The 72,089-nt window shown below is 37.0% G+C and overlaps 4 protein-coding genes across 6 annotated transcripts; 2 read left to right on the forward strand and 2 right to left on the reverse strand.

The window, feature by feature from the left end:
- The first annotated feature begins 120 nt into the window (after positions 1-120).
- On the forward strand, positions 121-621 carry LOC111411224. Its single transcript, XM_023041779.1, has 2 exons — positions 121-265; positions 323-621. The coding sequence occupies exons 1-2, from the start codon at positions 121-123 to the stop codon at positions 619-621; spliced, it is 444 nt and encodes a 147-aa protein (XP_022897547.1).
- Positions 622-13,268: 12,647 nt separating this feature from the next.
- LOC111410148 (protein unc-50 homolog) lies at positions 13,269-19,502 on the forward strand. Its single transcript, XM_023040369.1, has 10 exons — positions 13,269-13,567; positions 14,302-14,369; positions 15,625-15,650; positions 17,498-17,588; positions 17,890-17,985; positions 18,324-18,392; positions 18,496-18,554; positions 18,652-18,774; positions 18,938-19,009; positions 19,087-19,502. Exons 1-10 carry the CDS (start codon positions 13,472-13,474, stop codon positions 19,149-19,151), a joined length of 765 nt encoding a protein of 254 aa, XP_022896137.1. The 5' UTR covers positions 13,269-13,471; the 3' UTR covers positions 19,152-19,502.
- Positions 19,503-20,453: 951 nt separating this feature from the next.
- LOC111410149 (cinnamyl alcohol dehydrogenase 1) lies at positions 20,454-23,002 on the reverse strand. The gene is made up of 5 exons (XM_023040370.1): positions 22,848-23,002; positions 22,528-22,641; positions 21,770-21,997; positions 20,979-21,418; positions 20,454-20,848 (listed from the first exon to the last, which is right to left on the reverse strand). The coding sequence occupies exons 1-5, from the start codon at positions 22,934-22,936 to the stop codon at positions 20,649-20,651; spliced, it is 1,071 nt and encodes a 356-aa protein (XP_022896138.1). The 5' UTR covers positions 22,937-23,002; the 3' UTR covers positions 20,454-20,648.
- A 20,875-nt stretch (positions 23,003-43,877) lies between these two features.
- On the reverse strand, positions 43,878-50,386 carry LOC111410150 (triacylglycerol lipase 1-like). Of its 3 annotated transcripts, XM_023040371.1 has the most exons (9): positions 50,118-50,385; positions 49,433-49,543; positions 48,718-48,858; positions 47,978-48,088; positions 47,742-47,885; positions 47,626-47,666; positions 47,450-47,526; positions 45,182-45,277; positions 43,878-44,451 (listed from the first exon to the last, which is right to left on the reverse strand). In XM_023040371.1, the coding sequence occupies exons 1-9, from the start codon at positions 50,286-50,288 to the stop codon at positions 44,129-44,131; spliced, it is 1,215 nt and encodes a 404-aa protein (XP_022896139.1). In that variant the 5' UTR covers positions 50,289-50,385; the 3' UTR covers positions 43,878-44,128. The 3 variants fall into 3 exon arrangements, with proteins under 3 accessions (XP_022896139.1, XP_022896140.1, XP_022896141.1); XM_023040372.1 differs by lacking the exon at positions 45,182-45,277 and having other exon boundaries at positions 50,118-50,386; XM_023040373.1 differs by lacking the exon at positions 50,118-50,385 and having other exon boundaries at positions 47,978-48,104; positions 49,433-49,537.
- Positions 50,387-72,089: the final 21,703 nt, after the last annotated feature.

Below are 72,089 nucleotides of genomic sequence, written 5' to 3' on the forward strand. Positions count from 1 at the left end.
TAAGTGCATTGTTGAATTTATCCCTGATCCCTTAATCAGTCTGCAGTCCCCACATTGTATGTCCCTATGTGTTCTTGAGACCAAACTTGTGTGCTGTGTATTAACTTGGTGTTTCTTGCAATGGCGGCCACTGCTAAGTTTGAAATGAGCATGTTTGATGGAAGGGGGGATTTTAGTATGTGGAGTCAGAAAATGAAAGCTATTTTGATGCAACAAAGGTGTGCTAGAGCCCTAGATAATTCTTGGCCTGCTGAGTTACCTCCTGGTAGAAGAACTGAGTTAGAAGAAACTGCTTGAAGTAGCATTTTCTTATATCTTTCAGACAATGTGATCAGAACCATAGGAGAAACTAAAACAGCTTCTGAATTGTGGAACAAATTGAAAGCACAATATGAACCAAAAACTGTTCCAAACAAATGTTTTTTGCTAAAACAATTCTTTTCTTTCAAAATGGATCCATCTGTTGACTTAGAAGAGAACTTGAATAGGTTTACAAAGTTGACCCAGGATCTAGCCAACTGTGATGAAAAATTATCACAAGATCAGTTGGCTGTGGTCTTGTTGAACTCCATTAGTGATAGGCATAGAGATCTAAAGAATGCCTTGGAATATGGTAGATAAAATCTTACCACAGACATCATAACAAATGCCTTAAGAAATAGGGTTTTTGAATTAAAATCAGATTCTATTAACTAACAAAGCGGAGAAAATCTTTTGTTAAAGGGCAAGAATGTTGGCACATCTAATTTTCATTCAAAGTTTCAAAATAACCCTAGAAAAATGAAATTTGACAAAATGAAATCTAAATATAAGGCAAAGGGAAAGAAATGTTACTACTGTGGTAAGTTGGGTCACTTTGCTAAAGACTGTTATAAAAAGCAAAATGATTTGAAAGAAAAGAAGATAAGTGAAGGTAACGATGTTATATCCCATGATAAACAAAATGTGAACTATGGTCTGGTTTTTGTAAATGTTGAAAGGAACCTAAATCAAGAATGGATTCTTGATTCAGGTTGTTCTTTCCACACGTGCCCTAACAAAAACTATTTTTTGGATCTTGAACAAACTAAAGGTAGCCAAGTTATCATGGGAAATAACATGACTTGCAAAGTAAAGGGTGTTGGAACAATAAAACTACTTCTGGAAAATGGTAGAATTTTACTTTTAAAGGGTACCAGATTTGTTCCTGAATTAGAAAGAAACCTAGTGTCTCTAGGAATGTTGGATGACATGGAGTTTGACATAAAATTGGGTCAAGGACAGATAAAAATCTTTAGGGATAGTGATTTAATCACTTCTATCCCAAAGAGACATGGTTTATACTTTCTAAATGCAAAACCTTTATTTGGATTTTCAGCAACAGTTTTAGATGATAAAAATAACCTTGCAAAATTATGACATTGTAGACTTGGTCACATTGGGTTGAAAGGGTTAAATGATTTACATAATAAAGGTGTATTTGGAAAACTAAACATTGGTGACTTGTCTAATTGTGAACAATGTTTGATAGGAAAACAAGTTAAGTTACCTTTTCCCGTGAGTACTCATAAATCAAAGCAAATTCTAGAATATTTACATGCTGATTTGTGGGGTCCTTCATCTACCCCTACATTGTCTGGTTATAAATATTACTTGTTGATTGTTGATGATTTTTCAAGGAAAATTTGGGTTTTTCTATTAAAAACCAAAGATGAAACTTTTACTATTATCAAAGATTGGAAAACTCAAATTGAAAATCAAACTGACTTGAAAATCAAGACTTTAAGAACAGACAATGGTCTAGAATTTTGCAACTATGAGTTTGATAATTTCTGTAAAGAGCATGGCATTTTAAGACACAAAACTGTAACCTACACACCCCAACAAAATGGCATTGCAGAAAGGATGAATATGACTATATTAAATAAGGTTAGATGCATGCTTTTAAATTCAGGCCTGCCCCAATTATTTTGGGGTGAGGCTGTGAAAACTGCTGCATATTTGATTAATCGAAGTCCTACAAGTGCTTTAAACTATGATGTGCCTGAATCTGTGTAGACACAAAAGCCTGTTACTTATTCTTACTTGAAAACATTTGGTTGTACTACATTTGCTCATCAAAACATAGGGAAATTTGAACCTAGATCTGTAAAGTGTGTGTTTTTGGGCTATGTTGAAAATGTTAAAGGATATAGGCTGTGGGTTTATGGGGAAAAGGGTTATAGAGTAATAATAAGGATGGATGTGGTCTTTAATGAATCATGTATGCCATGTTTGGAAGGGAAGAAAGGGAACTTAACTGAAAATGATGTCCAAATTGAGGTGGAGCCTACTAAAATTGATGATATCAGTTTTGCCCCTCTAGAAACTGAATGTACAGAGGCTGACTAGAATGAGAATGAGCCTGATTTGACTGAATCTGATCAAGGTGATGACTTAATTCCACCCCTAGATGAGTACCAGCTCACTAGAGATAGGGATAGAAGGCAAATTAGACCACCTGCTAGGTTTAATAGTGATGACTTTGTGTCTTTGTTCACTTACCGAGAAGAAATTGAATCTGAACCTAGTTCCTATCATGAAGCCTTGAAATCTAAAGATTCTAAGCGGTGGTTGAGTGCTATGGAAGAAGAAATGTCTTCCTTATACAAGAATGAAACTTGGGAATTGGTTGACAAACCAAAGGAAAGAAACTAGTTGATTGCAAGTGAATTTATAAAATAAAGAAAGGGGAAGGTGGCACTAATAATGTTAGATACAAAGCTAGACTAGTTGCCAAGGGTATCACACAAAAGGAGGGTGTGGACTATGATGAGATTTTTTCCTCCGTGGTCAAATATACAACTATAAGATGTATTCTTGCTTTAGCTGTGCAATTTAAATGGAAACTTGATCAACTAGATGTAAAAACTGCTTTTCTTTATGGTGAATTGGATGAAATTATCTACATGAATCAGCCTTTAGGATTTATAAAAGGAAATCCTGAAAAAACTGTGTTTGCTGAAGAAATCTTGTCTTGAAACTTTGGTTTTTGTAGAAGCAATTATGATACATGTCTTTATTGTAAAGGAAGTGGTGGTAAAGATTCTTTGTATCTTGTGCTTTATGTTGATGATATGCTTCTTGCTAGTGCCAATAAAGCTGAAATTGATGATATCAAACACAAACTAAAATCAGAATTTGATATGAAGAATCTTGGTTCTGCTAGGAAGATACTTGGCATGCATATTAAAAGAGATGAAAAATCTGATTGCTTGATTTTATGTCAAGAAGAATATGTGAATAAGATCCTTAAAAAGTTTAATATGATTGATTGTAAGGCTGTGACTTTATCCCTTGCTAATCACTTTATTCTAAAATCTGATTCATGCCCTAAAACTAAAGATGAACTTGAAAGAATGTCTAAAATACCTTATGCCAATGCTATTGGTTCAGTCATGTACTTAATGATTTGCACCAGACCTGATTTGGCATTTAGTATTAGTGTTTTGAGTAGATTCATGGGGAATCCTGGTGAAACACATTGGGAAGCCTTAAAATTGTTAATGAGATACTTAAAAGGTTCATCCAACCTAGGTTTGATGTTTAAAATGGATAAAGAGGGGGTAATTCTAAAAAGTTATACAGATTCTGATTTTGTTGGGAATAGAGACAATAGGAAATCCACTTCATCTTATTTTTACACTTTGTGTGGCACTGTAATAAGCTGGAAATCTCAGTTGCAGAAAATTGATGCTCTATCTTCCACCGAGGCTGAATATATTGCAGCCACTGATGCTATCAAAGAAGGCATCTGGCTGCATGGTTTGCTAAATGAACTTGGTTTTGTAGATACTAATCCAATTCTATTTTCTGATAATCAAAATGCAATCCATTTGAGTAAAAATCCAATGTTCCACAGTAGAACAAAACACATTGATGTTAAATACCATTTTATAAGGGATATTTTTTCAAAAGGGTTGCTGAAAATAAATAAGATTTGTACCTTGAACAACCCCTCAGACATGGGAACTAAAGTAATAACTTTAAACAAATTTGAAAATTGTTTGAAGATATTATCTATTGATTCTTTATAATGAATGTACAGGTACACCGAGCATATGAAACTATAAATGCTGGTTAAGCTCATGGCTGCACTATATGCCTTAAAATTATGGAAGCAAGGTGGAGATTGTTAGGAGTCGAACTGCTGATCATTTTGATTTAAATTGTGCTTCCACAATTTTAACTAAAAGCGTGTTTTGTAAAGTGACACTTTACTAATGGAAGGAGTCAACTGGATTGTGACACGTGCTGATCTCTTGGCCGTTGAATCTGATTCTAGATCATTTTATGTATTTAACCCTAAATGGTTTGGGTGGCTGTTGGCTTTTCATTTTTTACTCCGGCTTCTCGAGTTCGAGGGTTTTTTAAGTTGCCTCTCTTTCTCTCTCGATGAATCTCTCATTTTGGCTCTATTCTTAAGTGATTTTCAGAACTCTTTCTTGAGTTAATCCAAAATATGTTATAGATCTCTAAGCTACTGAACTGCCGTGTTGAGTTTATGGAAATCTGAGTGGTTTCATGTGATGTACAGTCGGGTTTGATGAAATCTTGGTGATTTCTTGTGTTTCCTGTGTGGAATAGCTTACATATTGTATAATGACTTGTGAAGTCATGTGATTCTTGGATGGCAGTATCTGTGACTTAAGTGTCTGAGTGATTTGTTCGTGGTTTCTTCGTGAACCGTGGTCTGCCTTGGTGAATCTTTATGATATAAGTCTTTGTGACTTATATATTGTAATATTCTGAAAACATTGTATACTTACTGCCTGATTTTGAGGGCCTTATAGTGCAACCGAGCTGAATCCATTGATAGTGGATGCTCAACAGGGGATTAGGCAATTGTGCTGAACTTCTGGGGCTTCGGCCAAAAAAATCATCGTGTTCATTATTTTTGCACTTTTATTTTCTGCATTTCTTGGTTCGGTTTCTATGAATGTTGGTTAATCTTGAGTGTCTCGACGTTTCAAAACGTGTAGTGGAAAATGAATGTTAAAATTAAAGAGTTTTATTTTAATGAAAAACAATATCAACTCATGTAAGAACCAGAACCATCATCATTTCATATGGATAACATTACATTCCCGAAACTAGACTACTTTCTTGGGCAACAATTGTGATAATTATATTTACACCACACATTTTGTTAACTATATCTGAAACTCTTGGTGGTCTTGGATTTCATCCAGATTATCCATTTTTTAATTTGTTCCATATAATCCCACACCAAGCAGTTTCAAAATTTTCAAAGGAATTATTTTGTTTTCTGTGGTACTTATTGGAACTTTTCCAAATTGAAGTTTCTTTTAATGTTTGTGAATCTCTTGAATGATTCAAAGAAATTACTTTTCTAAGTTTTAACAAAAATGATCCATTTCAAGAAGCACATTTTGAGGCAAAGAAATTCTTCGAATGGTTTTATCCTATTTCTTATTGGATAAAAATGTTTAAAGCATTTTCTTTAAAATTTAAAGATTTGAGAACTTCCCAAAACAATGTTTTTGTAATTCTGATTTTCGAACGGTAAGGATATTTTATAGAAATAGGTTCTTATGAACACTTCTCTTATGTCAAGGAGTATGCAGTCCAACCTTTCAATCTCCATCAAGATTGGGAAAGGTATCCAAAAGAGTTTTGAGAATTTCAAAGAAAAATGGTTGAAATCAATCAGACAATTCCTCCACAAATTTGGCCAGACACAAAAGATGATGCTCCATGGGAAATTCTACCTCTAGACTATGCAACCAAGATTCAGCAAGACGTTCAACATAGTGGGGGTGTGGTAAACACTCTATATTCTAACCCACAACAAGCCCTTTGGGCAACAACATAGGGCCTGACTTTCGGTGTTACCAAACCTCCATATGGGATCATATAATCGATAGTGCCAAATTTTTTGATGCAGAGGATCCTCAAAGAGGCAATTGCAGAGCATACTTTTGATACTACTTAGATCTTGTTCTTACTTATTCATTCCGGAATTTTCACAGTTGTCAAGACTATGGAAGAACAAAGAAAGGATTTTAGAAAAACATTGTTAAGAGGAACAAACTTTTTATTAAGAAGGGTTGAGCTCGAGATGATCCTCAATGAAAGATAAGAGCTCTTTATATAGAGGAGGAGCCTCATCATACAACCGACACAAAACTAATAATACTACCAATGACTCATCACTTTTAGTATAATACTTATTACATAAGGACATGACTCACAACTTAAAAGGACATGACTCATCACTTTACTAGCACGACTCACTACTTTTAGTACAATAATTTTACAACCATCTTTTAAAAAGTAAAGAATCTACTTCTTAAAAGGGATTTTATTGCAAACAACAAAATGATTATTTCACACGAGCTGTTGAGGCATCAAGGTGTTCCAAGATTTGCTTCTTGTCCAGGTTCATTTGAATCATCTAAATCAGAGGGGAGTCCATGTTGCTTCCACCAAGGCCAAGTTGTAGTATCAAATTTTTATTCAAAAAATTTTTCTTCCAATTTTTCAAGATTGTCTGGGTCTGTTGGATCAAAATCATACGACTGTGTTCCATAATCATATGGATCTTGAGAGTCCTGGAAAACACTGTCATTATAATTTATTTTCGTGTCCAAATATCTTGAGTTTTGTTTGTCTGGATTGCTTGGTCCTGGTTGGTCCACGTCCATTTTATCAATTTTCATTTTTTTCTTGAAATTCATTCCAGAGATTGTTACGCAGTTGTTGTCCTTCTGGTGTGGTTTCTGGATATTTAGATGTTTCTCCAAGGCATTGATGTGTCATTCCCAAGTAAAGCTGGTTCCAATGGGTTTTGTCACTTTCCCAAGTAGCAGATGGATAGTGTCCAAATACTTGTCCAAAAATTTGGCATTGTCCTTCTCTGTGTTTCTGAACGTCTTGCTGAATCTTGGTTGCATAGTCTAGAGGTAGAATTTCCCATGGAGCATCATCTTCTATGTTTGGCCAAGTTTGTGGAGGAATTGTCTGATTGATTTCAGCCATTTTTCTTTGAAATTCTCGAAACTCCTTTAGATACCTTTCCCAATCTTGATGGAGATTGAAAGGTTGGACTGCATACTCCTTGACATAAGAGAAGTGTTCATAAGAACCTGTTTCTGTAAAATATCCTTGCCGTTGGAAAATCAGAATTACAAAAACATTGTTTTAGGAAGTTCTCAAATCTTTAGATTTTAAAGAAAATGCTTCAAACATTTTTATCCAATGAGAAACAGGATAAAACCATTCGAAGAATTTCTTTACCTCAAAATGTGCTTCTTGAAATGGATCATTTTTGTTAAAACTTAGAAAAGTGATTTCTTCGAACCATTCAAGAGATTCACAAACATTAAAAGAAACTTCAATTTGGAAAAGTTCCAATAAGTACCACAGAAAACAAAGTAATTCCTTTGAAAATTTTGAAACTGCTTGGTATGGGATTATATGGAACAAATTAAAAAATGGATAAACTGGATGAAATCCAAGACCACCAAGAGTTTCAATTTCTGTTTGCCTGATAACAATGGACTGGTATTTTAACATGAACTCTTTGGCTCGGGAATGGAGGGTTTTGTCTCTGATGAGAGTATTAAGTTCTGGGGGAATTTGTTCATTTTGAGAAAGTAAATGAAAGGGAAGGTTTATCATACAGATTACAAGGATAGGTTGGGAGTAAAAAGCTTTTGGTCTGGTCAGTAGGTCTGGAAGGAGGTTGGTTTTTCCCTTTATATGTTTGACATCAAAGTTAAAGTTTGAAAACCATTCTGCCCATCTGAGTAGTTGAGAATTTGGAATTTGTTTTTGTTTGAATGAAAGCATTTTAGGGAATGCTGACGTGTCCATTTCAATAAGAAATTTGTGTCCAATGAGATGAAACTGAAATTTCTCAATATCACGTTTTACCGCCAAGATTTCTTTGAAAGTGGAATGATAATGTTTTTCTGCTTCTGAGAATGCTCTACTTTTGTATCCACAAATGTTTCTTTTTCAATTTTTCTCCTCCAATAGAACTGCTGCCCAATATAGATCACTTGTGTCAATTTGTAAGATCCTTTTCCCGTTAGTAGGGATAGATAGAGCTGGAAGTTCTTGCACCTTTTGTTTGATTTTTCGGACTGCTTCTGTTTGTTTTGAAGACCATGGTGGTGCATCTTTTTTCAGCATGTTCTGCAATGGTCTGATAATAGGAGTTAAATGATCAACAAAGTTGGCCATGTAATTTACAATCCCAAGGAACTGTTGGACTTCTCGTTTAGAGAGATCTGTGTCTGCAAACTTTAACAATTCTTGACCAACATGTGGTTGTAACGAATATTGACCATCTTTAATATGCATGCCCAAGAAATCAATTTCAGAGACTCCAATAACCATCTTTTTCTGAGAAAGCATTACTCCAAATTATTTTGTCAGATCAGCGAATTGAGACAACAGTTGAGAATGAGAATCGGCATCTTTTGAGAACAAGAGAATATCATCAATATAGATTAATGCTGACTCTAATATTGGATGATAAATTCTTGTGATAGCCTTTTGGAACAATGAGGGGGCCGTCTTAAGACCGAATGGCATAACCGTCCATTGATAGTGGTAGTTTGGGATACAGAAACCTGTCTTATGCCTTTCATCTTTCTTAATTCTCAATTGCCAAAATCCCGCTTTTAGATCAAACTTTGAAAATATCTACGCCTTGGACAACTGGCAAATAAAGTTCTTTTGTTTGGAAGAGGGAACTTGTCATCAGCAAGGAAGTGATTCAATGGTTTATAATCAATCACAAGTCTCATTTTTCCACGAACTTGTTCACTTCTTTTGTTGACATAAAATGCTTGGCATGCCCATTGAGAAGTAGTAGGTTCAATGAGACCTTCATCTTGCAATTGGCTTAACTCTTTGGTTGCTAACTGGAGGTGTTCAGGGCTCATTCCAATATGGCTGGCTTTAGTAGGGTTAACGTCTTCATTTCTTTTGAAAGGTAGAGCTATGAAAAAATCTGGATTTTTCCATAGAGGGTGAGTGCATTTGGTGAGAAAATCTATGTGAGAATCTGCACAACATTCTCGGATTAATAGACTTGTTATATCATCAAGGCTGGTTATGAAAAAATATGTGGTTGGCTGTATGTATGGCAGAAAGTAGGACTTGTATCTAAGGCCATTTGGAAGAGGAATAACACATTTTGCCCACAATTGTCGAATGATGTCAAAACCAATTACAATATCCTTCCCTGGTAAAGATGATCCAAGTAACTTGTGTGAGACATTACATTTAGGAAAAAACTGAAGTGTCACTGGCTTACTTATCAACTCTGTTGAAAAATACTCATTATTGGCTGCCTGGAATATTTGCTGCTATGTTTTCCACATGTCTTTGGGGAGAATGGCTGGATTTAAGATTGACCAAACTGCTCCAGTGTCAAACAGACCTGCAACTGTGATTGGTCTTTCATATTTTCCTGGAAATATTTTGACTTCAATCATCAGAACTGGAAGACTAAGATTGATTACTTACATTCTATAGCATTCCTCTATACTTTCATAGCCATTAGTGCTCTCATCATCGGAGTCAAATTCCAATACGAAGACAGTTTCAGGGGACTGCTCATCTTCTTCAGAGAATACTAATTCAAGGTCCGCTTCTTCTTCCACTTTCGTTGCTGTATAGATTTGGTGTAAAAAAATTTCCTTCTTTTTGTTGGTACAATTTTTTGCAAAATGGCCCTTCTTTCCACAGATAAAACACCTGTCTCCCTTTTTCTTTGTGAATTTCCTTTTAAAATATCTTCTTCTTCGAGGAAAATATTTGGAAAATCTTTTGTTCCGAAATTTGAACCTCCTACTGTGGAATTTTTTCTTTCCTGGACAATCACAACTCTTGTTATCATGTCGGCACTTAATCTTCAAATCTGGCTGATCACACGCCTTTTCAAGCTTCTGTCCTGTTGTACTGATATCCTTTAAAAACTCTCTTTGATTGCAGAGTTTTTTCAAGGTTCTCTTGACCCAGTTGTGAAGCTCTCCAAATGAAGTGGTTCCCAATGATTGTCCTTTTATTTCAATCATTCTGAGTGTCTCTTGACCAAGAGGCTGTGAGATGGACTCTAAGTAAGCCTGCTTTATATTTGTATCGTCCATTCCACCAATGAGGTAGTATCGCCTGGCAGCATTGTGGAAATGTTTATCCAGATCTTTAGGATTGTAAGAACAACATTTCAATTTGAAGAATTCTTCTCTTGCAATATCCTTCAAATGATCCGTCTTTCCACAGAATTCCCAATATGATGATTTATGAAAGCATCTATTGTTGGGGAGTTAGAATATTGGATTTGGCGATATTCTCCAAGAGCATCATACCAATCTTTTAAGAACCCAGTGATTCTTGCCAGAAAAGGTTTGGCCTTTGTAATTCTGCTAAACACCATGCTTTCATTTCTTGAAATCTTGCTTTCCACAAAGTTGGAGGAATATCATCAAAAGTGAATTTGGTTGCTGAAGTACTATTTTGTGAATAATAATTGTTCACAACATGAGGATTAACAATTTCTTCATCAATTATTTCTGGCTCATCAACAACAGGAATTCCTTGTTGAGTTTGATTTGATTGTGGTCTGTCAGCCATATAAAAAGGAGGATGATCTTCTAGAAATTCATCTGAGCATTCTTCAAGTTCAGAACTAGTTTCATTTGGGATGGTTAAAATAGGAGTTATAGAGGAACGGTTTTGAGTTTTTTGTAGGAAAGTGGTTATGGGGTTTTTTTTATCATCATTTGTGGTCTTTTTTCTGGGTTTAGTGGAGGTAAAGCTTGTAGATTTTGTGAGGCTAATGGTTTGGTTTTCTTTATATCGAGATGAGAACGAGGTGTCAATTTCTTTTCCCATTCTTCAGGAGTGAAGAGTGAAGATGTGGATTCATAAGCTCCTGTTGAATACATGGGTCTTGAAGTTTGTGATATATGAGTATATGAGATAGGGTGATATGGAGTAGAAGGTGGGATCATGGAATTGTTTTCAAGAGAAATGAGTTGTTTTTTGAGATTTCTTATTTCTCTTTCTTGATCTGTTATGGGTAAACGGTTTTGTAAAAGGGTCATGATTTCAGCATGGGGGGTTTCAATCTTTTGTTTACAGGCTTGAAGAGGGGTTAATAGTGTTTGTGCTTGTTGTTGTAGAGTCCTTTCAATTATTTGCTGATTTTGGTCAATTTTTCTCAACAGGGAATTTTGTTGGACTGCATTTTCTGACTGCTAGTTTAAAACTGCTTCTGCTGCTGAAAACTGATCAACTGAACCATCCGATTTTCTGGATATGAGATTCTTGATCCTCCAGGCATGAGTTGACTGCTCTTTGTCAAAAGAGGACAATGGAGGAAACTCTTCTTATTGAGGAGGGTGGAACATAACTATAGGCATAGCTATCTGAGGAGATGGAGGTGGACTATTATCCCAGTCCCATTTTTTATGTAGTTGGTTGCAATCATTATCATCATCATCATCCCAACCAGTAGGAATAATAGATTCATCACTTGTAGGAGGTGGAGTGTACTTGACATAATAGTCAAATTTTTCAGAGGGTTCTCCTAACAAATCAACTCCTGCAGATTTGTTTTCATATGCTTCACGCAACTTTTGTTGGCTATTCTTCTTTTTTTTCTTCTTCCTGGAAGGACGATCGTTAAATAGATCTTCTTCATCTTGTATGCATTTCGCACAAAAACATACATCCCAATAAATATGTCCTGAGTTATTAGATTTGCAATAAATTGGCCTGCCATTTGCATCAAATCCATAAATGAGAATTTCTCCATTGGAAAAAGCAAACTGTGTTGGAAAACAGGGAGGCTTTTTATTTGCAGGTTCTTTTTGAAACATGATCTCAACTTCGCCATTTGACTTTCTTCTGAAATGATGAGTTGCTGATTGTATGGGCAGAGAGTCTTTTGACGCCTGGTGATGTTGCTCATAACTAGTAACCCAGGTTTGAGGGATCAATTTAATGAGCTCGGATCTAGGAATCTGTCTAGGGACATATGTACAACTTGGCTGATCTGTTCCCATCTGAATTAATAAAGCATCATCCGTCCCATTAGGAGTGGCAAAATCAAGAGAGTGATTTTGAATTCTGTAAGCCATCTGGTAATGAAGTGTTGCTCCATATGTGACTGCTGTTGGAACTGCTCCAACAATTTGGACATGGATTTTTAAAGCTGATAACAATAATGGATCTGCAATTGGCATATTAAAATTTGGAAACATAGTAACAAGTACTGTTCCCACATTGAGTGTAGTTTCCACAGTGCCAATACATGCATGTTGATAATCAGCAAATCGTGTATCTAGAAGAGCAATTCTAGAAACAGCCGGGAGACCTTTTCTTCCATGGAGGGTAAGTGCAATTCTTACAGCTCCAAAATGAAGATGGGTAAAATCTTCAGATAACCATACTTTTGGAAGATGAGATGGTAAATCTAAGGTAACAAACTGCTCCTTTTCAGTAGCAGGTAGAAGATGCTAATCAAACTTTGAAGCCTGAACATATTCTTGGATTTGGGATTTTGATGATGAAATGATACTTTTAACAGTTTTGGTGAAGGAATTTCGGGGTTTGTTATATGGAAGGTAAGGATTGACAAGAGGTAGATCTGTAACTGGGATTTTTTCAGATTCAGGTAGGTAAGATATTTCATAAAGGGAGTCGATTTTAGAAGCATTAGATTTTCGAAAGGAGGTGGAGGGTGCTAATATAGATGAACTAGAAGATTCAGACATAATTTTTAATGTGTTCTTCCTAGTTTCTTTCAAATTGGATAATTCCAATCAGAATGATAAGATCAAGATAACAACATGGCTCTGATACCAACATAGTGGGGGTATGGTAAACACTCTGTATTCTAACCCACAACCAGCCCTTTTTTCCATATTTTTATTTTCAACCTCTATTAATTAGTACATATTGTCTAAGATGATGACAAAAGATGCGGGAAGTAAAAAGATTTATTTATTAATATTTTTAAATAGTAAAATAAGAATAAATATAAAAGTTGGACAAAATATTTTCGAATTTGCTATAAGTACATAATTTTTTGATAGAAAAATCTTATAGACAACGTATGGCGCGATATCATTGAAAGACGAGAAAAAAGAAGAAAAACGATTCACTTACATTTTGCCACATCAATATCGGTACAAATTCTGTTAAATTTTTATCTGTATATATGAATTTATTGAAATATTTTTACCACAATTCAATCAAATTTGTCAACCCAGCCCAACGACCCGGTTTCCGCCTAGGGCCTACCTTCTTCGAATTAACTGGAGATTAGAAGAAAATAGTAGGAAAATAGGAGGGAAGAGGGAGCAGATTACAGAAAACGGAAGCCTGAAATTGTGAAATTCTCAACCTTCAAATAATTCAGAAGAAAATTATTAATCAATCAAAGAAGAAGAAGAAAAAAGAATTACAGATGCTGCCAACTTCATCATCAACAAAAGCCCGATCGGGTTCTCATGTGGCCCGACCCAACACTTTCCTCCCTCAGTATCTCCGCAAAATAGTCAAGGTTCCTCTTCGTCCACCTATTTCGTGCACGATTTCCAACTATGAATGTAAAGATGTTAATCATGTTTATTGGAATTTTGCTGGAGTATAGATCTGATCTTGATCTCGTAAGTAAATCATTTAGCTAAATTGTTAGGATTCGAATCTAATTGCATTAAAACAGCACTATTCAGATCATTCATTTGGGGGGTGAATGAGGAATTATAGCTCGGTTAAGTATTGTGGTTTTCGGGTTTGTTTATGGCGAAGGATGTGGGAGGAGTTCAGTAGAAAGGGGGATAAATGATGAAAGCTTATTTTATTATGTCAATTCTGTTTTTTGATTTGAGGGATTTGAAATGTTAAAGACTGGGATATATATATATATATATAACTCCATTCTGTTTGTTTGCTGTTTTAACCGAATAATGAGAGGTGAACAGTATATTTCAATGAACAAAGTGCTCACTTTGATGCACTTCAATTCTGCTGATCAAAAAGTGGGTTCACCTGGTTCTGTGACCTAGTAAACATTAATGTTTTACGTGGTTGAGCAGTTAAACTTGTTGTAGACTTGTAACCTTTGCGAATCTGGTTAGTTGTATGTTGGTGAATTCTGAACTTGATGAAGATTGTTCAAGAGCTTCTACTTACGCTTTTATGAGCTGTTCTATGGTTTTTTCGTTGTGTGTATACAGTTCCTTCTATTATTGTAATTTTCCCTGAGTGATATTCACTTTTTATGGTTCATTGCAGTGGCAACAAATGGACATCGAATATACTTTCTGGCAAATGCTTCTCCTTTGCACATCTCCAAAAGTAGTGTATGTGGCTCTATGGGCAGTTTTAGTCATCTATAATTATTACAACTGCTATGTGGTATCTTTTAAAATTTAATTATTATAAGCTTCTTAAGCCTTGTAATGATTGTTATATATGGAGTCTGATCGAGATATTTTGAGACTTTTGAAGTAGTACTTGGCACTTCTGGACCTATGGAAAAGGGCCTTGTCGGCCACCGCTTGCTGACGACGGAACGCATCGTCAAGACCTTGTTCCTACATGACATTGAACCTATCTAATTGTTTGGATTTAAACCGATCTTTTAATATTTTATCCCATGTAAACATTATGGGATACTCACAAAAGAGGGGGCTTGTGAAATATTTGTAAACCGAATACTGGATTTGAAGGAGCTGAAATTTGAATTAGAAATGTCAAGTATTACCTATAAAATGTGTGACAGTTTGCATGGTACTTCTGATATTGTCCGCATGTATTATTAGTGGTTCAACGATATCCAATAGTGAGAGATGACATGCAATTGAATAAACTATTTCCCGTGCTCACCTCATGTTGTGCCCCTCATTTAAAGTTATAGAACAAACAAGTTATTGATAATTTAAAATTTATAATTAACATCATGCCATCATTTTATTCTTTTTAAAGACCTTTTGCACTCATGTTTAATAAAAGACCTTTTGCACTCGTGTTTACTATTTTTTGTAGGAATGTTTTGCTTCATGTTGTTATCATCTAAGAACGAAGTTGTTCGCATAAGATACGAGAGCATTTAGAAAAATTTATTGTGTCTTACTGAGCAGATTCATATTGATTTCATATTTCTCCCGTTGACTAATTGTTTTCTTTTAACCAACAATATTTCTTCTCCTGCCCTATTGTGTTACAGTACAATGTTGGAAAGGGTTATTTGCTGTATTTGGCAAACATTATTTGAACTGGTTATAAATTATGGACTAAATAATCTACACTCTAGAAAGATTGAGACTCTTATAATGCTATATTTATATCTTTTAAGCTGATATGTATTATAATGAATAAGTTGGTCCATGATTATTTTCCTCTTGGCCCTAATTGATTTTGTATTTTTTTTAACGATATGTTGTGGTGTACTATGTACTAAAAGTTTGATGACAAAAGTTATGTTGCTTGAAATAGAACTAATTCTGGGATGGAGATGAATAATTGTGGTTCTGGATGAAGTTTGTTGGTTGTATTATTGAGTTTCTGATTATTTTTTTTCTCCGTTTTGCATGAATATATTTACAACGGATGCAGATATCAACACACCAAATACCACAAGCGTAAGTCTGCTTTTTTTAATCTCTTTTGCTACAGCTATTTGCTTGGAGTGATCCTTCCCTCGCACCAAAATTTTTATGTATTCCTTCATCGAATTCACCGACCATGCATTTTTATTATATCATTGTGCCAAATATTTATGTCTTAGGGAATCATTGCAAGTCTAATATGATAAAATATAGATTGTGTTCTGAATAAATCCTATAAATTGATATCGTACGAATAAATGTTCTATGTACAAAAGCTTTTTATGACGAAAGAAATATTGTTATATAGCATGTCATACTTCAGTAAATTTGACCTATGTTGTGAAGTTTTTGATCTTGCAATTGCAACATATGAGCAACTGCAAGCGTTGAAGTTTGCCAAATATTGAAAATTTGCTTGATCAAACTATGCTCCACTTTTGGCCTTTGCATCATTGACATCCAGAATAACTTTACATAGAATGTGGTCCGTCTCTGTTGAAATCAAGAGGTGGCTGATAAATGAGAGTCATTAATCAAATTCAAATGCACGCAAGAGTTTTCTTTCAAGTGGAGAAAGTCCAGTTATTGTATAGGATTTTGGTTCTTTATGATCTTTTTATTAAATGAAATTGAGAGGTGGCTGATAAATGAGATAGCCCCTGAGGCTATCATTATAATTTTATCTTCAGTCATTAATCAAATTCAAATGCACGTAAGAGTTTTCTTTCAAGTGGAGAAAGTCTAGTTATTGTATAGGATTTTGGTTCTTTATGATCTTTTTATTAAATGAAATCGAGAGGTGGCTGATAAATGAGATAGCCTTTGAGGCTATCATTTTAATTTTATCTTCAGTCATTAATCAAATTCAAATGCACGCAAGAGTTTTCCAGGGGCTATCATTTTAATTTTATCTTCAGTCATTAATCAAATTCAAATGCACGCAAGAGTTTTCTTTCAAGTGGAGTAAGTCCAGTTATTGTATAGGATTTTGGTTCTTTATGATCTTTTTATTAAATGAAATCAAGAGGTGGCTGATAAATGAGATAGCCCCTGAGGCCATCATTTTAATTTTATCTTCAGTCATTAATCAAATTCAAATGCACGCAAGAGTTTTCTTTCAAGTGGAGAAAGTCCAGTTTTGTATAGGATTTTGGTTCTTTATGATCTTTTTATTAAATACTTTAATTGTTTGAGGTACAGGTTCTATTACATGTGGCCGTTGAGAGTTTTTTGCTTTCTTAGTGTAAATGTAATATGTGCCTTTTAAATAGATTTAAATTACTAAATGTATCTATCTTTTGTGTAGAATTTAACTTAAAAATTAACAAAGTGAATTTGAAAGGAAGTTTGATTCCATACTTGTTTGGGCAAGTTATCCATTCACACAGGGTCATATGAAATCTGTTGGAACCAATAGTTTCTTTTCCCAGCGAGCTAGCCAAGTATGCTTATCAGTCCTGACTTATGCATGCACTCTCATCTCAGGGATGAATGGATCTCATCTCACGTTTCCTTTTCGAACTTCATGAGATATTAGTTGCTGCGCTAGTTTGTGTAGTTGCCATTTGTCAATATAACTACAGTATAGCATGACTATGTGTGTAGATGAACCTCACCTCTTTACAGTTTGATGCTTTTTGCTGCTGATGAAGGATTTTAATGTCACGTCAATTGATATTTGCCGTTTGCTTTTCTAGTTAGTGCATGATTGACGTAGTTTCCTTTGTGCTGATTTCATCCTTTGTTTTACCTCTTTTAGAATACTTTGATGGTTATTTTGTTCTGATTCTCAATCTAAATCTAAGACATGGGACATATAATTTGCTAGATTTAACTATTATCTTTTTGGTTCTAGCTGTTTTATTACATTTTGATTACAGAAACGAAGAACCAATGGGCACGTGATGACCCTGCATTTGTTGTAATATGCAGTCTTCTTTTAGCAATATCTACAATAGCTTATTGTGCCGCGTAAGTGTCTTATAATTCATTTTACTGCTTATTTGCGGAGTTTGATTTGACAGAACTTATAGGAAATCTCAACGCGGATTCGGATGGTTTATATTTTAAGCAAATATATCTGAGATATCTACTATAGAACTGAAATAAGCCATTATGCTTTTCATGATGCAAATTCTTTTCTTTTCTCCGTTTGAAGACAACTTTCTGTGTTGTTTCATCTCTATTGTCCAATTTTTTGTTGTCTCCTATTAGATATCTTGTATGCTGATACTTATCCTCTTTGTATCTTGCTATCTGCCATTTGTTTCAGCTATGATCACAGTGCTGGACATGCTGCTTTCGTGGTTATTTCAGTATTGCTTTTCCATTTCTTTATAACAGGGGGGCTTGTAGCAGCATTTTTTTGGTAAGGATCTCTTCAATATTTATAAAGAGATAAACCTTATGATGGGCAAGTCTTAACATTTAAAGTCATAGGTATTATTCAATCTGGCCTACATTCCAGTCGTCTTCTCTAGGCCAGTGTTCTAAATTTGTTAATGTGGTATTAGAGGCCATTTTAGATGTTTATCTTATTGAAATTAAGAGACGACCATCTCTCTGATCGCGAGGATTTAAGAACAATATTTTTGTATTTATATGGGATTATATTGAGTATCATTTGATGACTTGAGAAGTATTTTTAGCAATTTTATTGAGGACAAGGTTGCATAATGGAAAATTCATTCGGTGAATTCCATGCAGGTTTGTTACTAACAATTATCTTCGAGAAGAAGTCCCAGACAGTCACGTGGTGGAGCAACGGGTAGAATGGTAAGATGGATGATGCAGTTGCTTATCTGAATTGGTATTATTAGGTACCTTACAGAACTGGGGTTTCTTTGCTAACTCATTTTTCATCCCCATCTCTTTTAAGGTTGTATGCTTTTGATGTACACTGCAATTCTTTCTTCCCCATGTTTGCGCTTCTTTATGGTTAGTACATCGTCCAAATGCATTCCTTATTATATAGTTTTTTTCTCATTTAAATAGACACTGAACTTCTATTCACGTGTTGTTCTCTTTGAAACAGTTTTACATTATTTTCTGTCCCCTCTTCTGGTAGCTCATGGTTTTGTTCCTGTGCTTCTATCGAATCTGCTATTCATGGCAGCCATTTCCTACTATCATTATCTGAATTTTCTAGGCTATGATGGTAAGATAAGTTCTACTGGAAAAACTTTGATTCAAAGATATTCTAAAGACTTGTATTCAATAATTATACATAGAAAAATGAGAAGCATGCAAGAAAGGGGCTCGTGTTGAGAAGAAATGTTTTATTGTCAAAATTTACTGATAATCTCTTGTTCGTCATTCAGTATTGCCATTTTTGGAGAGAACCACTTTTTTCCTGTATCCAATTGGTGTTGCCATTGTTCTATCTCCTATCTGTAAGTATTTTACGACACATGTTTGCTATACAAAGTCAATTATTGCCATGTAGATGAATATTATTTATTTCTTACAGTGATTTTGAGCGGCTTCAACCCATCAAGATACTTTATGAACATGTACTTTAGTCGATTGCTATAGATGCAGCTAGCAGGCACTTCGTACAGTTGACGTATTCATTTAAGCATGCTTCTGTTGTACAAGGAAGAAGACCAGAGCGAGCCAGCCGATATTCCCAGAGTTAGTCTTACCTATTGAGAAATTAGATTACTGAAATTGTTACATATTGATTTTGCTTTTCGTTTCTGTAACCTGCTTGAGACGAATATTAGTGAAATGCTACTGCTATCGAAATGATAGCGATGTATAGTTGCCAACGTCTTAAAATTTATCGAGTCGAATCTGAAACGGCCGTGTGCTACCATTTTTCTTGAGATTTAGAGAATATTTCCTAATCACACCTACTATAAAACTGATTATGCATGAGTCAAATATTACGACTTAGCTTGTATCAGGTCATGTTTGGTATCTTTCGTTATCAAGCCCCATCAATTTATATATAGCAGATACTCTTCTAGAAAGAGTCTAGTCGCAAATGAGGCCACGTAGTGTTTGCATTATTAGTTATATTATTTGTATTTATGATGTTATTTTATATTGTTTAAAGGGTAGAATTATAGTTTTACTTGTTTGGTTATGATAATTTAGTCATTTTGCTTAGTAGACTATGAGCCCGTTTGGTTCTTCAAAATGTATTTTTCTCTCTCTTTTTTTCAACTGCACATTCTTTATTAAAATAATATTACAAGTAAATGAAAAACTTTTTTTTATTTTTTAATCACACACTTCATATCAATTTACTATTCTAAAATGTATTTTTACATAAAAATGTCAATCAAACACCCATTATATAAACCCATTGAATTCCTAATGAGCACCGTTGCTCAATCTTATGTTAAGCAATGGTGACGTCATATTTATCTACTGGTAGATAAGGATTTTGTGGGTCCCAATAATTGAATTAAACTTGTTATCTACTAATAAATTAATATGACACCCTATCCGTGTTTATCATAAGATGAGCATCGGTGTTCATTAGATCAGTCATATGTATCCTTATCATTAGATCATTCACGTGTATCCTTATTCTTACATAATCTTGATTGTATGAAACCCTAGCTGATTTTGCTCTCTAGATAATAGAGGGATTGGAGAAATTGGACAAAACAGACTCGCATTTCTCATTGAACAAATATAGGAAAAAAGTTATATTGAAAACTTTCCTAATCCACCTTGGTGGAACAACTCTTAAACCATTCAATAATTTTTCGTCCTCTACAAGAAAATCCTGGCTCCTCCAGTTCTACGTCGTCAAGTTAAAGACTAAACTCATAATCATTTGGACATTCTCAGCTAGATTGAATTGAAGGAGAACACGCCAACAACTTCAAAGTATAGATTATATTGTCCAAGAAGTAAACAAAACGAAGATTTCATTATGTAGGAAGGTAAAACAGAACCCATCACTCTCAATTTTGCTTGGTATGCACACTCTTAGAAAAAATAGAAAATCAACAAGTAATGCTCGTCTTTTTCCATGAAATTTTAAGTCTCTTTAGGTTCCATTATGTGTTTTTATTAATCGAGTTTGCTGCCAGCAACATCGACGACAAATCTGTACCTAACGTCGTTCCTTTCCAACCTCTCGAACGCAGTGTTTATGTAGTCCAATTTAACAACTTCAATAGTTGAAGTAACGCCCTTCTCCTTGCAGAATTCTAGCATTTCCTGAGTCTCCTTGATGCTCCCAACAAAGCTTCCAGTGATCATCTTCCTCCCTGCGTTCGTCAATAAAATCAAACATTTTGGATACTCGTATTTTGGATACTCGTGAACAGCCCACGAGCATTAAGGAGAAATGGAGCTGTTCTAATGGAGAAACAACAGATGAAAAAACTCGAAACTCACCAAGCATAACCATGGGGGTGACGAACTGCAATGGAGTATTTATAACGCCCATCAAGATTAACTTTCCATCGACTTTCAACAAAGAAAGGTAAGGCTCGAGAGGATGAAAAACTGGGATCGTGTCGATGATGTAATCTAACGAGTCGACAAGCTCTTGCATCCGACTGGAATCAGAGCTAACGAGGTACTCGTCTGCACCAAGGTCTTCCAATGCTTCCACTTTCTTCTTGTCCGAAGAACTGACCACGGTGACATGATGTCCCATGGCTTTTGCTATCTTCACTCCCATGTGACCGACCCCTCCGAGCCCCAGAATCCCGCCTCTTAGGCCACTCTGTTTGAGGCCGAAATGGTGCAGGGGGCTGTACACTGTCACCCCGGCACAGAGTAGAGGCGCTGCCTGTTCTGGTGCCATTCCATCAGGAATCTTCACAACAAACCTGAAAAAGAAGTATAATCATGTACAAACTTGAATAAATAAAAACTCTTCACTTGAAAAACTAAGATCAACTCAAGAAAGTTCAGAAAAATTCTTCGATTTATGATATGCGTACTTGATAATAAGACATGAGGGGATACATAAAGAGAAGAACCCTGCTACCTGTATAGAAATTAGAGTCATGCATCTATCATTCTACTTCTACAGATTCATCTGTACAAGTAGAATAATTCTAAAGAGAAACCCGAATTCTGGTCATATCAAACTAATCATATACATGAGTAACTAACATCCTACTCGAATATTAGTTAGTTAAGATCGAGAAGTATGAATAGGTCGTGTTGATGCTTACTTTTGATTAACGACCATGGCGCCAGCAAATCCTCCTTGTGTGGGATTGCCATCTGTGTAGACATCATTGTACGACCAAATCTTCTTGTTGCAGTACTGCTCGATTTCTGATTTGCAGGGGTGGCAGTTCCCGCAGCATCCTACCAGACAACCGACTCCAACGACCTCCCCGGATCTGAACTTGGTTACGTCTGATCCTACCTCCACCACCTCACCTACTACTTCATGCCTATCCAGCAGCTCAAAGGTACAAGTACAATAATTCAGCACAAAACATTAAGTCCGTGTTTGGTAATCAGTACTGAAAATTAATGAACATGATTCTTTAATCTTATCTACCAAACATGCAATAGATGTACATAAAAATTAAGGTTGGAATATGTAGTTGTCTTATCATTATCATATCTATCATGATTCATGAATGGCTGTTCATAAATATCACCAATGGTTAGAGAATTTTGAATAATAAAGTCATATAATTAATTATTCTATTTAAGGATTGTGACCTATGAATTATTGAACTTTAAAGTCATACAAAGGACTAAATCCAAAATAACATGGTTGGTATTGTCAAAAGATGGATCACTTGGACTTTTTATCAGTTGGATGCATGAATTATTTTTCGCAAATTCATTGATTCCTAGCGTGCTACCTCGACCCTCTTCCTTTACCGCGATGATCTTCACATGGCCAAACAACAAGAAGCAAACGATTTAAAAAATAATAATATGCTATGAGAGGGATAATAAAGTGTAATACCCAGGAACCATGGGGTAATTGGACATGCCAAGATCATTCTTGACTTGATGAATATCACTATGGCAAATCCCACAGCTTATCACCTTCACATAAACATCTTCAGGACCAGTGTTCCTGTTGATACATTTCCCAAACAAAAAGCCAATATTAATTACTAAATTCCATTGTAAACTCAAAAAGATACAAGACACAGAACGAGATTTTAACTTCTTTTTCTTCCTTAAATTGTTGATTATTGTATTGTCAGCTCACCAAAAAAAAGACATAATATTGTCCAATCCTTCATGCTGAACGCGGCATAAGGGTTTGAATCAAATTACCTGAGAGTGTAAGTATAGGGTGAGAGAATCCCAGAAGGGTCTTTTGCAGCCCAACCTGTTGTTGTTCTCTCCACCTCCACACTGACCATAACTTCAAATTTCTGTATGTTTTGCAGAGTTACTAAAAAGAATGAATCTTGAGAATTAGAGATGATGGATTTATCTCTCTATATATAGACAAAATGATATAGCTTTGAAGGAAAGAATTGAGTTAATTGTTCCAATGGTCACTGAACTTAGGTCCATGTTGTTGATTAGTCATTGAAATTTAAAATGTCGAGTTTTGGTCACTGAACTTAGGTCAAAGTGTTCGATTGCTCACTGAACTTAGGTCAATGTTTTTGATTGCTTACCGAACTTAGGTCCATATCTTTGATTGATCATTGAAGTTTAAAATGTCGAATTTTGGTCACTAAATTTAGGTCTATGTCTTCATTGCTCACTAATGTTTAAAATGTTAAGTTTTGACCGCTGAATTTTGGAATATGCCGTATTTACTCATTAGCATAACTGTTGAACTTTGAAAAATATTGAGTTCACAGTGAATAATGTACAGCATTTTTCAAAAAGTTAAGTCAGTAATGTATAATATTTTTCAAAGTTCAGTGAGTAATGTATAACATTTTTCAAAGTTCAGTAGCCAAAACTCGATATTTTAAACTTAAGTGATAATCGAACAAAACTCGACATTTTAAACTTAAGTGATAATCGAAGACATGGACTTAAGTTCAGTGACTAAAATTCGACATTTTAAATTTTAGTGACCAATTAAAGACATAGACTTAAGTTCAGTAACTATTGAAACAATTAATTTGAAAGAATTGTGCAAAAGGGAAGTTGACATAAACCAAACAAGGCTTAATAGTAGGTGGGTGTTGGTGGGCATAGCATTTTCATAATTTCAATTCCAACAAAGTTTGATTTTAAATTTTCAACCTATTATTTGTTGCTACGTAAGTGTCCAGTCAAATTCCCAACAAATGCATTTGAAAAGGCAGATTATTTTGTTCGTGTTAGAGAAGTTAGTGAGTTCTAATCTTATCTTTTATTATAATATAATTGCACTATTAATCTTGAAGATTTTCTTACTATCTATATAGTTGCCGCAAATTTTAACACATTCAATTTTATGAATTTAGGTTTTGTTTATAGTATTTGGTTTGTATCTAATTTTTTATTTTATTATTATTAATATTTTTACAGTGATTTATAATTTTATGAGAGTCAGTCACGTGACGATTAAATAAAGATTTGGACCATTTTGGAGATAGTGGATTGATTGCATGCAATGTTTGATGATCAACTTGTTCCTTTACAAATGTTATGGACTAATTTGCGACTTGAACAATAAATTAGAGGTGATAATTTTTCTAGAATATTATTTAATTTCTCCAAATATGTTTGTCGCTGATGATAAATTTATATTTAAATATCGATATTGATTAACTTATAGTATAAGTTCTGCTCGAGTGGAACGGTTGTTGATGCTCTATTTCTTCTCTTCCTCTTGTTGGTGAGTTACCTCTTCCCCTTCTAATCAAGAATTAAAATATACTATATTATTCACAACATATTTTTTAAATATATATTTTTGAATTGAAGAAAAGGACTATGATATAAATTACAGAATTGGTGTGGATAAAAATATAGAAAGTGCCTTATTCAAATCCCATTTGATTGAATAAACGTATTTCCTTGTTCGTGAGAGATAAGAATAAAAACAAAAGTTTACATCAATAATTAAAATATTATTTTTAAATTTAAGAGTTTCTCAAGCATGTTGAGCTAAGCTCAAAAAATATACTTATAAATAAATAAGCAAGTTTTAAAATAAATAGATTTTTAACAATAAAAGTTAGATACGTGAAAATCACTTTTGACAGTAACATGATTGCTAAAAACAAATGATAAAATTAAATTTACACTATAAACCAACTTCGGCAATAGTGGTTCATATCTAGCCGATGAGTATACAATTACATATCTCTACGTGCTCAGTACACAATACAATTAAAGAATAATAACCTTTTTTTTTTCTTTCTTTCAAACACGCACTATAATAATGCAAGCAAGTTATTCAGTAAGGGTGTGTTTGAATGTAATATTTTTCACCAAATTTCTTACTTTTGTGTTGTTTGATTGCCATTTTTTTCATGGAAAACATTTTCCTACTTTTCGTTACTGTCATATTTTCCTCAAAATTAAGGAAAATATTTTCTTTTGGAAGGGGGGGGATATGATTTTATTTTTTAGGAAATTCACTGTTTCTTTCTCTCTCTCTCTCATCTATCCACACTCTCTCATGTACCCACCAATAAAAAACGGACAAGTATAATATTTTTAAGGTTGAAAATTAAATTAATCAAATACATTTAGTTGATAATTTTCATACAAAGTACTAAACAATTGAATTACCTAAAATTTATTTTTTTCATGCATATTCCATATTTACAATCAAACGCACCTTAATAGTTATATGTTCCAAATGAGTTGAAATATGCAAGCATTCTATCATAAACATCTTCCCTTGATCTTGTGCTCAGAAGGAAATCTATATGACCATAATTTTCAAGCTAGAGAAAATATGGCTTTGATTGTAATTCTTTGAGAGTATGCTGCAAATCTGTAACATCTGCTAAGGCATCGTTTCCTCCGTACCCCATCCATAATGGCAAAGAACTGGGTTTTGGTGGCTTCAGTCGGCTGTAGTGCTTTAACTTCTTACATAGCAAAAGTACCTTCTCGGATCACTGTCAGCAAAATTACTTAACATTAGTGCCTGAAGATAAAAGAAAGTGGTACACATGCCAAAAATGCGAGCCAAACCCTGTTTTAAATACATTGGAGGTCACTAAACTTTAGCGTATTTTCACGTGCTTTGAGTCGCTCGTTCAAATTAAACTTAGCTATAATTTGATCATTCCGTCCATTCACAAATATTTATCAACAAAAAAGTGACATGATAGCTAGTTATTTGCCAGATAAGATGCCGCATCAGCTTTTACATTGGAGTCATCAATGGACATGGATACAAGGATCAAGCTAATAACAACCATTCAAGTTTAGTAACAAAGTGCTTACAAAGTTTACGTTTAGTGACCAAACTGGGACAAAATGAAGTTCAGTGAGCAACACAAAATTTCAATTAAGCTCAATCCCTGCTAGCATTTTTGAGCCAACTCATCTTCTATCTTTCTTTGGGGCAAGGAGTAAATTCTGGAAAGTTCGCAGAGAATGAATATAAAACACAATGCAAATGAGGAATAAAGATAGAGCAACAGATTGTACTCTGAAAGAGATGATTCAAGTTCTTTGCAAATGATGGATGAAGTTCATATTCAAGATAGAAATCTATCCGAGAGCTGTTGACCCAGCAGTTCTTCCCTGCATGTAATTAACACATTTGCTAAGCTAGAAAGGCATTCAAAGCAATTCACACAAAGATAAGTGAATGGTCTATAAGCCAAACCACATTATTTTCAAGACTCGGCTTGTTTTGGAGCAACATCGATTACAATACAACAAAGTAAAGTTCCGTCTTGCAATCTATCGGTTGACGAAATTGTCTTAATCGTTGCAAATAGGTTATAGAGTAAGGCTGAACTGGCTATATTGTTAAGATAGACTACCTGACACAGAGAAAGAGCAGTTAGGACTACCCTGTCTGGCCATATTTTTATAGCTTAGGGTGTTGAACCGTTAATAAACAATGTTATCACTGCCTAAAATTCTACCTTGACAACAATCGATAAAATCAGAAATGACAACTGAATTATAAGTAGAATAATGGGAGATGGGATCAGTGGAAATTATTTTTGTGATGATTCAGAAACGTATAACTCTGTACATGCATGTGAATCCATTCTATGCAACGCTAATATCATCACAAAAAGAATATTCCAATTTTATGATGTAGTAGTTATAATCTTAAAGAAATGAGCAAGGATATTAAAACATAAATGGCCCTTCTGAAACACTAAAAAATTGTTCTCGTTGCCTGATATAGCTCACATTCTATAAAATATGAATATAGCTTTATGCTATTTCTGAGAACATTTGTGATAGAAAATGAGAATAAGCTTGTTTTCTTACTTCAAACTTGTGGAGCTAAATGTCAATGAACGTTAAACACACTTGTGGACATTTCTAAAGAAAAATTTCAAGCTATATTTCGTGACAAACAATCCTAGACAGGCTTAACCCATCAGTGGTTAATTTATCATAAAACAAATTCTCTCCTTTCCTTGTATTCTATTCTACCTTCCACTTTCTCACAAGACAACTAAGGTCGCCAAAGTGAGTAAGCGACTAGGTTTTTGTTAATGTAGAAGGTGCAGTTATTTGTGGAGAAAATAGACTGAGCACCATTCAATGTTCTATTGTACACCTATTTATCAAAAGAAGAATTGAAGACGCAATCTAAATAAAAAAAATTGTCCCGTCTCTAATAGCTTAAGATGTTAAATAAGGTGGTTGAACATGGCATCAAAGTAAAAGAAAGATCTTGAGTTCAAGTTTCACCATCACACATTTATGAAAATTGTGTACATGTCAAGCCTTTGATATAAAATGAAACCTGACTTTTACGTGAAAGGGCATGTTGAAGGCTAAATTTATATATAAATGTGATCCAATTTCTAACAACTTAAGCTTTTGGATGAGGTTGTTCACCTAAGTGCAATCTAAAAAAAGTAACAAGTAGTTATGGCTAGAGGACCTGTAATTGAAGTTAGCAAGTCATCACAATCTACATGTCCATTGCAGATCATATCCATGATGAGAGTACCCCAGTCACTTAATACATCAGAGGAGAAATTCAGTTGCGGATATAATTATAACTAAAAAGCTAAAGTATAACTAAGATCTAAGGAAAGGTTAGAAAGGCAAAAAAGAAAAAAAACTACAAGATCTTTTAAAATTGAGTTGATGACTGCCCATTTCAAGCATTACCTGAAATAATAACTGATGTTCAGTAAGAGCGGAAACATTTCCATCATGAAAGTACATTTCAGACCTGAGCAAGATGCATTTTAACTAACTTAAGTGGCAAACGAGCTGTTATATGTTTCAAATATGTTATAGGACAAAGAACTGAAAGAAGCGCAGCTGCTCCAACCATTTCTACTATATCTGGTTGAGTAAAAGCAGCCAGAGAAATGATTGTTCCCTATTAAATTACAAAAAAAGTAGACGTATCACAAGCCACCATATCATCCTCTACGCAATAAAACAAAATTTAATTAACATGAGATAGAAGACCTGCAAATGTCCAACAATAAACACTCTTGAGTTAGTAACAGAATATACGTAACGAATCATTTCACCCAGATCGTAAAGAGCCAATTCCTGCCAACTCCAACCCCAGAACTCCTGAGCCAAAGAGGGGCTAACTAAAATCAGATCACTTCCTGACATGATATGTTTAAGAATAATGCATACAAAGAGAAGGTTTCATATACACCATGGCAATTTAAACAACCACCCATGCATGAAGCGTTCCTATAAATAATCAAAGTGTCTTACACATATCGGGTCATTGTCTTACAAGCTTTAAGAGGCTACAAATTCACTAAAAGTAGTAGCTTTCCTCTAGCTTTTCCTCCTCTAAAGCTTAATAATACCATTTGTTGATACATGTTCAAATAAACTGAACCTATGTGACTTTTTCATGTTTTCATTTCTAATATGATTGATGAAGTGCATAAGGAATTAGAGTTTATGATGAAATGAGGCCGTCGCAAGGCAAAATAATGGTTTTTGATTTCATGATAACTTCGGGTTTGTTCGTTTTTGACGAATTGCTAGTCTAATTCGATTGGAATCGAGCCAATGAATAAAACTCAGCGTCTTTGGCCCTAATGCAAGGCCAATTTTGGGCAAAATCCATCGTTTAGACTCTCGTTTAGACTTTTTGCTATTTATGATAATTTTTGTTTTTGCAATATCTTTTTCCATAAAATTCAGATTTGTATTCCGTTTGTTGGAGGATGATCCTGAAAATAAAGATTTTTCCATTTTAGTAGTTATCTCATATTTTTCTATTTTTGGAAAAATATCTTTTTTATTCTATTTTTTGAATTTTGCTAGGTTTTTTTCTTTTTAAGGCGTTGTAAGTCCTTTGAGGTGGCAGTTCTTGAATTCAATAAATTTTTTTTTGAGAATTTTCTCATTTTGTGATTGTTCATCTTCCCTATAATCTTCTGCTATGTCAGTTGGTATCAGAGCTGAAATCATTCCTTCACCATGTCGCCAAGGAAACGTCCTGAAGCCTGTGATGCCCCAGTAGAGGACGTACATAGACGTGATGAAATCGCACAGCTATGTCAACAAGTGGAATTGCTGACATAGCAGATTGTTGCGCTTATGCCGCAGCAGCCTGCGCTTGTAGTCCAACAGCTTGAGGATTCCGATGATGAGAATCCGTTTGCACCGCTTGAAAAACCATTGGATGTGCCAGTTCGTCGGAAAAGGGGTGGTCAGGAGGACAACCGATGTTGGGAATCAGGATTTAAGGTCAATATTCCAGAATTTCATGGTGGGTTGAGTCCAGAGAAATTTTTGGATTGGGTGACCGTAGTGGAGGAGATCTTGGAGTTTAAAGAGGGTCCTGTCGATAAATGTGTGCCTCTCGTTGCGATGAGGCTTCGTGGGCGAGCAGCGGCGTGGTGGCAACAGACTAAGGTGATGAGATCCAGGCTAGGGAAACCCAAGCTTGCATCGTGGGACAAATGGAAGAAGCATATGAAGAAACAGTTTCTGCCTTACAATTATGTATGGACCATGTACCAACAATTGCAAAATCTGCGTCAAGGTGGGAAAACGGTTAGTGATTATACCACAAATTTGTATATGTTCATTACGAGGAACGAGATGATGGAGACGGATGAGCAGTTGGTGTCACAGTACGTGGGTGGTCTTCGTCCCCAAATACAGGATACTCTCAGTATGTTTGATTCTGTGACAGTTTATGAAGCACATCAGAGGGCAATACAGATAGAGAAGCAACAGTCCAGGAGAACTACTGGTCCTTTCATTGCAGGGAGTTCTTCCAGTAACCCACAACAGCAGGTGACATGTCCTAGTAATCCTGCTCAACCTGGTCCTCGTAGAACAAACCCTGTCCAACAACCAACACGTCCTGGGGTTGGTACTGGTTGTTTTGTATGCGGAGTTATAGGCTATAGGCAGTCTAAGTGCCCCAAAAATTCGCGCAGGGGACTCTTTGTTAATGAGGGGAATGACGATTATGAAGGTCTGCCTGTATTTGACGGTGAAGGCGTAGAAGAAGCAACAGGAGAGGAAGAGTTTGTGGTTAGTGATGTGAGTCAGGCACTGGTGGTGAGGAGGAGTTTCCTGACTCCCTTGGAGAATAACACTGATTGGTTGCGTAATAATATCTCTCAATCGACATGTACTGTTGGAGGGAAGGTATGTAAATTTGTTATTGATTATGGTAGTTGTGAGAATGTGGTGGCTGGGGAGGTCGTTAAGGAGCTGGGTTTGCAGACTGAGAAACATCCCAAACCGTATAAATTAGCCTGCTGAAAAGAGGCAATGACGTAAAAGTGTCTGAATGTGCTCGAATGAGCTTCTCCATCGGACCTACCTACAAGGATCAGGTTTTATGTGATTTAGTAGAGATGGATGCATGTCATTTACTGTTAGGGAGGCTGTGGTAATTTGACAGGCATTCACTGCATGATGGATATACCAACACGTATAACTTTCTATTGGGGGAAAGAAAATTGTGTTAATACCGGATAAGGGTCCAGTACAAACAGTTGGGAACAACGCCAATTTACTGACCAGAAAGAAGTTTGAGACAGAGATGGAGGAGTATGGAGTAGTGTATGTGTTGGTTTGAAAGTCGATTGACAGTGAGCATGAAGTCCCTCTCGCAATTCAGCTATTGCTTAGTTTCATGAAGTTTTCCCAGAAGAGCTTCCAGATGGATTACCACCACTGTGGGATATTCAGCATCAGATTGACTTGGTACTTGGTGCTGTCCTGCCTAATTGAGCGCATTACAGAATGAGCCCCACTGAGCATGAGAAGTTGCACGGGCAAGTTGAGGAGCTTCTGGCAAAGGGACACATCAGGGAGAGTCTTAGTCCTTGTGCTGTTCCTGCTCTTCTCACGCCGAAGAAGGATGGCACGTGGCGCATGTGCGTGGATAGTAGGGTGATCAATAAGATTACGGTGCGTTACCACTTTCCTATTCCCCGCCTGGATGATTTGTTGGACCAGCTTACCGGTGCTTGTGTGTTTAGCAAGCTTGATTTGAAGAGTGGGTACCATTAGATTCGGATCAAGCGTGGGGATGAGTGGAAGACCGCATTTAAGATGAGGAAAGGATTGTACGAGTGGTTAGTCATGCCCTTCGGCCTCTTAAATGTGCCCAATACGTTTATGCGAGTTATGAATCAGGCTCTTCGCCCATTCATCGATAAATTTGTTGTGGTCTACTTTGATGATATTTTAATTTATAGTGCTAACGATGATGATCATGTCCAGCACCTTCGAGAAGTTCTTTCAGTTCTTCGTAGGGATAAATTATATGTTGCAGTGAAGAAGTGTTCATTTCTTACTGATAGTGTGGTGTGGGTATGTAGTGTTGAAGGCGGGGTTAGCAGTTGATACATCTAAAGTAGAGGCGATAAGTCAGTGGCCACAACCCAAGACTGTCACTGAGGTGCCGAGTTTTCATAGCCTTGCTTCCTTCTATCGCAAGTTCATACCGCATTTCAGTAGAATCATGACACCAATTACAGATTGCATGAAGGATGGTAGGTTTCAGTGGACTCACGAGGCAAAGTCGTCTTTCCAATTGATTAAGCAGAAGTTGACTACTGCTCCAGTTTTGGTGCTGCCTGACTTTACCTAACCATTTGAGCTACATTGTGATGCTTCGAAAGTGGGTATTGGTGGTGTGCTGAGTCAGAACAACCACCCCGTTGCATATTTCAGTGAGAAGCTTTCGGGCCCGAAGTCTCGGTATAGTACTTATGATATGGATTTCTAAGCAATAGTCCAGGCCGTTCGACATTGGCGTCACTATTTGTTCCATAAGGAGTTTATTTTGTATACGGATCATGACGCCCTTAAACATCTTGGTACTCAGGATAAGGTATCTGCTTGACATGCCTCTTGGATTGCTTTCTTACAGCAGTTTATTTTTGTGATCAAGCACAAGGCAGGTGCCCTTAACAAAATTGCAGATGCATTGAGTAGGCGCCAAACTCTCCTTACAGAAATGCGAGTGGAGGTTCCAGGTTTTGACAGTTTGTGTAACTTATATGCTACTGACTCATACTTCTTCCATGTTATTCAGAAGTTGCAGGAGCGTGTGCAGTCAGAGTTTGCATGTGTTGATGGTTTTCTTTTTCGTGGCAATCAGTTGTGTATTCCAGAGGGCAGTTTGAGGTTGAAGATCATTCAAGAATTGTATAATGAGGGCCATGTGGGTCGTGACCGAACATTGCAGCTTGTTGCTGCTTCTTACTTTTGATCATCATTGCACAAAGATGTCAGCAAGTTTGTGGAGTGTTGTCGGGTTTGTCACTTGGCCAAGGGCAAGGCGACAAATGCGGGCCTGTATATGCCCCTGCCTATTCCAACTTAGCCTTGGACAGACGTGAGTATGGATTTCGTTGTGGGACTCCCCAGGACTCAACGTGGGTTTGATTCAATCTTTGTAGTGGTTGATCGGTTTTCAAAGATGGTACATTTCACCCCCTACAAGAAGACTACAGATGTTGTTAATGTGGCCTTACTGTATTTTCGTGAGGTTTATCGCCTGCATGGACTGCCTACATCTATTGTGACTGATCGGGATACTCGTTTCCTCGGCCACTTCTGGCGCAGTTTATGGCGCTCGGTGAATCCACGGTTGGACTTCAACAGTGTATATCACCCTCAGACAGATGGTCAAATAGAGGTTGTGAACCGTTTCTTGGGTGATTTACTACGTTGCTTGGTTGGTGATCACATCAAGTCTTGGGATCAGAAGTTGTGTCAAGTAGAATTTGCTAACAATCATGCTTTTAACCGGAGTACAGGTTTTAGTCCATTCCAGGTGGTGTATGGCCTTGTTCCTCGTGGTCCTCTTGATCTGGTTCCAATTTCTACTTCTATTAAAATGCATGGTAAGGCTGAAGACTTTATTCAGCAATTGCAGCAGGTTCACTCACAGGCTCATGATCAGTTGCAGGGTGCTATCACTAAGTATAAGCGTGCTGTGGATCTTAAACACCAACATGTTGAATTTGAGGTAGGTGACTTTGTTTGGGCGGTGTTAACAAAAGATCGTGTTCCTGCTCATGAATACAACAAGCTTACTGCGAAGAAGATTGGTCCATTGGAGGTCATTAAGAAGATCAATCTGAATGCTTACCGTTTGAAGCTGCCCAGCCATATTCGTACATCCGACATGTTTGATATCAAGCATTTGGTGTCATTTCGTGGTGATAATTCTGATGATGATGAAGCTCCTTTCCCGTCAAATTCGAGGGTGAATTTTTCCCACCTTGGGAAGAATGGTGAAGTGCATAAGAGATTAGAGTTTATAATAAAATGGGACAGTCGCAAGGCAAAATAATGGTTTTTGATTTCATGATAACTTCGGGTTTGTTCGTTTTTGGCGAATTGTTAGTCTAATTCGATTGGAATCTAGCCAATGAATAAAACTCAGCGCCTTTGGCCCTGATGCAAGGCCAATTTTGAGCAAAATCCATCGTTTAGGCATTTTTCCTATTTATGGTAATTTTTGTTTTTGCAATATCTCTTTCCATAAAATTCGGATTTGTATTCCGTTTGTTGGAGGATGATCCTGAAGATAAAGATTTTCCATCTTAGTAGTTATCTCATATTTTTCTATTTTTGGAAAAATATCTTTTTTATTCTATTTTTCGAATTTTGCTAGGTTTTTTTCTTTTTAAGGCGTTGTAAGCCCTTTGAAGCGGCATTTCTTGAATTCAATAAAAATTTTCTTGAGAGTTTTCTCATTTTGTGATTGTTCATCTTCTCTATAATCTTTCGCTACGTCAATGACTCAATCATCGTGAGAAGAAAATGAAAATCATGTGTCACTATAGATGTTGATGTATGGTCATCTGAGGTGAAGCTGCCATTTTCCCTCTTTAATTTGATCCTCAAGAACTGAATATTGACACTTCCTATGAGGCTTTTGGGATACATTTGGGTATATTGATATATAATTTATCATCATTAAAAAATATAGAAGATAACTGAATTTTTTAGTAGACAAGGCTGACCGTCACCCAATAATACCATGGCCCTTTAAACCATGAACCCGTCTCTCTTTTTTGTTCTTCAAACCATTTTCTAATGATATTTTAAATAATAAAAATAACATATTAGAAAAAGGTATTCAAGGCGTAAGGAGTACCTATTTTTTTCAGATAAATATACATGGCTTTGACTCCAGCGTATCCCACGAACATTACCAACCTAGACATCAAAACCACGATCAGCAAGGATAAGCCCAGCGATTGATTTGGGGTATCCAAAGAACCATGCATTACCTGCCTGTTTAATCGTGGATTATGAAAATTGTCAACACAGAAGGGAAAGAGATGAAGTTCACAGAACTATAACACAATTTCATTATTCTGATCACACTTGTAGAACCATTAAACGGAAAAATCGCTGGTTTACCCTCTATCAGAGAGAAAATGTCAACGCATGACTATCATGGATGAATAACACTGTAGTATGTATGCACTCCTCCATTGTCAGTCAAAAATCAGAAATACAAGTAATTGCAAGTTATATAATTCTACTATCTAATAAAAATAGGACAGAGCTCAAGATCCATCAAGCTATAAAAGGATGTCAATTTGCTTAACGGAATGCTAAGTTCACTTTAAACTCGGCTTCCCCCTTATCAAGAAAATTGCATTATTAAGTTCAATCACAATAATGAAGAGAAGTATATGACAAGAAATACAAACATTTCAAAGCCCCAAAAGAATAAATATGTAAGAGACTTTTTTCTGCCTCTGACTTTGATATATTCATATAGAGGAGAGACTAAAGAGCAAGTGAGAAAAGAATTACCACAAAAAGTCCATGAATAAGCAGAACTGGAGGACCCCTTTGCCATCTAAAATCTCCAGAATTAGATGACACGCGCTGAATTCCCAGAATGAATCCGTCTTTTGTTAGTGTCTACAACAACTGATCACACACATTACTGATGTCAATAGTATTATTCAAACATAAATATCTTTTTAATGAAATAGGACAGGCAAATGATCATGTAATGCACATCAAAATCATGTCAATGAACATTATTTGTATGTGAATAAAAATTATACTGTTGGGTTTTTTTATACCCAATAATGCCGGACGATAATGTTAAATCGATGTTGGATAAATTAGTTATCGACACTCGGGATTAAGGACCCGACCCTAAAACTATTTAGACCATTGGAAGCAATCTAATTAATTAGTGTTGCTCAGGCCCGACTTTCACACTCATTGACGGCTTATATACGTTGGCCCACTTAACCTCTTTGTATTGGACTTGGATATTTGACATAACCTAAACTATATAAGCTAGCCTCCTTTGCTATTGTAACCTATGATGCTCGGACTCTCCAAAAAAGGCAAAGTATCCGTGTCGATACTACATGACACGGATACTGACATGGGATATGTGTCAGATTCTCGATTTTGAACTTGGACACGGCCGAAAAAGGTAGAAAACAATGGACAGTGTATTATTGCTTCTAACTTTCATTTGAGGATGCAACAACCATTTGTTTCGAGTGTTTTATAGAAATATGCAGATATTTATGGAGGATTGCAACAACATTTGCAGAAATTTGCAGAAAATGGAAGAAGAGAGTTGGAGAAGACGACTTGTTGAAGAAGACGAAAGGTTATGGGTGTGTATTAAATGGGCTTCTGTGGAGCCCAATGAAGAAGTTAAAGAAATGAAGGAATTTCAATTTTCAATAACCAGTTGGGCCGTCCCCTGTATTCTTCCAATAAAAAAAAGAAATGAAAGAAGAAATTCGTTTTTATTATAAGATGAGTTTACTTAGTGTATTATTTTCAATTTTCAATAACCAATTGGGCCGTCCTTTTTTTTAATTGTTATTATTATTTTTATTAGATAAATTGATGCATGTGTACATCTATTTTAATACATCGAAATTCGTTTCACATAAGATGGGATTTGTCTTTACATAAAATAAATATACTAATTTCTATATTTGTCTACATAGACATATGTACATTATTAAAAAGTTACGTGACATATCATTTTCAAATTGACAACCTTAACTATTCATATTTATCTCCATAACAGGTAATAACATTAATTTTTTAAATCTACAAAAAAGGAATACAAATAAAATTGTGCGAAACTTAAAAAAGAAAAGAAAAGTGACGAGTATTTCACATTCAAATTTTAGCATATTAATTCATATACAAGACAAAAACAACGTATCATCATGTCACTTTTTAATTTAAAGTAAATTTTGAATTCATATTCATAATTAAATTTTCAAACACCTTCTATGCATATCTTTGATGGATTAAGAGGGAATTCACATGAGATAGTTTACAGTTTTTTTTAATTTTTTTAATTGACGACTATATATATATATATATAGAATTCAAATGAGATAGACTTTTGAAAATAATCTGTTTTGGCTTTAATTTTAAATTGATTTCAAATTATAATCCTATTGTTAATCACGAGTTCATTTTTCAACACAAATATTAGTTAGTTAATTTTATCACAATAAAATAATATAATTGGTGAGTAGTTAAATCACCATCTATTTAGAACTCGATCAACTTATCACTTATACACGATGCTAGTCGATTTTATGCTTTTCAACGTATGATCACACAACTTCACGTAAAGGTCCTTAACCGTAAACATCCTAAATCATATCGGCTCCAACTCATTTTAATCTTTGAAATTGAAAGTAAAGTAAAAAATTGATGAGTAGTCAAATTTCCGTCCACATATAATTCGATCAGCTTGTCGTCTATGCACGACGCTAATCGATCTTATTCTTTTAAGACTACTCTCACACAACTTCACATAAACGTCCTTGATGATAAATATTATAAATCATATTGATCCCAACTCATTTTAATCTTTAAAAGTAAAATAAAGGATTGGTGAATAGTCAAATTTTCATCTATGTACAACTCGATCAACTTGTCGCCTATGCATGATTCTAATTGATCTTATTCTTTTTAGAGCGTGACCACACAACTTCATGTTAAACAGCCTTAACAATAAAAATACTAAATCATATCGATCCCAACTCACTTAATTTCTAAAAGTAAAGTAAAAAGAATGGTGAGTAATCAAATCTCCGTCTACATATAATGGTGAGTTGTCAAATCTCCGTCTACATATAACTCAATCAATTTGTCACCTACGCACGACGTTAATCAATCCTATTCGTTTTAGAATGCGATCACACAACTTCATGTTAAACGTAAAGCCATAAATACACTAGATCATATCAACCACCCCAACTCATTTTTATCTTTAAAAGTAAAGTGAAAGATTGGTGAATCGGCAAATTTTCATCTACGTACTACTCGATCAACTTGTCGCCTATGCATGACTCTAGTTGTTCTTATTCTTTTTAGAGTGCGAGCACAACTTCACATTAAACATCCTTAACCATAAATATCGTAAATTCATAAATATTGATCCCAATTCATTTAATCTCTAAATTAAAATTACTATAACGAGTCCACGTTAAATCTAGTTAATATAAAGTAAATAAAATTAATACTAACTAAAATAATATCCAATAAAACGAATTGAAAATGTAATACAGATAACCTAACCTTTATTATAGAATATTTAATTACTAACCAACCATTAACAATTAATATTGGGAGACAAAACATTATGTATAGAATAAATTACTAATCGAAATTAACAATTAAAATTGGGAATATAGAAATCAAGCCGCCAATTAGTTTCATTTTTCCATAATTTGCACCAGACTTCCAGATTCTTCATTATTTTATTAACGCTTGGTATTGCAATTTGACGTATTAGCTTCATCTTAATATTAATCACGAGTTCATCTTCAACATTTTGCACCAGAATTCCATATTCTTCATATTAATCATAAGTTCATCTTCAACATATTTGCACCAGACTTCTAGATTCTTCATATTAATCACGATTTCATCTTAAACATATTTCTTCAGTCAAGTTCATCTTCCTGTACAAGAACTTATTTCTTCAATCAAATATCTAGTCAAAAAAATTCTAGAATCTTGCATATTCCTAATTTCAAAGAATGAATCCATCTAACTCTACAATAAAAACACCTCAACGACCATCAAATCTTCGTGCAAATCATTTCGATGATAAGCCACTATGGAACCATGTGAAGGTACTCACCACGTTAGTAAGCGGAGCTGGAAACCGGACTTGGAGTTGCAACTATTGCAACAAAAAGGTGATTGCATCTTACACCAAAGTGGAGGCTCATTTGCTAAAACTTCCAAATCATGGAGTTGAGTGCTGAAAATAATAACAGATGACATTCATCAATCAACCAAGAGGGAACACGAACAAGTCGAGAGGAAAAAATTACAAGATGAGGTCAATGAAAGAAAAAGGGCAGAATATATTTCATTACCGAGTGCTTCCGATTTACTGCAACAGAAAAGGAAAAAAAGAGGAGAGCTTGGACCTCTAGAAAAGACCTTCATCATGGTGCATAGGGATACGGTTGACAAAGAGGCAGCCAAAATGTTCTTCGCTAGTGCATTATCGTTCAACTTTGCAAAATCTCCTTATTTCAGACAATTTTGTAGAACTTTGGCCAATGGTAACTTGGCTGGTTATAAAACCCTCCTACTTATAATCGAGTACGTACAACATTGCTTGCACAAGAGAAAGAGCATATCAATAGAAAACTTCAGCCTATTAGAGATTCATGGAGGAAACGGGGAGGGTTTATTGTTTCTGATGGCTGGTCAGATAAACAAAAAGGACCTCTTATAAATATAATGGGAGCATCTGCAGGTGGAGCCATGTTTATTAAAGCAATTAATGCAAGTGGAAATATAAAAGATGGAGAATACGTGGCAATAACGTTTATTGATGCAATCAAGTAAAATGGAAGCTCAAATGTTGTTCAAATTATAACAAACAATGCAAGCAACTATAAAGTTGTTGAGTTAAGCATTGAAATAATGTATCCTCATATCTTTTGGACTCCTTGTATGGTACATAGTCTGAATTTGGCTTTGAAAAGTATATGTGATCCATCTGAAAAATCACCACAATATGCATATTGTAAGTGGATTGCTGATTTGGTGAGTGATGCGGAAAACATTCATAATTTATTGTTAATCATGAAATGGCATTAGCTATATACAATAAATATTCTAAGTTGTGTTTGTTGAGGGTGGCTGATACAAGATTTGCATCTGCTATTGTAATGAGTAAATGGTTAAGAGAAGTTAGGCCAGCCTTTGAAAAAAATGGTGATGGATTCGGATTGGAGAATTTTTAGGGATGGAAGTAATGAAGGCAATTCACAATAAGTGAAAACGTGTACAGCAAATGATGTTTGGTGGGATAATTTGGATTATTTTTTATCTTTCACGGAGCCTATTTATAATATATTACGAGTCACTGATACCGATTCTCCAGTTTTACATTTAATATATGATATGTGGGATACAATGGTTGAAAATGTGAAAAAGATAGTATTTGAGCACGAAGGGATAGATTTAATTTCTGGGCATTCAAATTTTTTTGATGCTATTCACCAAGTTTTGGAGAGTAGATGGAATAAGAGTAACACTCCATTGCATTGTATGGCACACTCTTTGGTTCCTAAGTATTATAATGTATCTTGGCTTCAAGATGGTAGTAACGGTGTTCCAAGAATTGCACCACATGAAGATCAAGAAGTTTCAATGAATAGAAGCAAATACTTCAAAAGGTTGTTTGAAAATCCAGTTGACTTGAGGAAAGCATATGCTGAATTTGAGTCTTTTTCTAGTAGATCGGAGTATTTCAATAAGCCCCATTTTATTGATGCAAGAATGTACGAAGAGCCAATCTCTTGGTGGGCCAATCATGGTTCTTCAGTACCTTTGTTGCAATCTCTAGCATTTAAATTGCTCTTGCAACTGGAATCCTCTTCTTGTTGTGAGCGAAATTGGAGCACATATTCACTCATCCAGAGTATCAAGAAAAACAAGCTAGCGACTAGTAGGGCGGAAGACTTGGTATTTGTTCATTGTAATCTTCGACTCTTGTCACGAAAAGAAGAGGAGTACAAAGATAGGCCAACAAAATATTGGGATTTGTGTATGTATAACATATACTTATATTCTTTGTTTTTTTAGATATCTAATTTTTTCACATTAATATTCATATATCTATATTTTTTGTAGGTGGAGATCAAATTGAATTAGATCGACAAGGTATCATTGAGATGGCAGAATTATCCCTTGATGAGCTAGAATTGGAGGCAATTACGTTTGATGAAGAAGAAGAGTAAAGCTTGATCGGGAATGCTTGTTTAGTTTTATTTCAAGTGGAAAACTTTTTACTTTTTATGTTATGACATTTTGGATGTTTAACTTTATTTTCAATTGTGTTTTGTTTGAATTTGGATTTTATTAAATGAAACATTTGTATTGTGGTAATTTGCTGTTTTGCTTTAATATTGTAGTTGTTTGCTTTAATTGATTCAATTTTTTAAGCAAAAAATTATAAGACGTATTCCCATACCGGTGTCCAAAATTCGGATACTTTTTAAACGTGTCCCTATACCTTAATTTTTAAAATGAGAAGAATCTCACTCCTAGATATGTACCCGTATCCGACACCCGCACCCGAGTCCGAGCATCATAGATTGTAACTCAAGTGTGTTTTGTCTTGCCTTGGAAGAAAACTCTCTGACTTTTTGTTTTGTGCTCTCTCAGCCAATTTTCTTCTTGTTTCTTCATAGCCTTTGTGACTGAAAAACACCGTCATTTTTGTGTCCATAGTGGGTACAAGGTAAAGTAACTAGAGTATGGAAGAAAGTTCGAGGTTTGGGTCGTGATTTGGTTAGGTGTTGTGAAGGTTGAGATTGATATCCTGAGTCCGAAAAATCCCCCAATTGAAGATCGATTATTCAACATATACCTCGTCATATTGATTCACATAATCAATGCTAAATAATCACTATGCCAGGAAAAACACTTCTAAATAAGAACAAATGGCACCCATAAATTCTAATTCCTAACAAGAATTTACTTTAGACAAATCGAAGTAGACATAAGAACTTTACCAGTAAATATAATATAAATTTATAAACAGAGATGTTACTTTGTGTTCCGAGCAAGGGAAGCCAGAAGATTCGATAAGTTGAGCGCAAAGCCCAGCTTCAGGTCGCCGAAGGTTTGAGGCGTTGGCGAAGTCTTCGACGGAGGATAGGAGGGCGCTACTGAACAACGCCACCATCATCACCACCACCTAAACTGCAGAAGGCTCCACTTTTATTTTGTGTTTCCGGTGGGAAGATCGCTATCAAGAAAAATAAATTTTATTATTATGATCTTGTAAATATTACAAATAGAGAACCCTATTTACAAGGTTATGAATAACAATAAAAGGAAATAAACCTAATAGGAAAGATTGTGTAATAATTACAAAATCAATTATTATGAGAAATAATCCTAGACAATATTTCAATTTCAATATTTCATATCTTTAAATTTCCATATCTTTATCACCCTCCCATCAAACTCAATATGGTGTAAAATATTGAGTTTGAAAAAATTGATCCAATCAAATCTTCGAAATAAACGTAGAATGAACTCCAAGCACTTGAGGGGAAGCATTCAACAAAAAAACCGCAACAATGGTAGATATCAAACCAAAAATCCAATAATTTTTCAAATTTGGAATAAAAAATTTTGGGTGGAAAAAGTTTTTAAAAAAAAAGAAAAGAAAAGAAAAACATAATCTTTTTTTTTTTTAATTTTTTTTTTAACAAAAGAAAACCCTTGAATTTTTCAAGGAACAGGGGAAGAGCCGATAAAGTTCAAGGTACAAATCCTTCAAAGTTTTTTTTTTTTTTTAATTTTTTTCAACAAAACAAAACCTTTAGTTTGTTTAAGAGGTAGGGGGAGTGCTGGTAAAATTCAAGGTATCGACTCTCCAAATTTTATTTTTTAACACAAGAAAACCCCTTGTTTGTTTAAGGGCAGGGAAAGAGCCGGTAAAATTCAAGGTACCGACCCTTCAATTATTTATTTATTTTTTTAACCCAAGAAAATTAAAACATTAAAATAGGAGAAGAATTAGGAGAAGAATAAAATTTGCAAAAATAAGAGAGCCAGCCAGCTTTTCACTGAAACCAAGTATATGGGTCAAGTCTACAGTTTCCCATTGTTTAGAAGGTGATGATGGATTGTACCAAATCTTTACGTCTTTCCAGCATGTCTGAACTTATGGCATTTTCTAAAATTAAGATGGGCAGCTTCAGACACGAAAGAAGAGCCTTTTTTTGTCATTTGCTAATGCACTTGCAGCCACCAGTTTACTAATTCCAGCCACCAATTTCCCTGTGTGTACGTGTAACAAATTTCAGCAGCCGGCAGTTTATATTCTCGAATTTCCATGATTTGCTTTGGAGGACCACCTTTAACTGAAAAATTACACCTTTATCATCAACATGGAACAGAGAAATATCACTTTAAAGATGGCACCCACACCTGTCGTCTCAATAAATTCCTGATTCTTGACGACTAGATCACCAACTTTGATAAAGGCTGCTCATAAATAATTCTGGAGGGACGACAGATTGCTTCATGGTTTTCTTATGACTTGAATCCAAAAAAAATAAAAAAATTCTTTTCTAGAAAAAAAGGGTTGGTCAGAAAAAAAGTATGACCGAACGAGCGGCACAAGTTTGCTTGCTACACAACGGAAGCTTGCAAATTTAGCCCAAGACCAAATTAAACCCTCTCTAATACCATGTCAAAAAAAAATAAATTTTATTATTATGATCTTGTAAATATTACAAAGTAGAGAACTCTATTTATAAGGTTATGAATAATAATAAAAGGAAAGAACCTAATAAGAAAGATTGTGTAATAATTACACAATCAATTATTATGAGAAATAATCCTAAACAATATTTCAATTTCAATATTTTATATCTTTAACAATCTCCAACAACTTTAGTAACACCAGTTAAATTTTGTGATATTTGGTTAAATTATCTATTCCAGAACCTTATTCTTTCACAGAGTTTTTATTTATTTTTTTTTTAAAATTATAAATCAGTCAAATTTTATCGAAAATTTCGAAAATCACTCAACTTATACCATAGTCATGGAATGATCACTGAATTTTAAACTGCTTCACAGCGCTCACAAAACTTTTTCCGTCAAAACTTCATTTTATCACCCTAAAAAGTCCATTTCCTTATACGTGACGTGGATGGCGAATATTGGATGTGACATCTCACACCCATTAAAAATATGCCTAATCACAGTGATGGATAGAGTGCTAACGAAAAAAAGTTTAGTGAGCACATGAAGTAAATTAAAGTTTAAGGAGGACTCCGTGACCATAATATAAGTCGAGAAATTTTTGAAACATTTGACTCCACATTTCATCTAATTTATGACTTCTATTCATTTGCAGTGTTGACGATTGACCAATTCCATTACCACATTTCGAAGAAGTTGAAATGCATACTTAGTCATAAAATAGTGTTAAGCTAATTCAATGTCAAATTTATTGGTGATAGACGATCATTAACAATGCTCATAAATAGCTTTACTCTTATTCTTAACTAAATTGTGGGCCGAAAATGATGCAAATTTATATATTTTGGTATAGATGGATGTAATCTGTATTAAATGCTGAATCAGTTCTAAGAAAAATGGATAATATGTCACAGAAAATTAACGTTTCCAAATGATTTTATGTAATTGATGTCTCAAATAAAATGCAGATAGGAAAACATAAAAACATTAAGAACTTTAAGATATTAATTAAAATTTTTGTGGCAGAGTGTTACCATTATAAAGTTATTTACAATGCTAGTGTACAGACGCTGAAAATAAGTAATCCGTGGAAAATATGAAATTATATTTACATCATAAACATAATGCGTACAATTTACACACAATTATACAAGTATACAACCCCTATGTGCAAGTTCACTTCAAGAGTGAACAAGAGTAAAATTTTCTTCCTTAATACTATCAAGACTCTCCGATCCTCCCCGATCCAACATTTAGTAACTGCTGTGTGTTCCCAATGAATCGAAAAATGCAAGCATTTTGTCATAAACATCTTCCTTTGCTCTTGTGCTTAAAAGGAAATCTAGATGACCATAATTTTCAAGATAGAGCAAATCTGGCTTTGATTGTAATTCCTTGAGAGTATGCTGCAAATCTGTGACGTCTGCTAAGGCATCATTTCCCCCGTACCCCATCCATAATGGTAATGAACTGGGAATTTGGCTTAGATCGAACTTTGGTGGCTTCAGTTGGCCGTAGTGCTTCAAGTTCTTCCAAAATCCATAGTCGTACTTCGCAAAAGTACCTTTTCGGATCACTGTCAGCAAAATTGTGAAACAGCATTAGTGCAAGAAGATAAAAAGAAACGTATTGGCAAGTATGACAGCTGTACCTGTGCAGGAGAATCGATACAAACATAAGAATTGAGGGGCAAAACCTTTCTTACGGGTTAGATATACTGGTGGTCACTGAAAAACTTTGTTACAATATATTCATTCTGTCTATATCCATTACTCTGACTAATGGCAAGGGTGACTTCGCAGTCTAGGTATTAGCCAACTGGACTGCCATATCAGTCTTTACGTAAGTCGAACTAAGCAAGATAAGAAAGCTGCTGGCTTAATACGTAAAACCTTGCCGCGTCTCTTTCTCACGGATGTGAACAAAATGGTCAAATTTTAGCCACTGTTTGTCATCCTTCACTTTACATTCTTTTCCATGATTTTTTCTACGGAACTCATTTTTAACCACATTCTTCATTAAAATAATATTACATGCAAATAAAAAACTTTTTCATCTTTTTTAACCACATATTTTCCATCAATCACTATTCCAAAATACATCTCTTCAAATTAATGGGGCTCAAAGAGAGGCTTAATAAACTTTTACGTTCAGTGCCCCAATCGGAACAAAATGACCATTTCTCCTCTCAGGGTTCTTTTATTTACTTTTTTCTTTTGCTGGGTGATAGTAAGTTAGGGAAAGCCCTTGAGAAAATGAAGATAAAATATGCAATGCGAGTGTGGAACAAAGAGAACAAAGCATACTCTGAAAGAGATGATTCAAATTTTTTGTAGATGATGGATGCGGTTCATATTCAAGATAGAAATCAATCCGAGAGCTATTGAAACAACAATTCTTCCCTGCATGTAATAACTGATTCGGTAAGCTTAAAGTCATTTGAAGCAAATATCACAAACATAAGTGCAGAGTCCGGTGCCAACCACATTATTTTCAAGAAGCAGTCGGTTCTGGAGCAACATCCATCACAATACCACAAAGATGTCAGTTGACAAAATTGCATTTTCTACGAAAATGTTATTCCTTTAACAAAAGCTACCATTTATGTTCAAAGTAAGGTTCCTTTGTGCAAGCTATGTGCTGACAATGTTGTTTTAATCGATGCAACAAGATTATAGAGTAAGGCTTGACTAGGTATTTTGTTAAGATAGAACACCTGACAAAGAGCAAAGCAGTCAAGACTGGCCATATTTTTATAGCATAGTGGGTTAAACCACTAATATAAAATATTTTCACTGGTCAAAGTCTACCTCGACAACAAACCATAAGATCAGAAATGTGACCTAAACTGTATTGAAAGTAGCACCTATGGGAGATGGAATAAGTGAAAATTGTTTTAAGATGCTACAGAATGAATAGTTCAGAACATTCAAAAGGATTCCTTCCATGCAGAACTGATATTATCACAAGAATAATATTCCAAATTTGTCATTCAATCATTTCAATCTTAAGGGAATGAGTAAGGATATTAAAGTATTAATGCCACTTCTGGAACATCTAAAACATTATTTTTAGTTGTCTAACATATGAGCCCATATGCTATAGAATTAGAAAATGGCTCTATTGTGGTATTTCTAGGAATGTTTGTTGAAAAAAATATTCCTTGGTGAATCGGCCGAAAACTTGAAAAATGTTAGAAAATGTAAATTGAAGAATTAAGGGTGTGTTTGATAGCACACCCTTTTCCATGGAAAATGGAAAATCAATACCATTTTCCAACTTTTGTAGTGTTTGATAGGTGAAATTTTCCATGGAAAATGAATTCCACCTTTCTTGGCGACATAAGCATTTTCCATGAAATCCTTGCTCACCAAAATGGTGAGAATTGGAATTCTTGGTTACTGTAGCAATTTTTTAATTTTTTCTTTTTTTATTTTGGGCAATGGAAATAAATTCTAACAATTATTGTAAAAAAATATTTTTCTTTAACTGACAATTTTCATGTAAAACAAAATCAAACAAATATCAAAAGATAGATGATTTTCTTGAATTTTTTTTTTTTTTTTTTTTTTGGTTGGCAATGGAAACAAATTCCATACCCAATACCAATAAATTTTATCCATTTAATTAACAATTTTCATATAAAACAAAACCAAACGAACATCAAAAAACACTTTTATTTTAACATTTTCCACGTAGAAAATTATACAAATCAAGCATAATAAATTACAATTTCCAGGAAAACAATTTCTAGACAATTCAATTCTTTGAAATTTGTTTTCAATTCAATTCAATTCCATATTTACAATCAAACGGACCCTAAGTGATCCTGTCAAAAGGAACTAATACTGTACCAAGATATTTTCTCATGTGACAAAAAAGCTTGTTTTCTATTTTCCAACATGTGGAGCCACCTGTAATCATACTACTAAAAACACCTGTATACATTTATAACACACGCTTTCAGGTTATATTTTCTGAAGAACAGTCCCAAAAAGGCCTAATAATTGGGTGGCTAGAAAATCCGATATTTTTGAGGTCATGCGTTAGTGTATCATATAACAAAGTAACTCTCTTCCTTTCATTGTGTTTTATTCCACCTGAAACTTTCTTACAAAACAATGAGGGTCGCCAAAGCGACTAAGCTTTTGTCATTGGCAACAAATGAGTGCCAAGATAGCTTTCTAGCAGAAAGTGTAATTATTTGTGGAGTGAAGAGATTGAGCACATTCAATGTTCTAATGCACACCTTTTTGTCCAAAAGATATATTGAAGACAATTTATATGCATAAATTTTGTCCTCTCTAGTAGCTTAAGATTTTAAATAAGGTGGTTCAAAATGGCATCATCACTAACAAAGATCCTGAGTTCAAGTCTTGTCACACCCGTTAATGAAAACTGTGCATGTTCCTGGCTTTCTAACAAAATGCAATTCATCCTTTACGTGTAAGGGTGTGTTGAAGACTAAATTTACATGTATTCATGTGTACCCTTTCTACAACTTAAGCTTTCAAACAAGGTCACTCAACAAGGAGCAATATAAATAAAGAAACAAGTAGTTAGGGTTAGAAGACCTGTAATAGAAGATAGCAAGTCACCACAATCTACATGTCTGTCGCACATCATTTCCATGATGCGAGTACCCCAGTCACTGAATGAATCATCAGAGAAAGTCAGAAGCTAATATAAATATAATTAGAAACCTAAACTATTACTAAGGAACAGGTAAAGAAAATAGATAGTTAAAGACCTTTTGAAATTGAGTTCATGAATGCCCACTGCAAGTAAAACCTGTAATAAAATAACTGTTTTTCAGTAAGACTGGAAATGTTTCCTTCGTGAAAGACATCAGGGCACCAAACAAACCTGAGTAAGATGCATTTTAACTAATCTAAGAGGCAATCGAGCAGTCATATGATTCAAATATGTTATAGGACAAAGAAGCGCAGCTGCTCCAACCATTTGTACTGTATCTGGTTCAGTAAAGGCAGCCAGAGAAATGATTGTTCCCTATCAAGTACAAAAGAAGCAGATATATCACAAACCACCATATCGTCCTGTACGCAATAAATAAAAACTCAAGCTATCATGAGATTGAAGACCTGAGAATATCCAATGACAAACACTCTAGAGTTTGTAACTGTATATACATAACGAATCATTTCTTGGAGATCGTAAAGAGCATATTCCTGCCAACTCCAATCCCAGAATTTCTGAAAGAAAGAGGCACTAATGGAAAATCAGATCACTGGCCAACATGAAATGCATAAAATACTTCTTCATGTAAAAAGAAGGTTTCACGAAGTTTTCCCATTAAATGATCAAAGTGTCTTAGACAAATCAGGTAATTGTCTTGCAAGCTTTGAGAGTCAACAAATTCATCAAACATTATTGCTGCACATGCTCTGGCACAGATTTACTCAGCTTTCTCTCCTCTCAAGTTTAACTGTGCTAATTGTTAATTCATGTCCAAATAAACTGAACGTATATGAATTTTTTATGTTTTCATTCCAAAAATAACTTTAAAATAGTTGTGAAAAGAATGACTTTTATGGATGTCGATGAATGGTCATGAGCAAGTTTGCTTGATATATCATCATCAGGAAACGAGGAATGGATGCCTATGAATGGTGGAGGTTTACTTTATATATTATAATTATTCGTTAAGAAACGCAGAGATAACTGAAACATGTCGTAGACAAGGCGGAAAAAAGATTTGAGCAAGTAAATGACCCTTTAAACATAAACCCGTCTTTCTTTTTTGTTTGTTGGAACCATCTTCTGATGTTTGAAATGGTAAGAATAACTTGCTAGAAAAAGGTTTTCAAAGCACGAGGAGTACCTTATCTTTCTCTGATAAAGATATATGGCCATGACACCAGCGTGTCCCACGCACATTACCAACCCAGACATCAAAACCACGATTGGCAAGGATAAAGCCCAAGGATTGATTTGGGGTATCCAAGAACCACGCATCACCTGCCTATTTAATCGTGGATCATGCAAATAGTCAATGCAAAAGGGTCAGAGATAAAGTTCACAGAACTGCAAACACAATTCCATTAATCTGATCACAATAGAAAGACGATTGAAAGAAACATAGCTAGTTTTCCCTTTATGAAGGAATGAAAATGTCAATGCATGACTAGCATGGACGAAGAAACTAGAAAGTAAGCATTTTGTACGTATGTGCTCCTCAGTGTTGGTAAAAATGAGAATAACAGCTACAATCACACGCAACATAATTCCACTATCAAATAAAATTAGGACGGAGAACAAGCTTCATCAAGCTAATAAAATAGTGCCAATTTGATTGATGGAATGCTATATTTACGTTAACCTAGGCTTCTCATTTATCAAGGAAATTGCATTATAAATTTCAAACACGATAATAAAGATTAGTACATGATGAAAATGCAAATGTTTCAAGTCCAATAAAAAATGAAATAAGGAAGAGACTTCTTCTTCTTCTTCCTCTCTCTCTCTCTCTCTCTCTCTCTCTGCCTCAAAGTTTGTTATGTCCATGAGAATAGAAGAACAAGTGAGAAAAGAATCACCATGAAAAGTCCATGTATAAGCAGAACAGGAGGGCCCATTTGTCTTCTGAGAATTCCAGAACTAGATGACACGCGTTGAAGTCCCAGTACAAATCCATCTTTTGTTTGAGCCTACAACAATTGATTATACACCTTTCTTATGTTAATATTATCTTTTAACCACACAAATGACAAAACAGCTCAAAAATAAAATTAGATAGGCTAATCAAATCATGATTAAAGGAATGAACATTACATATTGGTGATTAAAAGCTACTCTTCATCATATAAGTAGTCAATGCTATATGATCTATATGCCAGGAAAAACACTTCTTGGTACTCAAGTTCTAAACTCCTAACTTTTATGGTTATATTAATATTGCTTAAATTTCAAAACAATTATGAACATATAAGAGTTTGGTCTACTCCTAGTGAACATTGACTTTTAAGATGGAACCCAATGACTCAAGCAATTTGATTAGCTCAAAGCTCAAATATTATGTCAGATTTTCAGAATTGGTTTTTTCAAAGGAGCCACCACCTAATTAAATATGAAAACAATAATAAACATTTTTACCCAATCTTCTTACTAAAGTTGAAGAAACCCAACACTCAATAGTCAATACCAACAAAAATATGATTTAGAAATATCAAAATAGCAACTTTACCAGTAAATTAAATACATATACATAAACAGAGAGGTTACATTGTGTTCTGAGCAAGGGAAACCAGCAGGTTCGATGAGTTGAGCGCAAAGACCAGCTACATGTGACTTTTGCCGGAGGTTTAAGGTATCGTTGAAGTCTTCGGCGGACTTCACGGCGGACAGGAGGAGACTACTTAAGAGCGCCACTTTCAACGCCGCAGAAAGCTCCATTTTATTCGGATAGGGGACAGAGGGGAGGTCTCCAACGGCCTCAGTAACAGCAGTTCAGTCGTTATGATCGGATAAATGATAAATCTGTGCCAGAAGTTTCAGATTTTGCATTGTTGTATTCATTTTGAGAATACGCGCGGATAGGCGCGTCGACATAGCTTAATCCAATTAGAAAAACACTGGAAGTTATCCTCCTTTTTTAGAAACGTTTCATTTCAGTCCCTCACTTTAATTTGTTTCAAATTCACCACGCGAACTCTATTTTTAGTTTCAATTGAGTCACCCATTAAAAGCCAACTAAGAGTCATTTTGGCTGGACTTTTGCGTCTTATAGAAGAGTTTCTTGAAGAATCTATTTTAGATCAACTTCAACTAAAAACTATTTTAATCAGATAAAGTATTTTTAAAAAATTGTTCAAACATATTTAAAATCAGCTTATTAGTCTTAAAAGCAGCTTTTTAACTTTTTCAAAAATCATGCTAAACGAGCCCATCAACCTTTCATACATGGGGCAGATGGAGAAATCAACGTATACAAAATTTTAGATAAATTCTTAAAATTTCATTTTCTCTCGGTAGATCACCTTGTTTTCTTGTTAAGCATCAATATTGTAAGAAAACCAGACACGTTGCAAACAAAGAAGCATTGTTGGAGTTTTCATTCTTATACTATAGCTACCTTGTTGTTATGAACAAACGACCAAGCAAACATAGACCAATAAGGAAACTTGAGAATGGTTCAAAATCTGATAACTTTACATAAAATTTAAAAAAAAAAAATAATAATAATAATAATAATAAAATTAAAACTTAATGAAAGAGTCTTGGAATCGATCGCTTCACTTGAAAAATCGCATTACTCGAGACTTATTCAATCTTTTCATTTTCAAATGGGGTAGAATTTTGTTTATTCACACAATTCTTTTATCACCAACTCCCAATTCAAAATCAGTGACACGAGTGCCATTGAAAATTATTTCAGGCTTTAGTTGCGGGGACGTGGAATGAGCACAAGCCTAGCTATTAAGAAAGGATTTGAGATGGCCCATGAGCTAGGTCTGCAACAAATAATTATTCAATTCAGCTCGAGTCAAGTAATCTAGAATTCAAGAAGAGCTTGTTGCTTCTGTGGAAACTTCGTCTCTTTTGTTGTTTCCATTAGGGCACCGGTCAAAATTGGAGTTGGACTTTTCTGGTCCATCCTCCCGGCAAACTTGTAATGAAATCCATCTCGATCCTTGAGTGTTTCCTTAATAGCATGCCTATTTCCTTATATTCTACACTTTAACTAGAATCAGTGCTCACTATGAAAAGTTTTTTTTTTCTTCACTGCTATATATTTCATATAGATTAGGGCTCTTTTGACATGATTTTTTTATTTTACTTCTTATAGGAAAGTTCCCTGAAGAAGTTATTTTAAATCAGCTTCCCTTAAAAACTCTTTTAACCAAATAAAAACTTCAACAAAATTATTCTAACAAATTAAAAAGAAAAATTTTCATAACAGAAGCAACTTTTAACTTTTAAAAACCTTGTCAAATGAGCTTTTAACATTCATTTGGTAGGACTTCTACTTTTATTTCTATTTCTTGTTATATAGATTTTTAAGAAAATTGTCTTAATTGGACTTTTGCAACTAATTTCTAAAATATCTTCATCTTTCGAAAGAATTTTTAAAGGAAGCTACGTTGAGTTAATTTTCTTTAAAAATTCTTTTAACTAGAAAAAACAATCTCGTAAAATTAAGCAAACGGGTCAAAAATTAATTTTTGAATCTCAAAAACTCCTTCTAACCTCTCAAAAACAATTCTAAACGTGCCCTTAATAACTTTACAAGGAAGAGGGACTGAATAATTCAAATCGATATTCTTACTACCAAAATTGAGACGAGTCTCTCATTGTAACGAAGATATCTCCATTTATAAGCAAACTATTTTGATTTACGAACAAGACTTCAAGAATTTGACGAAAATTTTCTTTGTTTTAATTTGATGTTATGGATGTTATTCACCAAACCCGAAGTACTTACTACATATTATTAAGGTCCAAACTCTTATCTCTTTAGTGGTTTTCGGAGTCGAGATTTATCTATACTACAATTTAGTCTATATTTTGCTTATTGTTTCAATGTGTTTATAAACACTTTATTCAAAAAACAATTTGGTCAAATCAATATTTATCCACACATTTGTAGAATGAACAAATACTGATACCCATCATTTTCTATGAAGGTGAGAAGAAATTCTCTATAACCCTTATTTTGGTTCAATTATTCCCTATAAACTGGTTCATTTTCTGGTCAAGGCTGGAATAAATCTACCATTCTTGGTGCAGGTTCTTGTGGAACCCTGCATTTGGCAGCAAGGGTTGATCCTCATCTTTCTGTTTCAGTGAAGTCCGCCACTATTCCGTTTTCGACTTGGCTGAAGGAGGAGGGAGAAATTCTGTTTGAATTTAGATGTTGCAGTGAAATCATTCAGTGTTTTAAAGAAGATATAAGTTCTAGGGAGGTCTAAAATCCTTTCCTTGAATACGAACCTGGTGGATCCCTCGCTGATCTGACAAAAAACTATGGAGGCAACTTGGAAGAATTTCTCGTCGCATGTTGCAGCTAAATGCTCCTTAACTATCTCTGTCACGTTCATGAAAATGAGTTTGTTCACTATTGTTGACCTCAAAATCCGTCCGATCGAGATATATATTGATCTCACCCGCTTGTGATGGTGGTGGTGTGAGGGAAGAAGAGACAACAAAGATTAGGTATAAAAAATTATGTAACTTCTTATTGATTTCACAATTTCACATTAACCAACCAATGTGTACACACATGTCCAGCTAAAAGTACAAAAACTGTCAAAAAGGAAAGAAAATGTATAAGTATAAACCCTAGGACAAAAAATTAACTGAAAATTCACGACTCTATCTTGTTATTTTATGTCATAAGCAGAGACACAATTATACGAAGTTTGGTTCCACAGAAACGGAAATCTAATGCCCTCGTCCACGATGGCTCGGCCCTGAGTACGCCATCTCGATTCTAAACCCGGCCATTATCGGATCAGACAAAGATAGATCCTTTACAGGTCTGATGCACACAGCATTTGAGATCAAGAGAAAGAAGATGATGATAACAAAAAAAGCTTTTAGGGCCAATACAAAAGCATGAGACTTCATCTTTCTTGTATTGTTTTGGCCAAAAGGCAAAGGTTGATGGAACTGTGAATTCTTGAACTCTCTATATAAAGGTGATAAAAAGATGGTAGGAGCCGAAGAATGGATGTTTGTTTGACTTGGGAATTGGGATTTTGTAGGGTTTGTTTGAAAAATGTAGAGTCTAATGGTTTGAATTGAAAAATAATGGCCATGCTGGAATAGTAATTAGGCAGAGTCAAATAAAACAGATGGATTATAAGACCTACGCTCGTTCTTTTGAAAATAATATATTTTTAAACAGTGTTTTGATATCATTTCAATTACGCATATTTCAATAAAATAATATTATACGAAAATCGAAATTTTTTTCTTATTTTTTAGCCACACATTTCATATCAATATATTATTCAAAAATGCATTTTTATGACAAAAATGGGGCTCAAACAAGAGCTAGATTTGTTTAGATATTTGTTGTTTACCAATGACCTTTTCCAAATCTAAAGGTAAAATTGTAAAGTTGGTCCTGGTTCTTTCGTTCACACTGCAAAAAAAGAAATAGCAACTCCAACCTACTCTTTATTCTGTACAGAGTCACACATCCTTACTTCTTCATGCCGGAATTATAGTACTCCAAAATAGAACTATGTAAAATAATTCTTGCATAGTCTATCCCAAATGACGTCTTTAGCTTAAAATTGAACCATTTCGTTGTATTTGAGGAAAAGAAATTCGAATTCATAGGAAGGAAGCTTAATTTGAATGAACTAAAAAATTTTATTTCTATTTTTTATCAATACAAACGTCTACCATGAGAAATTGGATTAGTTTCTTCTCAACAAATAATTGCTTGCATAAAATTCTAATTGTTGGTTGGATGGATTCGTTGGCATATCGATTACTTGTTTGACTCTTGTGAATTGTATGGAAGTAGGATACTTCAGATTTAGGAGTTAAAATTTTTCATAATTATCCTACGTCATGAATAGAATATACTTCACTTTTAATTGTTTGCTATCGTTCCAAGTTGAGAAACAAAATCTAATTTTCTACGGTTGTATAGGTAATGGTCACATAAGAAGTCCTTAGAGATTAGAATGGTCTCTTTGGACAAATAATAATGAAAAATTAGGAACTAAGTTGCTCTTTTTAAAATTCTAAGGCCCAATTTATTATTCAGACAATAGGTTGAAGACCAATGGTACAAGTTTCCTTAAATTATTTCCCTGTCTCTCCGTTCACCCTTTTTGTCTCTCTCTTCAAAATCTTCCATAAATTGCCTTTTCCGGTCTTAGCACTCTGCACGATATTTTCATGACTTGAATTTAGAAAAAGAATAAAATGGTCGTATTTGCGCTCAGCTAAATTTGTAATTCAATTATGGACAATATTATATTATATATAGTAAAAGAATTTATTTTTTAACTTTGTTTAATATACATATCCAGCACAACAGTTACGACCTCAAAAATCACACTAATCCGTAAATTAAACAGAGCCGACGACCACATATATTTTGACTGAAATTTAAATAATATAACTGAATAATAATTAAAAAAAGTCAGCGTGTGATATCATCGAAGAATATTGCCACAAGAATTCAGACCATACATGTGTAGAATGATTGCCACGTGGTAAATAAATAATTTCATAGATTGGCTGCCTCGTGGTAAATAAATAATTTTATTTTCAGTCACACATTTGAAAAAAGCTGGAGATCCCGAGATAAAATCCCAGGATTCAGTCCAGGGGTTGAGGTGCTGCCACCGGCCCCCAATGTAAAAGAGGCAGGCCCCGCAAGTGTGAAGATCCAGGGTTGAGGTGCTGCCACCTCGACCCTGGAACGGAACCCGGGATTTTCATCCCGGGTTCTGAAGCATCACTCTACACATTTACATAATAAAATATTATACACAAAAATAAAAATAAAAAATTCTACTTTTTGATCACATTCTTTTACTCAAATAATGTACATCAAATAGGGGCTTAAACATTTATAATTTTTATACCGTACTTGATTATTATTATTATTATGTTCTGTAATTTTTTTCAATAGAATTGTCATTCATTGTTCAATAAATTTACGTGGGAGGAGCCGTGTTTAAACGAAGAATCGTAATAATTCAAGGGGCTCGAGCAGCATTTCAAATGTAATGAATTTGAACGGATTTAATTCCCCGAAGACTCGTTAGTCACCCATTAAGCGGTCCAATTTTTACCGAGTCCACGGTCCAGTTTAATGCATCCACTATTAATTTACAACCAAGAATTAAAAATAGGGAAAATTTCATATTTAAGGTGTATTCTTTACACCATTTCAAAATTCAGGTAAAATGTTTGAAAATTCAAACTTTAGGTTTAGATTTAATTAATTAAAAATATTTATTAAATAAATATAATAAAGTCACGGTTAAAGAATTAATGGTCACAGATTTTTTTAATGGTCACATATCATCAAATTAATTGATCATATATTATTTCGAGGTCACAAATCAAAAATCTTGTAGGTTACAGATTATTTCAAAGTTACAAATTAAAAATTTTATTGGTCACATATTATTTTTTAGTCACAGATCATCAAATTTTAAGGTCACAGACCAAATCATTGAGGTCACGTATTATTTTTTAGTCACATACTATCAAATTTTAAGGTCACAGACCACCGACAACCCAAAAAAAAAAAAAAAAAAAAAAAACTAGAATTAATGGTCACAGATTTTTTTAATGGTCACATATCATCAAATTAATTGATCATATATTATTTCGAGGTCACAAATCAAAAATCTTGTAGGTTACAGATTATTTCAAAGTTACAAATTAAAAATTTTATTGGTCACATATTATTTTTTAGTCACAGATCATCAAATTTTAAGGTCACAGACCAAATCATTGAGGTCACGTATTATTTTTTAGTCACATACTATCAAATTTTAAGGTCACAGACCACCGACAACCCAAAAAAAAAAAAAAAAGAATAAACACCGATAATCAACCCAAACCACCAACTTGTATCACCACAATAGCCACCACTGCACACCACACCAACACCCTAGCAAACACCACCACCCACATTGCACCAACAAAATCGCACACATACCGCAGATCGACCACCTCCACCACCTGCATCAACAACCATCACCACCACCAACAACGAACCAATACATCCAAAACCACCACCGAACGCCGACCACAACAAGACCACCACCACCACCACCGTCCTACCTAGATCCATTACACCTGGCGCCGCACGAAGTCACCAAAGCCACCCACATCCACGCTGGACAGAGAAACCGTTTGCAAACCACCCCCAACAGTCAAAATCACAGATCAAAAAAATGGCAGCAGTTGCACCAGATCGACCACGGCACCACCACAAACACCACAACACACCACGCAAAACACCATCCAAACCTCGCGGCAGTGGTTCCTGTGCTACATCGAAGCGGTGAAGCATCTCAAAACAGCTAGTGAGAAAGATGAAGCAACAACGTGAAAGGTGAAGCACCGCTGCGGGACGACGTGAAAGGCTCTCTCCTGCTGTGGGCGCCGACGCCATGGGTTAACGGGAGAAAGTGAGGAGAGAAGATGCTGATTGCTGTGTGAAATGAATTTTTGGGCTGAATTGAAGATGAAATATTTTGTATTAATATTAATAATTAAATTCATACATGAAATCTTCATAAAAAAAACCATCTCACCTCATATTTGCACTGAGATCTTTAAAGGTCGGGATTTTTGTAATTTTCACTAAAAAATACGTGATTAAAAATTATTTAGACTTTAAAAATCTGCGTTTCCTCCCTTTTGGCCATTAGATGATGGATTCGCCACTGTCTTCGAATAAATAAAATTCAAAAAATAAATAAAAGAACAAAAATAAGGAAAAATTACAAATTAAATCACATTACTTTCAAAAGGTACGAATAAATACTTAAAACAAGTAAATACATATTAATACATAAAAAGAATTTAGAAAACTTTCATCTTCCCTAATCACCCCATTCCACCGCACCCCACCCTCATTTGCGACCAAGTATGAGCATAATATGGCACAAAATTGATTAATTTCATTTTTTCTTGAATACAATAATAGATTTCCATTACTTCTTTTTATTTTGAAATAACAATTGTTGACCCCAAAAAGCGTTGTCAACAGATGTCGGTCCCACCCGCACACACGTAGGCGAATGTCCAATACGCTAAGACACGTGGACAGTCTAAAACGAGCGGTTCATAGGGCGTGGGAGTAGCCCAACAACGCGGGACGATGACGTTCGGAATCCAGCGAGTTGTTCGTGATCCGATTGTACAATAATTACCAACCGGTATTCGTCGATGTATATGTAAATGTGTATAAACTTGATTTGTATATTGCAAGTAAATGAGAGAGTTGAGTGAAGTGTAGTTCTTTGTATTGATTCTTGCATTAGCCTTTTGATATTACACAAGGGAAGTATTTATAGTGATACATGTGAAATGGGAGCCCTTGGATGAGGTGGCACGTGGCCTCATTTCTTTGATTCAAACATCTTATCATAGGTATGGGGCTTGACTTGCTAGCTTGCTGCGCATTTATTACTTGTGCAGAGCCTCCATACTAGTGACAAGACTTGACCTTTATGCTTATGACAAACGTTCCATCAATCATTCGAATAAGATCTTTGTATAGGCGATATCTTGGGAAAAGTGACCATGGAGGATACTCTCTTGTGGTTCGAAGGCTCTTGCATCAGCTTCGGGGCTTCGGCCATTTCATACAATACTTCTACATGAGGGCTTCAGCTATTTTCAACTAGTTTCAGCATCATGGCTTCGGATCATAGGCCTCGGCACATGGACCTCGGGTACATTCACAGGCCTCGGTAAAAAGGAGCCTCGGCTAGTGGACTTCGACTTGAAGGGCTTCGGCCATAGTCCACCTCGGCGTTCTACGCCATCTCGACTGGAGGGCCACGTGGTTCGCCCTGAGTGGGCCATTGGCCCAAGTAGCTTGGTCAAGTATGACAACACGCAACAATAGTCCCCTAAGTCCAAGTATGGTCATTTATGTAATGCGTTGACTTTAATGACGTAAAAATTGAAGGAATTTTTTAACCCCAAATAATAGTCCCTCAAGTCCAAGTATAGATATTTATATCATAGTTGGAGTTAGAGATGTGCTGCTGTAAATGAATGGTGAAGAAACCAAGGCTGTGTTGAAGGTGAGGCTGAGGTGGTTGGGAAACCGAACCTACGAGGCTTGTTGGCTGAATGTCGAAGTTGAAACCGAGGTGGTTGAAAAACCGAACCCGCGAGGCTTGTTGGCTGAATGTTGAAGTTGAAGCCGAGGTGGTTGAGAAACTGAACTTGCAAGGTGGTTGAGAAACCGAACCTGCTAGGCTTGTTGGCTGAATGTTGAAGTTGAAGTCGAGGTAGTTGAGAAACCGAACTTGCGAGGTGGTTGAGAAATCGAACCTGCGAGGCTTGTTGGCTTCATCAGCCGAGGCTCAATGGTAATGATTGTGCGTCGATAGCTGTGCCATTGATTTGATGTTTTGTGCTTGTTTTCGAGGAAAAGTGGCTGGTCCATACGACTTCCAAGGTACCTGCTGCCGTCGAATTAAAAATACAATTATGAGGACAGCTGGAGGTTCTAGAAGCAGACGCATTGGATGGTGTGCGTGGGAGGCGCGTTTGAATCTGAGGCGTAGGTTAAAAAAATCGTTTGAATTCAACGCCTCGAATTTGATCTACAATGGAGGGTTCAGATTAACTGAGTTTTTTGGGGTTCGTCCTGGACCTCTATAAAGGGTAAGAAAATCCCTTTTTTTAGGACTTTTGAAACTTTGCAATTCGATTCTCTCTCAAATTCCTGAACTTTTCGGCGTCAAGGCCACCTGTTTTTTATTTTTCGGCTCATCTCCGTTCGTAGTGTTCTTCTCTTAGGTATCATTCGCAAAAAAACCTTATTTTTGTTGTGTTTATTCTATGAAATGGATTCCACCTCGGGTAGGGAGTTGGTGATGGTTGCATCATTAGATTACGAGGTCAGTCAGAGGGGGGATGCCGAGACTGATAATTATGCCATGACTGAAGACCCAGTAGATTATACTGAAGAGTGGGGGGCGTCTAGGGTGCCCTCAAGTATAACGTGGAAGAGGTTAGGGGAGATCAGGGAGAGATACAGTGTCCCCCATACCATAGAGATACTAGTCCCCGAGCCAAATGAACGGGCCTGCTATCCGAGGTTCGGATGGGTGGCGGTCAGTGAATACATGTTTAAGGTAGGTATGCGTCTTCCTCTGCACCCCGTCTTTAGGGCGGTGTTGAGGAATTTTATGTTGTCGCCGACTCAGGTTCTGCCAAATGGGTGGAGAAAGTTGGTTGGCTCATATTTCCTGTGGAAGGAGGTGTCACTTGGGGAGGACATGCCTCTCCATGTATTTATGACTCTTTTTAGCCTCGGATCATTGGGAAGGGGTCCAGGGGATGGTATTATCTTACACCCTGGGGGGCTCACGCACCCTTTGTGGTGGGGCTGCCTTCATCCATTAAGGGTTGAAAGGAGTCCTGGTTCTGGGTACGGGGAAAATGGCAGGCAGTGGAGGGGGACAAGGCCCTTTCTTGCACAGTGTCATCCCAGTACTACGAAGCTCATGAGTCTCTCAGCCCCTGCTTGTAATTCTGATTTGAACACTTTGAAAATTTCTAACTGTTGGGGGTTTCATTGCATATTGTAGTACGAGGTTCGAGATCAACAGGGAAGAGTTCGAGGTGATAGAGGACATCTACAAGAGGCCTCTGAAGCTCCGCCACTTTGACCATCTGATCGACCAGAGTCGCTACTTTTTGGATTTTGGACTAATGGCTTCTAGAGGTACGAGGCTCCCATAGTTGTAAATTTTCTTGTGTTTTTGATTGGACATTGATGTGATGACCTGACGCTCTTATGCAGATAAATTCAAGAGGAGGGAGTACCCAACTCTAGACATGGCTACAATTATAAAAGCCACCACCACCGCCAAGGCTAGGGCCTTGAAGCCAGGGTCTAGCGGGGCCAAGGAGGTCCGAGGCAAGGTGGAACGCCTTTCTAAGGACAGTACTCCAAAAGCATCCGAAGAGGGAGCTTCCCAGAGGTAGGAGAGGCCAAAAGAGCCTCGGGGGAAAGAAAAAGTCCCAGAGGAGGCGAAGAGGAGGAAACTGGTGCACGTTACTAGCTCGTTTGGGAAATTTGGGACGTCAGTGTCCCACGAGGCCAAATCGACAAGCGAGCCCAAACTGCTCGCATCTGCCTCCAAAGCCATCATGTTAGAAATGGTCAGAGAGGCTGAGGCTGAGGAGGCCAGGGAGGAGGCTGCAAGGAGGGCTGCTGAGGCTGCTGAGGAAGAGGTAGCTAAACAAAAGCCTATTCGGGAAAAGGGGAAGTCTCCAAGCTTCCTAGCTGGAAGGGAGGAGACCTTGGTGGAGGCTCTTCCCCAGGAGGTCTGAAGCACCACGGAAAACTTTTACCGATTTTGGACGGACAGGTGGCAGCTGCATGCCTCCTCTTGCGATGCTACCGACTTGACGAGGGCGTTGGTGAGCCAAAGCGTCAGAACTTTTGGCCTCGCTCTTGAATGCAGGGAGGCCCTGAGTGATTTTCAGACAAGGGCCAGGTCTTCAGAGGAGAAGACGGCCTCCCTTGCAGAGGAGTTGAAGGCGGCTAGGGCCGAGGTGGAAGAAGCCAAGGCCCAAAAACTTGAAGAAATGGCCAAGCTAGAGTCTGCCTTGGCTCAGATTGAGGCCTTGAAGAAGGAGGTCTCCATGAGTCACAGTGTGAGGTGGCCTCCCTTACAAAGAAGGTGAAAGTCTCCAATGAGCATCAGAAGGTGACCGTCGAGGCCCTGGAGAAGGCTAATCTCTCTTTGACGGGTGCCCAAGAAGCTTACCATTTCTTGGAAACCCAAGTCAAGTGGTACGTAGATGATGCATCCCATGCCAGAGAGGAGGCCCAACAGGCGAGGGAAGAGGTGGTGCAGGAGTATGTTGCCAACTTCCACAACACAGACGAATATAAGAGCTTCAGTGCATACTGGAGAAACTTTGCCTATGCTGAGGTGATGGAGCTGGCAGAGGAACTGTATCCCAATTTGGATCTGACTCAACTTAGGTCTGAATTCATGGATGAGGTACCTCAGACCCCTGCTGAGGACGTGCAGGGTAATGAAGCGGCTGAGGTAGGGTAACCAAATGCTGATGCTCAAGCTGCCGAAGCCCCTAGTACAGAAGCACCTCCCCCATCTACCCAAGCTTAGATTAGTTTTCTTTTCAGTCTTTCGAATGTAATGGCCTGAGGCCCACTTTTGTAATCCTTTTTGAAGATCAATATAATGCCTATTTCATTCATTGTTGTTTTTTTTATCAAAGTGTACGCGCTTCGTTTAAGCAAATGAACTTAAAGGTTGACAGAAACACCAACTAAATAGCTCTAACTTGGTACCTTAACTTCAATTACTTTAAACAACTGGATTGAACGACTGTACGAACCTCGGACTTAAGCAAATGAACTTTACTTAAGCATAATAACTGTATGAGCCTCGGATTTAAGCGAATGAACAGCTGAACATAATGAATCTCGTAATCGAGCGAATAAAAGTTGCACGTGAGGTGGCTTCTTCCCTTGGCGTTTTGTCTGGCCAACGGGAGGCATGTGCTTGTGCCTCGAAATTCAAGTGAGATGGCCCAGAGGTGGGTCACGAGCCTCTCTTCCGAGGTGACAACGCATCCCAGACATGGTGGACGGTACAGCCATGTTGAGGCTTCTCCCCTTGGCGTTTTGTTTCTTCTGGCCAAAGGGAGGCATGTGCTAGAGCCTCGGAGTTCAGGCGAGGTGGCCCAAAGGTGGGACGCGAGCCTCTCCTCCGAGGTGATGACGCATCCCAGACATGGTGGACGGTGCAGCCATGTTGAGGCTTCTCCCCTTGGCGTTTTGTTTCTTCTAGCCAAAAGGAGGCATGTGCTAGCGCCTCGAAGTTCAGGCGAGGTGGCCTAGAGGTGGGTCGCGAGCCTCTCCTCTGAGGTGATGATGCATCCCAGACATGGTAGACGGTGTAGCCATGTTGAGGCTTCTCCCGTTGGCGTTTTGTTTCTTCTGGCCAAAGGGGGGGCATGTGCTAGAGCCTTGGAGTTCAAGCGAGGTGGCCCAGAGGTGGGACTCGAGCCTCTCCTCCGAGGTGTCGAGGTAGTACAACATGTTAATTTAATCACTAAATTTTATTGAACCATAGAAATATTACAAAAGCTGGGAAAGGTCGTCTAGGAAGATAGTACATTTATTGGTAGTAGATTCCGAGGTGTTCAATGTTCCATGGACGGGGTTGTGCCTTGCCGTTCATGTCTTCAATCCAGTAAGTCCCAAGTCGGACTTCTTCTCTGATTTTATATGGACCTTCCTAGTTTGGCCAAGGGAATCGGAACCAGCTTCTTTTGAGGAAAGGAAGACCCTCCTAAGTACAAGGTCGTTGATTCGGAATGACCTCTTCTTGACTTTTGAGTTGAAGTACCTTGTCATCTTTCTCTGATATGTGCCAAGCTTCAATTGGGAGTAATCTCTTCTTTCTTCGATGAAGTCGAGGTCGAGCCTCCGAAGCTCGTCGTCAGTTATCTCGCTGAAGTGCAGACATCTTGGGGATGGAAGTCTGACCTCCAAAGGGCTCATAGCCTCAGTTCCAAATGCCATGAGGAAGGGAGTTTCTCCTGTTGGGGTCCGGGTGGTGGTTCGGATCGCCCAAAAGACTTGGAACAGCTCATCAACCAGGCCCCTTTTGATACATCAAGCTTCCTTTTCAAGACATGTTTGATCGTCTTGTTCACGGCCTCAACTTGACCATTTGCTTGTGGGTGGTGAGGTGTGGAGAAGTGTTTCTTTATGCCGAGCTCTTTGCATAATTCTCTAACCTTCTTGTTGTCAAACTGTCTGCCATTGTCTGAGACAATTGAGTGCGAAATTTCGAACCGACAAATAATATTTTTTCATAAGAACTTAGAGGTGTTGGCTTCTGTGATTTTTTCCAGTAGTTCGGCTTCGACCCACTTCGTGAAGTAATCAATAACCACAATTGCAAAATTAGCCCCTCCTCTACCTTTAGGTAGGGGACCTATGAGGTCCACGCCCCATTTTGAGAAAGGCCAGGGGCTAGAGACGGTGGTCAGCTCCTGCGATGGTTGTCTCTGCACCAGGGAGAAGCGCTGGCATTTATCACATTTTCGCACAAAATCGAGGGCATCCCGCTTTAGTGTGGGCCAGTAGTACCCCTACCTCAATATTTTTTGTGCCAGAGATAGACCTCCGGAGTGGTTGCCGCATACGCCCTCGTGGACTTCCCTCAATATGTAGGTAACCTCTTCTCCTCTGACACACCGTAGGAGTGGGGAGGAGAAGCTCCTCTTGTAGAGAACGTCATCAATGAAGAGGAAGTGAGCTAACCTCCTTCTTAGCTTGTAAGCCTCATTCTTGTTAGTTGGCAGTGTCTGGTCTTTGAGGTATGCTACGATCGGTTGCATCCAAGTGGGAGTCCCAGCGACCCACATTACAGTTGGGGCCTCGATCGAAGGTAGGAGGAGGTGCTCAATAGGTACTACTGTGAGTAGCTCTGAGTCCTTGCTACTAGCCAGCTTTGATAGTGCATCCGCATGCGCATTTTCGATGCGGGGGATCTAGATCAACTCAAACTTTTCGAAGGACGAGATGAGGCTCATCACCATTTTCAGGTAGGAGGCCATCGTTTTGTCTTTGGCTGAGAAGTTACCATTGACCTGGCTAACAACCAGCTGGGAGTCACTACTGATAAGTAGCCTCTTTACTTGCATTTCGGTGGCCAGCTTGAGGCCCGCCAGAAGTGTCTCATATTCTGCTGCGTTATTGGTACCTTTTAATCCGAACCTCACCGTCGAGGTGAGTTTGTGACATTCGGGGCTGATGAGGACAACCCCAGCGCCAGAGCCAACATCCCCAGCTGACCCATCAACGAAAAGATTCCACGTGGGGGGTTCAGCAAGTTCCACAATTTCATCCACCTCGGTAGGTTGGCGAATTCAGCCACAAAGTCAGCTAAGACTTGCCCTTTTATGGCTGCCCTAGCCTTGAAGACAAGGTCAAATTCACTGAGTTCCACCGCCCATTTCAATAACCTTCCTAAGGTGTCAGGCTTTTGGAGTACCTGCCTCAGGAGAAAATTTGTGAGTGCATGGATGGTGTGAGCTTGGAAGTAGGGTCTCAATTTCCTAGAGGATGTGATCAAAGCCAAAGCGAGCTTTTCCATATTGGGGTAACGGGTTTTCGGCGATAAGAGCGCTTTACTTGTGTAGTATACGGGGAGTTGGGTAGACCCTTCTTCCCGTATCAGAACCTAGCTAATGGCCTCATTGGAGACGGCCAAATATAGTTGTAGGATATCACCGGGCTTAGGTTTGGAGAGGAGGGGGGCTTGCCCCAAGTGCCTTTTCAAGCATTGGAAGGCCTCTTCACATTTCTCGGTCCACTGGAATTTCTTCTCAGCCTTTAGTATTTTGAAAAAGGGGAGGCATTTGTCCGTTGCTTTGGACACGAAGCGGCTAAGTGCGGCCACTCGCCTGGTAAGACTTTGCACCTCCTTTGGCTTTTGGGGGGACCTCATCTTGCATAGAGCTTCAATCTTCTCGGGATTGGCCTCAATTCCTCGTTGGTTGACCATGTACCCCAAGAACTCGTCGGAGGCTACCCGAAAGGCGCACTTGAGGGGGTTGAGCCTCATCCTGTATCTTCTTAGGATTTGGAAAGTGCTGTTGAGGTGCTTTATGTAGTCCTCGGCCTCCAAACTTTTTACTAGCATGTCGTCCACATAGACCTCCATTGTTTTGCCAATGAGGTCCACAAACATCTTGTTTATGAGTCTTTGGTAGGTTGCTCCGGCATTTTTCAACCCGAAGGGCATCATTTTATAACAATAGAGGCCTCGGTCCATAATGAAAGAAGTGTGCTCTTCATCGGTCGGGTGCATGGGGATTTGGTTGTAGCCGGAGTACGCGTCCATGAAGCTCAACAAATCGTGCCCAACTGTGGAGTCCACTAGTTGGTTAATCCTTGGGAGTGGAAAGCTGTCTTTTGGGCAAGCTCTATTGAGGTTGATGAAGTCAATGCACACCCTCCACTTGCCGTTGTTTTTCTTTACCAAAACCGGGTTGGAGACCCATCTAGGGTAGGTTGCCTCCCGGATGAAGCCATTTTGGATGAGCTTCTGAACTTCTTCCTTTAGGGCCTCATACCTCTCAAGATTGAGGGCTCTCCTTTTTTGTCTATGCGGGGTAACCTTAGGATCAGTTTTCAGGTGGTGGCAGTTGACCTTGGGGTCTATGCCTACCATGTCCTCATACTTCCAGGCAAAGACATCAAAATTCTTGCTCAGGAAATCCTTAATCTTTTCCTTCAGAATGTTGGATAGGCATTTCCCTACCTTCAGCACCTTTGATGGGTCTTGGGGGTCTACCGAAAAGCTCTCAAGTTCCTCTACTGGGGATGCCTGAGGCTCGTGTTCCATGATGCGGGGGTCAATTTCATCGATGACCAGCGCCTCCGAATTAGGTGGTGCGTCGATCATATCAACGTCTTCTTGTTCGACGAGAGCATCACCTAGGACGTCAGCCATGACCACATCAGCTATGATTACATGGATGTCCCAGGGCTCTTCCTTTTTGATGGAGCTTAGATAGCATTCTCTCGAGCCTCTTTGGTCGCCTCTCACCGTTGCTACCCCATTTTCTGTTGGAAATTTCATGCATAGGTGGTGGATGGAGGTGACTGCTCCCAGTTCCTTTAGGGTTGGTCTGCCCAACACCCCATGGTAGGCCGACCGGCTGTCGACAATGAGGAACTCCATAAAGTTCATCGTTGTTCGTGGGGATTCCCCCATCTCCACTGCTAGTGTTATCTTTCCCCTCGGAGTGATGCTATCTCCAGTAAATCTGTACAATAGAGTGGTGGTGGGCGTCATCTGATGATCCAATATCATTTTATCAAAGGTGGATCCGAATAGAATGTTGACGGATCTGCCGTTGTCAACTAGCATTCGTTTGAGCCCATTCCTGGCTATGAAAGCCCTCACCACAAGTGCATCGCAATGGGGGTAATGAACTCCCTCTACGTCTTTCTGGGTAAATACAATGGGTGGAACCTGGTTTTTTCGGGAGCTGCTACCCACAATGTAGCTTGTCAAAGGGGAGTGTTTAGCCTCCCGGGCATAGTTCCTTTTGGCGTTTCATGTTTCACGACCAACATACGGACCTCCAAATATAGTGTCCACCTCGTGGATAGGGCTTCATCTCTAGCTTGCCGGTTTCTTTGGTGCCTACGCCCTTCCCTAGGCCTCTCCGCATCATGCTCCCTTCGCCGTGGGGATACATCCATTTGACGGGGAGCGGCCTCCTCACGCCCACGTTGGTTGTCATACTTGGGTGGGGGCCTATTTGCCTGGGGCGAATCATGTCTGTCTCTAATAGGTTCCTGTCGGGAACGTTGTGCATAGTCTCTACAATCCGCTGTGTTATGTCCGTAGGACCTGTGGTGTACATAGTATCTTGAGGGTTCAGATTTGATCTATTTCTAGGTCTAGAGCCTCGACCTCGACCTCGGCCTCTCCTCCTACGGGGCATCTCCTGAGCCCCCATCTGATGGGGGTCAGTAATTGGATTGACATCTTCATATGCCAAGGTGGGAACCGCATTCAAAGTGGTGGTGGCAAGTGCTTAACTAGAGTTCTCATTCCCGGCCTGATTCATCCGGTAGCCCATCAGGTGGGAGGTCGGGCCTCTACCGCGCTGTCTTTGAGGAGGCGGGAAGCCTCTATTTGCCCTGTTCCTATACTCAATCAATTCTTCATTGATGATCTCCCTTCTCATCATTTCGAGTAGGGCGTCATAGGTGGTGGGGTCTTGATTCTGCACATCTCTCCAGAATAAGGTATTCATGTTCAGACCTCCCCTTAGTGCGGATAGCGCCTCTCGGTCGCTGACTTGTACGCAGTATGTCATCTCATCGGTGAAGCGTGATAAAAAGCTCTTTAGGGACTCCCCATGTGCTTACCTCATGTCCTGGAGACATTGGATGGAGGCTTCTCCTTCTTTGCTCACTGCGAACCTCTTCAAGAATGTTGTCTTGAACTCGAGCCAGCTTCTAATGCTCCTAGGTGGCAATCTACTATACCAAATCTAAGCGTTAAATGGAAGGCTTTGCACTTCATGGCTGGGGTGGCGCCCCATAGACTCATGTGAGTTTTATAAGCATTCAGATACTTTTCCGGGTCGCCTCTTCCGTCATACTTTGGTATTTTTGGCATAACATAGTGGCTCGGGACCTGGGAATTCCTTAGTTCCCTTGAGAATGGTAGGTTCTCATCGTCATCGTCTAAGTCGCAGGACCTCTGCTGTTCATCAGAGTCGTACTCATCAGCCTCATGCCTCGGTTGTTGGTGAGAGGTCCCGGGAGATCCCTAGCCTCTTCCTCCCTCCTCTGCCGCCTATTTCTAGGCGGAGCAACACGGGGGGCATTTTCTTGCCTTCTTTCCGCCTGCTGGGGCATTGTAGGTGGAGGAGGTGGCCTTGTCCAAGGCTGTTGAGCCTACTGTTGCCTTAGCCTGGGTTCGGCGGGGGCTGATTCTGTCAAAAACACTTTCAGCCCTCCCGTGTCTTGGATCTTGCTCATAAGGAGGTGGGAAATTATCATGGCTCATTTGGACCTCGGTGGGTCGGCCAGAAGCGTAGTTGGAGGAAACATCAACTGTCACTTCCCTTTCAAATGGGCTTCCACCTCGGCCATAGTCTGGCGTAGCAGCTCTATGACTTTGGACTTCATCCTCTTGCTGGTAGTGCCCTTGGGGGGCGTATAGAGGAATGGGGAAGCCTCCCTGACCCTGCATTTGGGCCATAAGCTCCCTCATAGCCAAATTTTGGCTAGCAATATCCCTCATGTTGGCTGTCATGGCGGCCATCTCTCTTGATAATCGTGCCGTCGCACGCATCCCACCTCTTCTTTGGTGGTGGTGGAGTCTCTACCGAGCTGCTGGGACAGCGGGCTGAGGAGGCACGTTAGAGTTTTCTCTTACCCTCCTGGGGGGAGTATCTTCATTGGAGCTCATTTTATTTTGTCAGATTTCAGATTTCGCTAAGTAATGGGGCTTCCTCCTGTTCTTTTCCAAGAACATATCATTTTTCAAGGGGGTTGCCCAAATGTCTTTTCAGTAAGCTTTTGCCACAAGGTTGCTCATGGTTATGGTATGGTTTCCCACAGACAGCGCCAATATGTTGACCCCAAAAAGCGTTGTCAACAGATGCCAGTCCCACCCGTACACACGTGGGCGAATGTCCAACACGCTAAGACACGTGAACGGTCTAAAACTAGCGGTTCATAGGGCGTGGGAGTAGCCCAACAACGCGGGACGATGACGTTCGGAATCCGACGAGTTCGTAATCCGATTGTACAATAATTATCAACCGGTGTTCGTAGATGTATATGTAAATGTGTATAAACTTGATTTGTATATTGCAAGTAAATGAGAGAGTTGAGTGAAGTGTAGTTCTTTGTATTGATTCTTGTATTAGCCTTTTGATGTTACACAAAGAAAGTATTTATAGTGATACATGTGAAATGGGAGCCCTTGGATGAGGTGGCACGTGACCTCATCTCTTTAATTCAAACATCTTATCCTAGGTATGGGGCTTGACTTGCTAGCTTGCTGCGCATTTATTGCTTGTGCAGAGCCTCCATACTAGTGACAAGACTTGACCTTTATGCTTATGACAAAAGTTCCATCAATCATTCGAATAAGATCTTTGTGTAGGCAATATCTTGGGAGAAGTGACCATGGAGGATGCTCCCTTGTGGTTCGAAGGCTCCTGCATTGGCTTCGGCCATTTCATACAATACTTCCACTTGAGGGCTTCAGCTATCTTCAACTAGTTTCAGCATCATGACTTCGGTTCATGGGCCTCGGCACGTGGACCTTGGGTACATTCACAGGTCTCGGTAAAAGGGAGTCTCGACTAGTGGACTTCGGCTTGAAGGGCTTCGGCCATAGTCCACCTCGGCGTTCTACGCCATCTCGACTGGAGGGCCACGTGGTTCGCCCTGAGTGGGCCATTGGCCCAAGTAGGTTGGCCAAATATGACAACACGCAACAACAATAATTTAATTAAATTAATCGTGGTAATGAACGCAAGGAAAAGATTTATTTGATGTAATAATAAGAACACTAACTAAGCTACATTCGAAACGTTTGAATAATAAGAATCACCAATTTGGATGAGGTTTTTGGTCATGGGTGGGGTGGGGTGGGGTGGGGTGGATTAGGGTCGGTATGATAGGGCGAGGTGGGTACGTAGCTTGGTTGAGGAAGGTGAAATTTTTTTAATTTTTTATATGTGTTAATTTTAAAATTTTTAAGTGCGAATTATTTGTTTTTTTTGAAAAGTCATAAGACTCAATTTGCAATTTTTCCTTATTTTTATTGTTTTACTACTTTTCTTTAATTAGGATAACTTTAAAGAGTATGGCAAATACTTAATTTAATGGTCAAAATGAAGAAAATTACTAGTTGTAAGGATATATTATGCTAAAAAAATGTCTAAGATAGATTCTTGCATTTCGCGAAGGTTGAAGACAAAAAGTGCATATCTTTCAATTTTATTTAACGGCATACCACGTCAATTGACATGAACAATTTTAAAAAAATAAAAAATGTCACTCGACTTCAATTTATGTCTAATGTTATTCCATTCAAATTCTTAAATCGCTATATGCTATATAATTGTCAACATAATTAAATAGGAGACGAGATAAATCTAAAATATGCATATCTCAAATAAACAATTTTGTTTGTCATCTAAGTAGTGACGAACCCTGTTAGTTGAATTTTCTCGAGATGGATAGAATAACTTATCTAAAATTTAACATAGTGTACAAGTTAAATGACTAATCAATAGTTGACTCCATGAGTAACTCGTTAAGGAGTCTTAAATACTTTTCAAATCTTTTTTCTAGTAAAAGGAACCATAACAGCTAGCAAGAGAGCAATTGCAATCTCTTGGGTTTTCCAATTGGTGCATTACTATTGTATCTTATTTTGTGGAGCACACTACAATCGAACCACGATAGTGGCTTTTAGGGAAAAAAAAAATGGACAAAGAACAAGTTGTTATGACCATCGGGTCCAAGACTTTCTATAATTCCTCACTAATTAGGTGTATTTGCAGCTGGCCAGTTAGGTTGGCATGTGGTGTGGTAATTCATAATTGAAATTCTAGAATCGAGAGTAAGATCAGAACCAAAACCATTCAGTGATCGTCTATAAGATCCAAATTTGAATCGATTTCAATTAAAATCAAACCCAACCTACTTGCTTAGTCTAGTTCTAGTTCGAATCGAATGGTTCCAAGTAAAAATGCATGCTTGAACAAAACATAAACTTGTCAATAAATAAGGTATCGAACATTACTTTTAACCAACTCCACTCTCTCTTTTGTTGGATTAGTTTCTCCTCAACGAATAACTGCTTGCATACAACTTTGATTGTTGTTTGGGTGGATTCGTTGGCATATCGATAACTTGTTGACTCTTGTGAATGGTATGAAAGTAGGATACGTCAAATTCAGGGGTTAAAATTTTCGTTTAATTATCATATGTGATGATTAGAATATGCTTCACTTTTAATTGTAGGCCATCAATCCAAGTTGGGAAACAAAATCTAATTTTTTATAGTTGTATAGGTGATGGTCACTTAACAAATCCTTAGGATCAGAATGGATTCTTTGGACAAATGATAATGAAATATTGGGAACTAAGTCACTAACTTACTCTTTTTAAAATTTTAAGGACCAACTTACTATTCAGACAATAGATTGAAGACCAATGGTACAAGTTTCCTTAAATTATTTCCCTGTCTCTCCCTCCACCCTTTTTGTCTCTCTCTTCAAAATCTCCCATAAATTGCCTTTTCCGGTCTTTGCACTCTGCACGATATTTTCATGACTTAGAAAAAGAACAAAATGGTCGTATTTGCGCTCAGCTAAATTTGTAATTCAATTATGGACAATATTATATAGTAAAATAATTTATTTTTAATATCGTTCAATATTATCTAATTCAACATATCAAATATGATATGAAATATATTTGTCGAATTTGAAAAGTATAATATAATATATTTAATTGAAGAGATAGGTGAAAGAAATTATAAGTAAACCTATTTTAGCTTAACTCGAGTAAAAAAATAAGTTTAATTGTCAATTAAATTATCGAACATCTTAAATGAAACTCGTGACTCGTAATTTCAGTATGTTCAAATGCCTTTTAATTTAAACTGATATTGACATCTGTTGGACTAAATAAAATCACTCAGGAATTAAATACATCCAGCACAACACTTATGACTTCAAAAATCAGGCTAATTAGTAAATTAAACAGAGTCGACAACCATAGATATTTTGACTGAAATTTGAATAATAGAACTGAATAAAAATTTAAAGAAACTTAGCATGATATCATCCAAGAATATTGCCCCAAGATTTCATACCATATATATGTAGACAGATTGCCACGTGGGAATTAAATAATTTCTCGTTTGATCAACTTAGCGATTTATATTTTTTGTGCAGTTCTTGATTTCC

Source organism: Olea europaea, chromosome 15 (assembly GCF_002742605.1).
Source record: "Olea europaea var. sylvestris chromosome 15, O_europaea_v1, whole genome shotgun sequence".
Lineage (NCBI taxonomy): Eukaryota > Viridiplantae > Streptophyta > Magnoliopsida > Lamiales > Oleaceae > Olea > Olea europaea.

Bases quoted from the DNA above. Each gene is read 5' to 3' on its own strand.
- LOC111411224 (XM_023041779.1), top strand. From the start codon at position 121: ATGGCGGCCACTGCTAAGTTTGAAATGAGCATGTTTGATGGAAGGGGG. The intron at 266-322 runs GTAGAAGAACTG...TATATCTTTCAG, and splicing joins GCCTGCTGAGTTACCTCCTG to ACAATGTGATCAGAACCATA.
- LOC111410148 (XM_023040369.1), top strand. From the start codon at position 13,472: ATGCTGCCAACTTCATCATCAACAAAAGCCCGATCGGGTTCTCATGTG. The intron at 17,986-18,323 runs GTAAGGATCTCT...AATTCCATGCAG, and splicing joins CTTGTAGCAGCATTTTTTTG to GTTTGTTACTAACAATTATC. The intron at 18,775-18,937 runs GTAAGATAAGTT...TTCGTCATTCAG, and splicing joins GAATTTTCTAGGCTATGATG to TATTGCCATTTTTGGAGAGA.
- LOC111410149 (XM_023040370.1), bottom strand. From the start codon at position 22,936: ATGGTCAGTGTGGAGGTGGAGAGAACAACAACAGGTTGGGCTGCAAAA. The intron at 21,998-22,527 runs GTATTACACTTT...GCTGCTGGATAG, and splicing joins AATTACCCCATGGTTCCTGG to GCATGAAGTAGTAGGTGAGG. The intron at 21,419-21,769 runs GTAAGCATCAAC...CTTCTTTTTCAG, and splicing joins GCCATGGTCGTTAATCAAAA to GTTTGTTGTGAAGATTCCTG.
- LOC111410150 (XM_023040371.1), bottom strand. From the start codon at position 50,288: ATGGAGCTTTCTGCGGCGTTGAAAGTGGCGCTCTTAAGTAGTCTCCTC. The intron at 48,859-49,432 runs GTGATTCTTTTC...ACGATTAAATAG, and splicing joins TTATACATGGACTTTTCATG to GCAGGTGATGCGTGGTTCTT. The intron at 47,886-47,977 runs GTCTTCAATCTC...TGTACTTGATAG, and splicing joins TTGTCATTGGATATTCTCAG to GGAACAATCATTTCTCTGGC.